We start from the raw sequence: 72,089 nt of genomic DNA on the forward strand, positions 1-72,089 counted from the left end.
GATTAGTCTATACAATCTTAATATTTTATATTATTGAATTTTCTTCTGTTACCTATACTCCTCCCAGATTCCCTTTTACTGTTTAAATTGCTGGCCTGCTTTTCTGGAGTGAATAATGCAAGAAACTGAGTGAGAAGAAAAACAATTTTTTTAGAGCCTTTGTACATGTTTCTTTTTTAAAGTTTCCTGTTGGCTTAGGCACATTGTGTTCCTCTGTATCACATCCTTTTAGAGCCATATGTGGAAGCAATAAAGTGTATCCTTGCCTCCAAAGATATGAACTATTTGTTTAGCCAACTGACTAAGGAAAATACTATGAACCCATTAACAAATATGGGTTTATGTGGTCAATTAATCATAGAGAGCAGGCTGCAGAGCACAGCTCAGGAAATATTAGTCAGCACAGGCAATGGGTAACTGTCAGTTACTGATCCCAGGATTTCTTGCCAGGGGAAGGCAGACAGCACGTTAGCAACAAAATACACCAAGGCTGCCAGCACTTACCATTAAGATCAGATTTCCAACCCTAGAAATGCTTGCAGATATAGGTGATGAGAGCTGATGAAATTCAAAAGGAAAGTTTTCTCCCTTAATGCAAAGATGTGCCCTTTAAAGTCACAGCCTGTTTCCTCGCCATATGACCTCAGTGTGCCTCAGTCAAAAATGAAGTGTTTTCATCACCGTGCAAATGTACAATATGCACTGAAGAAGGAAACCTATTTTGCAAGACTCTGAAGTGCACATGCCTTGAACACTTCACAACCAAAACACTTGAAGATAATACCTTTTTTTTCTCTTTTTAATAAAGAAAGAATTTATGCTTTCCTGACAGATGCTGTCCTGCATAAATTATGCTTGAAGATGACTGTATTATCCTGTCCAAAGTTCAAGAGGCAAACAAGACAAGTAATAGCCCAATTATGCTGTAGAAGAAAGGGTTAGAAGAAAGCAGCCTTTTTCAGACTAGGATGAAATTCACAGAACCAACTTCTGATTTCGAAATTCTATTATTTTTACACATAAAATTAGAAAGAGTTCCATTAAACATTGAATATTATCATGTGAATATATTATGTCTGCCTTTTTTTGGGAACTAAGTTTTACGAGTTTTGAAAGATTCACAAATATTTGTGATGGTTTTTTTTTTGTCCTCTCAGCCTCTAAGATTTGGCAAAGCAGATTTTTTTTTCTCAGTATTTTATCAATAGCTTGCGTTAGAGTAGCAATTTTCAATCTCAGATCTAAACCAACAGTTACATCACAGTAGGAATCGTCCATGTGTTGGAATTTCAGCTCCTTACATGACGTTTTTTGATACCCACCTCCTGGCATGGGCATTCCTTCTGTGCCCCATCCCTCTGAGGGCTGACAAGCTGCACAAAAGCACTGCCTGTAAAATTTCAGCTTTGTTTGCTTCAGAAGCTGGAATCTGTTGATGAGTGAATTCAGGAAGAGAAAGCTGGGTCCCACAGTCAAGTCATAGAACTATAAACCCCAGGGATCAGCTACTGTGCTTGTAAATCTCTATGTGAAGACGTGAACGTTACCAAGTGTACAATTCAAATTGATATATAAACGTGATTAATCAGACTAAATAGAGAAGTCTATAAAATAGCCTCCCTCCACTGTCAACAGAGATATAGTCAATATAATCAGTGGAGTATAAGACACAGTTCATCTCATTTTAAAGATGCTGTCTAAAATTTGCCAAATTAATTAGCCTTTACCTATGCATTATATTTTCTTCAGTTGACATAAAGGCAGACAGCTCAAAAATGGAAAACCAAAGTTCAAACAGAATAACCATAAAGTCTCAAAAAGGATACAATCTGGCACCTTATTTAACTACTTATTTATCGTAGTTAATACTTTGTTTTTAATTCCCATCTTTCTCTGTCCCAATGATTATAGGCAGCTTTATTGAAGCACATCAGAGTGTTGGCATTTCATTCACTATCCTTCACAAAGGACTCAAAGCTATAATTAAATCCAAAGAATGCCATGAAGAAATAGATCATTCTGTGTCTGGGATTGTCTTCAGAAGATTTGTGGTGAATATAAAAAAGGTTATAGAGGTACAGCTGCCCAAGAGCAAGAGATCATCTTTCTTGAGCTGAACCAGGAAGGCCTTACGGAAACAAAATGTTCACATATATACATCTTTATGTTTTATATCTTCTAAGACTTACAGTTTCTCCAAACTCAGCTGAGGAGAGCAACAAATTGTCATTCTGCTATTTTAACAAAACCTTGTTATTTTTCATTACAGATTGCTTTAAGTGTGGCAACATTGCTGAGTCTGAACAACGTTGCCTATTCCATGATATATTGGGGTTTTTGGATGACCTTGTCTGTTCAGCTGTTGTACTTGCTCAGCTGCTGCTCTGTCACTAAAAAGGACTGTCACTGGCTCCAATATCAAGTGCAGATAGTGTGATAGAAACACATACCAGTAAGTCTTCTGCAAAGATTTTAAAAGATCTCATCTCTAGTGTTATTTTACACTACAAATGAAATTTTACAGATCATTAGTCCAGAATGTGAGTTAGTTTTTTGACAAAATGAATTAAAAAGTCTAGGATTATTTTATGTAGCAAAGGAAAGTCTGCACAAGTGCTGTAATTATTTTCTGTAGAAATTCATAAGCACTACTGAATCTGCAGACTTGCACTGCATAATTAAAGATTATGTATGTAGTACTGTGTGGACATTAGTGCTACGCAGCCTAAAAGCTCTGAATTTGCTCTTGAAATATAATGAATAGATGACAGATGAAGGAGTTCTGCAACAACAGAAAGCTGCTCAAACGCCTGCTGTTGCCAAAATACAGCAAGCTTCTTACCAAGGAATTTCATCTTGTGTTAAATTGTACAATGTCCTTGTACTGGACAAGGTAAATAGAGAAGTTATCTTTACAGCTATGAAAATCAACTCTGAATTTCAAAATATTTACATGTAGAATTATAATTTTATTTCATTGGAAATAAATTTTTATATATATATATATTATATATATAATATATAAAAATGTTATATATATTTTTATATCTATTACATAAATGTCTGTTGTGAAACAGTAAGAGGTTATTTATGGCTTCTAAATTTATATGTTATGATTCACCATGTTGAACTCACTGCTTTGTACATATAACTTAGGGAAATCAATCCAAGCACTCTGTCTGACATCATATACAGTCCTGGCTGTTTATGTACTCATCTTCCAAAGCAAATGAAAGATGTAATTTTCTTTTCCTATTCCTCCCTTCTCCCCAGTAGTGCACAGACATGAGCTAACTAGGTTTGGGTAGTGAGAACTGCTCCTCCCATTTACCAATAGCAAATTCCTTTTGTCTTTAAAGGGGTACAAAATCCAATTTTTAGTTCAAGAGGAGGATGTGAATTTCTCTTTAACAGCAAAAGCCACAAAAACAAAAGGTGCCTTCGAGAAAAAAGAAATCATTCAAACACAATCTAAAAGTAAAATTATTGCATTTCATCTTCTTTTTCTTTCATTTTCAGTATATTGGGTTGTCCCTACTAAAATGCTGAGGCGGTAGCAAAAATATTTTCCTTTAAGGTTTTAAACTCCTGTTGTACCATAGCAGGGCATTTAAGAAATAACACATAATTATAGGCAGCTTTCATTAAACAAAAAACCACAATGAATCAACATTCTGGCCATGATTTCTAGGAATGAAGAGTATGTGTTTGCATGTGTTTTCTGAATAGGACATTTATTAAGATTTTAATTTGCTGTCAAGGACAACTTACCATATCAAGATGAATCTTTTATGATTCATTTATCAAGTGTGACTGAGGCAACTGACATTAATTTAATCTGTGATTGTGAACATTAGTATTCACAAAGAATCAGAAGAACAAATAGAACTATTTAGTCTTTCTTTTCTTCTGAAGCAGTGAGTTTATGTTATATAGTGAAGATCACATTGAGTTGTAGACTTTTAAATAAATGTTTAAATAGAAATATTGAACTGAAATAATAATACTTGGAAAGATTCAGTGCTGCTCCTTAGAGATAGACTTGAGTAAAATACTGTAAAAAATATATACCAACTTATATATTTATACCTGTAAAGCACTGTTTAACCTCAACTGTCCTTGTCATTTCTCATTTGGCCCAGGACTTAATTTTTGGGGAATTCTAACCTTTATTTAGAATTAATTAGGAAAGAGATGGGATATAGTTAACATAAAGTAAACTTTCATTTTTTATGTGTCCCATATGCTCCAGAACATAAAAGCAAGACCAAGCACATTTTTCCAAATCAATAGTACATGAAAACAAACAACCCTGCCTTTCATAAAGCAAGACAGCATCATTGCATAATACACATGGAACTACAAGGTGTTTGGTGTTAAATTGGTCACAGGAGCATGGCTAACCTGGATCTGAAAATAAAATTATACAGTTAGGCTTCCCTAAATTGGAATGCAAAGTGGGGAAGGACATTATCTACCAGAATACCACCTCCATTTCCTCTATGCAGGGTTTTGAACTCAAACTACCTCTGTATGTCAGAGATTTAAGGGGGCGAATAAAATGCTCTGAACCACAATATGGTCCCAAAGCTGCTGAGGCTGTCCTGTCAACGAGACCATGGAGGGACAGATGTTCTTGTTGATTATGTGATTTACACACCAATGCAACACCTGTGAACTTAAGATTTCTCCTGACTCCTGCAAGTGTGATTGGAGAAACGCTGTCAGCAAGGAGCTGGCCAAGGAAACAGAGAAAGCTGTACAGAGTTTCTCCTGAGGACTTTCCCCAGAGATCCTGGTCTCTTTCAGGTCTTCAAGTACCAGACTAATGCCTGTTAAATATGCCTTCAGGTGCCAGCAAATAAGAGATGTAACAATTTGAGCTGCAGAAGAAGTAGGAATCCAAGGAATGACTAGAACCTAGCAAATTTCTGGATTTCAGTAAGAAACACATTCAATGATATAATGATTTAATCACTTCATATTTGATCTAAGGTTAATCTTTTATTCCAGTACCAATTTGCATTTCAATTCAGACAACCTTCATCAACTGCATGTATTTTTTTAAGTTCTGCCTCACAAAATAGTAGAATGATTGTGAAATTAAGCTGTCTGAGAATACAAATATTGAGAGTTGCTGGCTATGTAAAGCTAATTAAGTAAATAAATAAAGCTAATTAAGTAAAATACTGATTCTTTAATTCCCATAGACATAGCCATGTGACACTAACAATAGCTTACAGACAGTGAAGAAATTTCTAAGCTGAAGAGTGAATTGCATCTGCTTATTTAAGAGACACTCCTTTAATTGTCTGGGTGTACTGAAACAACCAAGAATATAATTGTTCTATTTGTACTCCTTCAAAGGGAATAATAGAATGAATCTATACTGTAATGGGTAAACAGATTAATTCCATTAAAAATATTTCAGAGATAAATTAAGTGTGCCTAATTTTATCTGTATTACATGCATTAACCCTAGACTACAAAAAAAGATTCTACCTTTTGCAGTTCACAGTATATCGTGGGATCTCTTTGTTCCCTATATTCATTCTCATATTCCCTATATATATTGCAACTTCATCTAAAACCCAAGTTGGAATTCACAAACTAGGAAATCTGTATTTAAAGAAAATGAGCCTAGTTATTTTTTTTCTTCTTTCCATGTGACAATGCATAAAACTATATTATAACAATAATGGGAACTATAAGGAACTTATAGCTCAAACTTCTGCATGAAATAGAACATAGGGTGAATTACTGAATTAATTCCTGATTATAGCAGACAATAGGAGAAGGAAGTAATCAATCTCAGGAAGAATGTTTTCACCCAAAGGGTTGTCAAGTATCTGAATGGGCTGCTCAGCAAAGTGTGGAGTCACCACCCCTAACAGAGCTCAAAAAACAACTTGACGTGGCACTTAATGGTGTGGTTTAATTTATATGGTGGTGTTTGGTCAAAGATTGGGCTTGATAATCTTGGAGGTTTTTTCCAACCTAAATGATTCGATGATTTTGATTTCACTGCATTTCTTTTTAAGTTATGGCTTTTCCCAAATGCATTGCCTCCAAAAGGAGTTTTGCATTATCATTTTGAAGTTAACATTTAACAGCTGCAGCAGAATGAACCTCCCAGCCCTTTCTTTGCCTTCCTTTCATCTGTTTCAGGTAGCAAACTTCTTCAGGACTTTCACACATGGAAAGAAAGCCAGAGGTGCCCTGCTGTCACACACTGGCAGGATTCATTAGTGAGAGGAGAAAAAGTTCAGAGTTTAGAGTTAAAACCAGCAGTCGCCTTCGTATATTTAAAGGCTTACACCTACTTTTTAAAGATCAACATCCAGACTGCACTGAAATTAAGATTGAAATGTCCCCTTGAACTGGGACCAAAGTAGCCTGAATAGTAAGATAACAAAAATGAGTGTGGTTTTCTGCTGCATAACAGCACTAAGGCACTTCAAAACACCACATGATAACGGTAATTCCTCAAAAAGAATGAAGTAATGCAGTTTGTCAGCCTAAGGCTGATCTTAGGTTAGGTTTTGGGGTGTAGACTGGTATTTTTATTTGATTTGGAGACATTTTAGCTAAAATAAATGATCCAGTCATAAGCACTGTCAACAGATTGGAAATTCTGGCCTGAGGTTAATCTGTCAGAAATGAAAACAATGCCTCTGCTATGTGAGGAGGGAGGGAAATCTGTCTCACAAATATCTTCAAAAATCTTTCCATTCATGTATCTACTATTTATGATGGAATAGTCATTGAATTTTGAACCTCAGAAACATCTGCCAAGAGTTCTGGTTTTAGAGTGTTGCACATAAATGGGAGAGTGACACTGGAAAACCCGAAACAGTTAGATGCTTTAATCTGAAGCCTTTTTTCCATCATCCCTATTGCAATGTTGTCTATAAATATTATTTGTGGAAAACTGCTTAGTGTAGTGTCCTTCCATTGGTCTGAATATGTGTGCTTCCTTTTCATCTGGAAGTAAAGCATTCTCTGTCATTCCCAATGTAATATTTCACACCTAACACAAATCTTCACCAAGCTCCAAAAAGCTGACATTGTAAATTCCTAAAAAAAAAAAAACCAAACAGCATAAATATTAACATAGATAAGAATGATCTCATAACTTCATAACTTCACAGAGACTGTGCCATAGTACATGAGATATAATTTTTAATTCTTTTTTTACTTTGTGCTACACACCTGACATATAGAAATATAGAAAAAAGCCACAGTGCTGACATGCTGAATTGACTGCATAGTTATTAAAAAAATATTTTTTTTTTTTCTCAAGCACACCACCTACCTCCAATTTTCCATTATTGACAGCAGTTTTGCCATGCAGTCAGAGGGGAGGTGGGCTGCGACATGGTTGTTCCTTTCTGACACTTCTGTGTTCCAAATTTCTCAAACATACAGACCAAACAATATTCTCTGTAATTTTTTGCTTTTTGCTAGGCATGTTCCATATCCCTTTGCCCAAAGCATAAATAATTCTCTTCTTAAAAAAAAACAACGTAGTATTCTCCTTGGCCATTTTTCCTTTACATAGTTTTTAGTCTAGACGTATTCTATTAATGTCTATTTACTTTGGGCCATGTTATGATCAGTTCAATAATGCTTTACATTAAGAGTGAAATTTTGACACCTTTCTAAAGTTTTTGCAGCTTACTTCACTTTTTCAAGGGAATCAAGGAGGCAATACAAATATACTCTTTGATGTGGGCAGAGCATCTGGAAAAGCCTTCCTGATACGGTTTAGACGTCCAGACCCTGTGTAGTCCTGACCCACCAAAATAATTCACACCCATGCTAGTTTTGTGGTATTTAAAGAAAAGACTACAAACCTGAGGAACCAAAGTCTAGGGTAGATTATTTCAATAAATCCAGAAAAATTCCAGGCAGTTAGCAGTTTGGTAATTAAGTCCTTTAGGGACCACTTTCAAATAATGAAAGTGAAATCATCATCTCATGATGGGAAAATCTCACTCCTCACACATTTCAGAAAACACAGAATCTCATACTTCCTTATTTGCTCCAGATAATAAAGGTTCTGAACATTATTAATTGCTCAATCCTCAATTGAAATAGCCTCTTATTACAGTGGAGAACTGTTGCCACCCGCTGCATCAGTCTGCAGCATTTCCAGAAGATGAATTTTGCTCCTGTCTCAGTTACCTTCTCAGAAGGTAACTATAACAAGTTACCTTCTACACAACTATAATGGAATTGTTGCCACAAGTCTAAGTTCCATATTTTACTCAGCTCTGGGTGAGAGAGAATTACACATTTACATGTGTCCTGATTGTAAACTTTTTGCACCTATGAGTTTTTGTTAGCTACATTTGCATTATTTCAGAATGTTGCTCATTTCTCTTCCTACTACCTTGCAGACAACATGCAGTTTTTATGATTTTGTCTGACAGCTTTGATCTTGATATGTGAGATCCCTGGTTAGCAGAAGTCCTAAGCCCATAGTTTGCATATGTAAATTCTTATAAATTTTTATATCTGACTTTACTAACTTTTATATTACTGATTTTTACACCTGTCTAAAGATGAGGTTTGTCCTGAATAGTGCATGTATTCAACTGTTCAAAGCACAATTGATTTGAATATGTGGATTGTATAGATTGTAGATTTCTAGCTAATCTTTGGAATTCAATTCTGTAGGCCATGCAATCCTGTAATTTTGTTCTTGCTGCTAAAGAATTCTCTGAGTAAGTTAATTACATGTCAGGAGTGATACTTCAGAACTTACTTCCAAATTTCTGTGAGCATCCACACTGAGAAGAGTAATACTACCTGGAATCAAATAGGTTTATTTCTCCTTTTGCAAATTTGTATTCTGAAACTCAGCATGAGAGCTGCAAGTGTGTTCTGTATCAGGGTGGGAAAGTGGCCAAAGAGTATGTTCAGGGTCATTAAAATTCAACAAAACTTCCCTTTTGCACGAGGAGCAGTGCAATGTCAGGTGTATATTCATGCACCAGGTACACTGTCAGCTCTGCAGAGGAGCACCAGGGCTCAGAAGGCTCTGGCTGCAGTAGGATTGTCACCAGAATTATTTTGGGCAGACACTGGCAAAAGCAGTGCTGCACAGCCAGACCCATGCTGAGCAGGACGTGGGGAAGCATGCCAGATTTGCTCATAAAAGAAATGGAAATAGTGTTTTAGTGGAATGACGGAGGTAGAAAAAGATAAATACTTCTCAGAAATGGAAAATTAGGAGGAACTGTTGTAAAAGTTTAAAATACTCAAGGTTAAGTTCAAAGATGGGAAGGTGAAACTGGAAGTGGACATAAACTGAAGGGAGCTATCAGCTTTTTCCACACAAATGGCAGGGATCGTATGACACAGCACTGAAGACATATGGGTGTAATAAGGAAACATGATGTAACTGGGGAGAACTGAAAGTTGGCCATATTAGGAAACTAACTGGATTATATAAATATTCCAGAGCCATTAAGTTTATAGAAAGGATAGTTTATATAATGGGAAATATTTATAGACTTAGACCTCCTGGTTATGTAGAAAGAACCAGATGGAAAGTATTGCAAATGTCAGCTATACCTAGCCCTTACACAAAGCAGTGTAAAATTTTGTATCAGTCCAAAATATCTCAAAAGTACAAAAGCATTTCTTCAAAGAATCCTAAGAAATTGTGCCCTGGTAGTACAATTTATTTTTAGCACAATATTTTAATGTTGTTTTTCAGTTTATATCTTTATCTGGTAGCTCATTTTATTTTCTCTGAAAAATGTAAGATTTTTTGTGATAACATGTTTTCTTACTTCCTACTGAAAAGTGCCTAAACTGTCTTAATTTCATAAACAAGTACAGCCATAGATTCATAGAATGGTTAGGGTTGGAAGAAATCCTTATGGTTATAGAATTATCCCTTGAACTTCTGTTCACTGAGAATTAAATTCTTATTCCTCAGGGGCTGAATGTAAGGATTCAGGGGTGAGATAGGGTGAAGTAGGTTAATTGCTGCAGCTTTACATGTAAGTCTGGGTTTATTAGACTATGGCATTGCTATTCAAAGCAGATCCGCTTCATCTAGATAACATTCTCAATAAATGCATGGAAGTGTTAAAAAACATGTAGATATGATGCTTAGGGACATGGTTTAGTGGTGGACTTTGCAGTGTTAAGTTAATGGCTGGATTCAATGATCTTAGACTTCTTTTCCAGCTTAAATGATTTTTCATGACCCCGTGTGGCTCAGATGTCTATCCAAAGTCTTAATGAAACCTAAACCTCCAAATGGATTGAACATGTAATTTGAGCACGATTCAGCAATGTTCAGATGTCTCCAGAACTCCCATGACTAACTCACCTGTCACATAAGCTTTAACCCAGGGCAGGTTTCCTATCCAGCAATCCTGAACTTACATGTGTAAGTCTCACTGAAGTCAGGAGATACTGACCTTCCTATTGTGATTGCCAAGAACTTCTTAGACATCTACTAATGTGCTTTGTTAAATATGGTATTAGTGTTAACATTTCAACATGTTTCAAAGTAAATTAGTTTAGTGGCACAGAGATGAGGAAAAAAACCTTGCACCTCTATCATCTCTAGACTGATATTGTATTATTAAGCTGCTATTGTGGCTGCTATTCACTGATATATATATATATATATAAATCATCAGTTTCAACTCCCTTCCTACAGGATTCACAGCAAAAAATGCTAAAAGTTCTTCTTACTCTTTTCAAAAGAAGCAGCACACAGGACAAAATCAGATTCTAGCGCTGCAGTGATATTCTCCAGTTTATAACCCTAATGACTTTACCTCTAAACCTAGAAATAAACTCCACAGATTTGAAAAAGCTAGAGATATTCTATTATCTCAAAAGAAAAGTTGTAAATGGTATTTTCAGAGAAAACTACGCAAAAGAATTAATTAGTCAGCTTTTGGTAATATTAGTAATTTTATTTATATTGACAAAATAATCTTATGATCAAATGAGATACACAGCTTCTTCTTCCTTATTTTAGAACATCTGCTGCAATTCAGGTGCTGGGGATTTTTGTGAGCAAGAATAAATGGTGGTATGTCCAGTCCTGACAACTGAAAGATTTTCAAAATAAAGATGGGCTTTTCAAATTAAAGTAGCACCATTGGTACTGAAAACTTTCTGAGTTCTGTATAATTCAGAAAAATATAAGATGGAAGAGACAAGTTACAAAAGAGTTAGGGTCACTGGCAAATATGGAAAATAATGCCATATATTGACATCAGTCATAAGTTTTCTGAAATATCCTAGCGTTGAGAAACTGCCTTGGGTAAGGGGTAGAAACAGCATCTCAAGAAGATTTTCTCCTGAATAATATTTGCATAAACTCACTGTATAAAACTAAAAAAATAACTGTTTCTTATCAATAAAGATAGTCACTTTTTTTTAACTTTTTCAGAATTCCTGTGCAAGAATTGAAAATATAAGGCATTTACTAAGAGCAAATTTAGAGAAAACCCTTAAAAAAGCATCTCTGTGAAAAGAATTCTATGCTTTTATTTTTGTTTATAAAGACTATTACAATTAGTTCAGATTGGGGTGGAAATGAAGGAATGAAGTTGGGAGGGGGGCTTTACAATTAATTTCCTGCTGATATAACTCTAGCAGCAAGATATAATCAATCTCAATCACATTTGAGATTGTGTCACCACAGGGATTTTAAGTAGGCCAGCATATGATTAACATTTGTCTGCATTAATAAAATATCCACAAAACCTCCAGAATTTCATGGACTGTCAGTCACATCAAACTTAGCTAAAGCTTCCAAGACAAATTTATAATATGGGACAAATTAGTTGTAAATTGTACATGTTTTGAGTAGTCTTGTAGAGATGAGAAACAGAAATGAAAGTTTCAGTGATCGCATGCCAAATTCTGAACAGAGTCTTGAGAGCCAAATGGGCAAATTCCATCCTAGAAAGCCTTTGGTGGTATTAGCTAAAAGAATGACATATTAAAGATAGCCGTGAGTGTTGAAGGTTATAACCAAAGAAAAGGTGAAGAAATCCTAGTTTCCTAGTAGGAAATTAGTGAATCCAAGTGTATGGGGAAACATGCAATTCCAGCCTCTCAGATAATGACAGTCTTGCTATGAGCATCTGGATTTAAAGCCAAGAGAATGTGGCCTTCCTGTCAAAATCTTATTTACACCCACAGCCATCCTGCCATTAGGGGCTTTTGAGACATTTTAAAAGTAATGGAATTAGCATGATCCAAAGTAAATAATCTCCACCCTTTCTTTATACCAAGTACAGATAATTTTTCTGTGCATGTGTGCTATATTTGTCAACATCTCTGCTCTTAGCAAAAAACCTCCAACAGTTCTACCCACAGTATGTTTGACATGAGAAATATCCAAGAGGCACCTTCAAGGTGTTTCCTGCTGTTGGATACTCTGTTCCTTTGCGTAAAAGGATGGACACAATAGCACCTGAAAATAAGATGTCACAAAAGCAAATGGAACCACCAGGCACCACAGGGCAAGAGGATCCCTCAGTTCTCAAAGTAGCTCTTGCTCATAAATCACCATTGCCAAATGTCTGCATGCTCCTCAGGTTTCTGGCTGCTGTCAGTAGAAGTGTGGATAATTCAGGGATAAATTCAGTATTATTTGGCTCAATACTTTGAAGCATTTGATTCCAAAGTACTAAAACATATCTCCCAAGGCTGAAATAGCTACATCAATTCAAATAAGATTTACAGTGTAGGTTGGTTGGAGATGGAACGGGTCAAAATCAGATGCCAAGATTAGTTCATTCTGAGAATAAAAAAGCTGTTACATTCCTTCAACCAAGTCTTTCCACAAAAAGTGTCAGCCCTCACTCACAAAATTAAAAAAGGATGAGCCAAAAGAAAATTTACACACAGAAAAAAATGAAATCCACTGTAGGGACAGGCAGCTAGGAGTAGGCAAATTAAAAAAAAAAAATACTACTGAGGGCTCATCTGAGGACTTGTAAAGAAGAAATGTATTTCACCCGAAGACTTTTCTTTACAGTTTGAATAATAAAATTCTGGATTCAAATACATCAATGACACCAGGATGTAAGAAGAAAATTGAAGAGACTTTAATATATTTAAGTAACTATTGCATCTCATCTCACATCAAATCTGGAGTTTTCTATTTTTATTTTTTTTTAGGTTTTCTCATTGAAATTGGTTTGGATATATTTTATGCACAGAATACAAGCACAAGATGAAAAATAAACAATTTTATTCTTCTGTATTTGCTGTTTCATTTCATATTATTAATAGTATAAATAATAGTCTAAAATTATACCTGTGAGGCTAGGAGAAATCAGTTCAGATTTCACTGGATCTAGTTATAAAATATATAACCTTCAGGACTTCATTTTAAACAACAGTGAATATGAAAGTGTTGTGAGGGGATGGAAGAAAGGAGGAATTAAAGTGAAAGAACAATAACTGTATGTTGTTCGGGGATTTTAAATGGGTTTTAGAAAAACAACCTTTATTTAAACAAATGTCAGTAGATGCAGAATGCCATTGTGGCACTGAGGAAAACAGGATTAAAAACAATAAACTTCTCACAGGATTTGGTTCAGCACGTATTTTCATTTTTGTCAACCAATCTTAAATAAGGGGACTTGATAAGGAAGCATTTGTGGCATATTTATATTACACGAGAGACAATGTTTTGAAATAATGCATGTGAAGTGCATTAGGCATGTTAGTGTGGGTTTATCTGCCAAACATAGCTGCAGTGGAAGGAAAACAAACAAGCAAACAAGTGTCTACAAGTTTTCAGAGGCAGTGTAAGCAATTGGAAGGGGGGTTTCAGCCACAAACATTGGTGTAAGCGAGAGACTCCTATTCTTTTACTTATATTTGTTACAATCATAACAATATATCAGAGGTGGAGGGGGAGACAAAATTTGCAAATTATGATGGTATGTCCTGGTAAATGTTTTGTGTGCATGAGGGAGGAGGAGATTTTTAACACAACAGCAAAATAAAAAAATATCTTCTCAAACTAGAGTACCTATCCTGGCCTGAAATTGAGTTTGCTGTGTGTTCAGATGCCTGAAAAGAAAATAAGTGGTGTTTTTAGTTGAAGAGTACAAAGGCAAGAAAGAAGTCAGTCCTCACCTCTATATTTACTGGTGGATCTGTTTTATTTTTTCATGGTATTCTACAGGCTTTTCTAATTCAACTTCTCAGTTTTTCTACAGCTCTTATTTACATGATGCGTAAGGAAAGATATTAATTTTATATTGTCTAGTTCTTACCCCACTTCTCCTGGTTTTCAAGTTCAGCTTTCCTTTAAATTTTTTCCTATTTATTAAATATTCATTTTCCTGACAGTCCAAGCTCAATAAGAATTGAGTGTAGCATTGGATGCAGAATTTGGTATCTTTTTTCAGCATTTGGATGCAACAGGTAACTTCATTAAAATAGAGTGTGAATGTGATACACATTTAGTAAATATAGCTGCAATGAAAAAGTGCTAACATTGTTTTCATGAAGGACACCCAAAATATCTCCATGGAAATCTTAATAGGGATGGGAAGAGGGACACAAAAGGTCCAGCCCATTAATCTATCTCTCACCACATCCTGTAAAAGGACACCTAGAGGTTACTGGGGCAGAAGAGGCAGGACTGGAGACATTCCCCTTAGGCTGTTTAGTTTCTATATAAATATCCACACATGACAAAGAACATAAGGCATAAGACATCACTTCTCACTTTAGCTCTCTGCATCAGGTCTGACTTATGCAAAGCTTGTAAGATAAGAAAAGATATTCCCAACTCATCCTTTTTGCATTAATCCTAGTTAAATTCTCCAGTGATTACTGCATCTGTGTTTCTGCATTCAGAATAACTGTAAACTTTCTTACACACCAAGTGCTAATTTTCTTTAGCTGAAGCAATTCAGAGCAGTCATTGCTTCCCAATGGAATTACTGCTTCGAAAGAATATGCCAAATTAAAGATAAACCTTGACTGCAGTTTTCTATGTTTGTGCTGTCTAATAAATAACTCAGTGGCGATGCACCTGCCCTGTCAAAAACTGTACATTGGAACTCCCTAAGGAAAAATCTTCCTGAATATTTCAGCATCTTGATGTACGACTACCCTTATCTGTCCCACTCTATTCCTCTACTGAATAACCCAAGGGATGCTGCAGTCTGCCATGCTGGTGGTGTGACTACTCTGAAATGTGCACTCCTGGGCTGAGAAATCTGTCAGCAGAAGCACTATCGGAAGGATAGCCCTGTGCTAAATGATTCATTACAATACAGTCAGTTAGTTGGTGTGAGCTTCTAAAATAAAATTGCTACAAAACCCTGTTCCCAGAAGACTGGAAAGTGAGTGCCAAGTCATACTTTGAAAAAACAAAGAAACACTCTCCTGATGACCCACACAAATGTAATCTAGTCCATTCTAGGTGAATTTCCTCTTCAATATCTGAAACATTTTAAGACAAATTAGAGTACTTGGATTTGTTTGGGTTTCCCCCCTATTTTCAGGCTCTAAGCAAATTCATTTTATGAGTTTATCTCATTCCCTGCTTTCTCTCCTTTGTAGCAAGTCATCACACAGATATGGACAAGCAAATAGACCTTTGATTCTTGTTCCTTAGTGCATTGTCTACAGCTGAAAGTCAGAACTGAGCTGGTTTTATCTCTAAATGAACACTGTCAGGTTATGGGGGCTTCACAGATTGGGTATTCCAGTAGAAGTCAGGCTTTATAGACTGCACTGCTGATTCACTAAGACCTTGTAATCTGTTCTCATTTTCAGCACTGGATTCAAGTAAATATCTCTACAGCAAAAGCCAAGAGAAAGAGATACAGAATTAAAAAAAAAATAAAATAAATAAATCCAAAAATACAAAAAAAATTACGTTCCTTTAAACAAATTCATCTAAATCAAATGCCTTCAAATCACTGCTCCTCATTTTTTTCTGTCTTTAAAGACATCATAGCCAAGAATCTGAAGCACAAAATCATTATCTTGTGTGTTGTCATCAAGCGTATGCCCATGCCCAGCACATATTTGATTGCAAAATTAAAAACTAAAGTCTAGAGAAGGAAAATGTTAAGGTTCAGCCAAGTTATCTGAAGACAACTGATACAGCAGTGTGTGAGAACTGGTAACAGCCTCATCTGTGGAGACTGCTGGCTCAGTGACATAGAACTGAGACCCACAATCAGGTAACAGAGGAGTCAAATGTAATCAACACATGCACCTCTTTAGCTGGTGGTAATTGTGAAAATGTGCAATATAAGATTAACCTGCAGGCAAAGAGGGTTGAGCTACTTTTTCGTATTTGCTGCCACTGTTAGTTTTCAAATGTGGAGTTACAGGCACTCAAATGTTACCCACATGTTCTGCAAAGCTCCTGGTCTTTGATTCTTCAGCTACACCCTGATCTCTTGAGAAGTGTTTCAAATAGCAAATAGAAGATTAGCATAGCTCAGTGTAATGAATATGGGAAAAAAGACAGTTTTGATGCCATTGAACTTGGAGAGTTTTTGCCCACTGGGAATGTGTTAGGTAAACAGAAAAGGAGAAATAAAGAACTCTGAAAAGTGTCTCCCATCAGTATTCTGCATCTGTGGGAGATGTGTGCAGTGTGACAGCCAACAGTAATGGAATGTGATCACTGACGTGCCACGGGAATAATGAATTCTGTCACTTCCCTTGTTATGCAAGTGCCACAGCTCATTTCTATTCCCTCTGCATTCAGGGGGTATATACCCAGAATCAGTACACAATAAGCAAAAAAATGAATTTGTGCCTCGTATGGCCAGACCAGACATTGTGTTTGCATCCTGAAAACTTGATTATACAATTCCATATATAAAACATATCTTTGTGTTATACACTGATTAAAAAAGTGTTATTTGGAGGTTAGTTCATATACTCCTGAAATTTTCCTTAAACACACTCAATTTTCGTTTATGCTTGATGGGAAATTTATGCCAAAATATTTCTCAAGTTATTTATATAACCACTGAAATCTGAAATATATGTGCAGATATATTGGGACAGAAGTTTGTCTGTAGTCTGTATTTTGGAAGGAATATAACTTAATGGGTAGAACTTACAACCCATTATGATCTATTTATTTAGCATCAAATATAGGCTATGAAAAATATAATTCAGCTGGATTTCAAGTAGAAGCAACATACTTTTCTAAAGAGCCACAAGAGGGAGTAAAGAGTTACCTTAAGAAAATTAAAGTTTGTAAAAATGCAAATCCCTCTGTGAGCATGTATCCAGCATGCAATGAGCAGCAAAGGTACCACAGACAAAAGTGGAAGATGACTCCAGAACTGTGACTGCTACCTGGCTTCAGAACAGCTCTCAGCTCTAAGGGGACTTGCAACACCAAGACATATTAATTATTCAGCTGATTTTTCCTCTTTATTCTATTTTTATGTAGTGAGAGAACCACCGTAACTCCACACAGATTTTTTTTTAATTCAAGTTTAGCAACAGTTTTTAAAGATATCTTTTTTTTGTCTGTCTGTGTAAAGTTACATTTTGTATGCTTGTACATGGAGAAGCTTTTGGGTTGTCTGCACTGAATCATCACAAGGCAACCTATGCAACAACTTTTTCTACTGAAAACCTGCATTTTTCTATAGATGTTGGAGTGGTCTGTGGCTCCTGATGGGTGGTCATGAACAGTTTTTGTCTGGTACTGCTGCTCAGAACTCCCACCAGTCTTCAACTGATGTTCTGACCTCAGCCTGGGATGAGGAATATATATTTACTTTCCAATGAAGATCAACTTAGGTCAAAATTTACCTTTAATATGAGATATGAATGAAAAGGTAACTGATAAAGTTAAATGCATATGAAGTGTCTTTTAGGTAATTATTTTCCATTTCAAATTTATTTGCTTGCCATTTATTATGTGACACGTAGTACAATTAAGATTGAGGGATGATTTCAGTCTTAGTGCAGTCCTGAATGCAATTTGGCTTTTCTGTGCATTTGCTTTAGCATTAAAAGAGTTGTTCTGCCTTTGTTCACAATCACATCTGAAATAAATTTTTCCATGATGGGGAAATAGGCTAAACTGTTTCCCTGGTGGAACTGCTAAATCTCTAAGGATGAAACAGCTGTTCTTAGAGCAATTGTTACTCCTAGATCAGCACCTCTCAAGCCCTGATGACATTTCTGCAGGCTATGTAATATTTTGTTCTGCTGACTCTGTCTGGGAGCCCAGCTGTGAACGTGTGAGAGAAAGCAATGCCATTGTGTTTCCACTTCCCCCTCATCAACAAGCAAGAGCTGTGTCAGACCCCACTGGTACGCTGCAGTCTGGGAAGGAAATCAAATTTTCAGCACCAAGGTTTCCTAAGGTGATTATGCAAAGCTTGGATGAGACTACTCAGGAAAAAGGGAAAAAAAATGTATCACTGTGTAGAAGCAGCAGATGATGATCATTAATTGAATGCATGTATTTGGCAACAAGGAAAGATAGTACATACTGTGCTCTGACATACCAGATGGCTTCCCAGAGAGACTCCTCTGAACATACCAATACTCTGGGAACACCAGGCTAAGCAAACACAGAAACACTTCCTTGAGATTTATTGAAAGATAAATATCCTCATATTAAATTTCTCAGCTCTCAAAACTTGTCTTGAACTCTGTTAAGTCCTAAAATGCTTTTTTTTAGTATGTGTGTTTGCTAAAGGTATCCTATCCCTGCAGCCTGGAGCCTTAAGGCTACCTGCAGGACTGCTAGTGAGGAGGGGCTGCAAGTCAGCCCAGGGAAGAAGCAGGTAGATTGCACCAGTGATGTGCTTAAACTGTGGCCAATTCAGTACTGAGTGCCACCTCAGCAACAGGTTTATTAGGCACACCTGGCAAAAAAGTGATTAGCTTTCTCCAACACAAAATGTGTTTCTTCGGGAAGTACTAGCAGGTGACAGGGTAGTTTACAGAGAGACTTGAGAGCTGGAGGAGATGACAAAACCTCTGATTTCTCCTTAGCAGGCAAAGTAGTATGCTCAAATGAGAAAATTGGTGACTGATAGAGAGGGTGCCTGTCTTTGTCTCTGTCCTGAAAAGATGGTCTTGGCTCACAGCTTAGGACCATTGCACTGCAGATAATTAATCATGTACATCATCTGAGATTAAAAATGAATCAGATCCATGAGTTGCAGGCTGGAATCTCAGACCTGGAGATGACTTTGTAAGAGTTAATGGACTCTCTTGGAAAGTTCTTGAAACACTTAGAGGAACACCTCTCAAGAGAGACATAAATTTGTACAAGCCTATCTTGATAAAGCCTGAGGCTAGGCTGTCTCTTTTAATTTTCTTTTTCTCACCTATAAAATGTGTAATATTTTTCTTTATCTTAATTACTTTAATTGGTAGAGAGGAAATAATCTGAAGTGACAAACTGCATATTTAATGTTTCCAAGCTTGGTCATTCCTGCTGTTCCTCAGGCATCTACATCTACACATCAATGCTAAAGTTTTGGGGCCCACCCTTCCATGATAGCTGTGCATTTACAGAGAACAGGTTGGCTTTCAAAGCCCACTCCCTATTCTTTGTGCCTTAATTCTAAAGAAATTAAAATTGTTTATGGAGGAGAAGACTGTCCAGGGAAGGCTTTAGAAGAAATTTTACTTTAACTGTCTAAAATTTACTTCTAATATGTACTAGATTTAACAGAAATATCCCCAGATGTAAATTTGCATCATTCTCTCTATTTGACTATAGGAGAATTTATAGGCTTTAGAGCTTCAGCGCTATTATTACGCAAGAAATGTTTTGGAAATATAGGATTGCCCCCTCTAAATCCAAGAACAATGGACTTAGAAAATAATAGAATCATAAAATCATTTAATTAGAAGGGAGCTTTCAAAGGCCCCCTCGTCCAGCCTTTCTGCCATGGGCAGGAACATCTTCAGCTGGGCCAGGTTGCTCAGAGCTCTGTGCAGTCTGACCATGAATGTTTTCAGGGATGGGGCATCCACAGCTTCTCTGGGCAGCTTGTGCCTCTGTTTTATCACCCACACTGTAATAAACTTCTTTTATCTCATCTAATCCTTTCCTTCTTTGAATTTAAAGCCATTCCCCCCTTGTTCAATCACCACATGACCTCATAAAAAGTCCCTCTCCAGCTTTCCTGCAGGTACTGGAAGGTTCTGTAAGGTCTTCCTGGAGTCTTCTCATGTCCAGGCTGAACAATCCCCAACTCTCGCAGCCTTTCTTCACAGGAGAAGGGATCCATCCCTCTGATCATCTCTGTGGCCCTCCAACAGGTCAGTGTCCTTCCTGTACTGAGGACACTGGAGCTGGACACAGCCCTCCAGCTGAGGTCTCCTGAGAGAAGAGCAGAGGGGCAAAAGTCATCCTCCTATAGAGTAAGGAAGTATAATTTTTTCATATGATCAGTTAGAAAATAATGATTTTAATAACTCACAGAGATCATAATTCTAGAGTTTGCCATTCAGGCAATCAGGTTGGACTAAGCAGAAATGTTGCATATTGCAACACTTTAGACAATCTACTTTCATGTTTTCTTGTTGTGCAATCAGATACAAACTGGATGCATATATTCAATAAAAATAAATCTAGTTCCAAGATAAGTCCTGTAAAAGAGTTGAGTTTTGTTTGTATTGGTTTTTCTTATGATATTTGCTAGTACTCTAAGTGGAAATGACTGAAATAATTTTGATGTAGTATTTCATACAATCAGTGACCATAGATTTAAATATAATGCTTGGAGCACTGTCTTTTAAAAGACATGCTATTTATTTGTAGTTCTGTATTGTATATATGACACAAAATCACAAACTGCTGAGATTTGTCACGAGCTTTTGTTCTGTTTTAATGGTGACTAAAATGGATGGAGAGATAGGAGTGTAAAAGGAAACTTAGGAAATTTCCTAGGTAAGAGTCCCTAAAGAGACATAAAAAGGGCCTACTATGATCAGCAACACCTAGACCCTAGTTTATTTTGCACAGAGGACATGTTAGGACACAGGGAGACTTATAGATTTGTTTTTTACAAATGCAAGAGATTGCACAGAAGTGTATTGATTTAGGGCCAACAAGGCCTTTTGCTGTTGTAAGTCTGAGAGGTCGCAAATATAGAAAAGAGAAACATAATTTGAGTGCTTTTAGAAATAAGGCTAGGCAGATATGATTAATACCAAATATTCTTGCAAGCATTTTCATTGGAGACTTTGGTTCTCATTTTTTCCTAAGAAAACAATTTAAATGTACAGTCTGATCCTAAACAAAAATCATTTTCCACAGAAGCTGAAATAAGAAAAACATTTTCAGGTACACAGGGGAAGGGAACAAATCTCAAAACCTCATAAGCTAAAAAAAAATGTAGTTGCTAAATTTTGCACAGCCTTTGCCTTCAGCTTCTATAGGATGTGAAGGATCTTTTTATGTTTGATAAGTATACCAATTTCTGACTTTAATTCTAAGCTAGCCTTATGAAGAAAAATAGCCCCAAATTTTTACCTTGCCAGCTTACTTCTGTGTGGTATGATGCAGAACTACTATATCAAAGTACTTAAAACTCTGCCAGGATAGTTACAATCCAATTGTTACAGGGAATTAACAGTATTGATTAGGGAATTCTTTTTCTCAGGAAATAGCACAGGAAACAGCTCTATAAACTGCCAGCAGTGCTCCAAGTTTATTGAAATGTTACCAGTGTAATCCCTCTGAATCAGCATCTGTGGCCATGCCTGGATGCTGAGGGGAAGAGCAGTGATAATCTGCAACCATGAAGGACTGCTCATCTCTTAACCTTTGGGTTTCAAAAAGGCTTGATCATAATAGGCCATAAATATGTATATTTATGCTCCCTGCCACTGGATCCTGGCCACGAGGGTTTATCCTGTGCACCTCACAATGTAGGGAGAAGCAGGCAAGATAGCAAAACCTGCTACATGCACAATGCATTCATTTCCTTGTAGCATAAGCTTTGCCAGATCTTAAAGGGAGAAGTGCTTCTGCTATGCAAGGGCAAGAGGTGACCAACAGATATTTGTCCACAAAACCTCTTCAAGAGGTACCCAGGGCAAGCAGGGGCTCTTCTGCTTCCACCACAGAAACTGCTAGTCTTTGCACAGAAAGAAAGTTTTAACTCAGCTGATCTTTACTATAAATTCCTCTTGCTCTTAAAATCACTTAATGGCTCTCCTGTAAATAAAGAAGTTTTCTGAGAAAAGTAGTCCCAGTAATAGTGGGGGAAAATATTGTTTAGTAAACATTCCACCTTAAGTCAGAATCTGTGGGATAATGGTGATAGAGATTTTTTTTGGTGTGGTTAAAACAGTGGTGTCTATATTAAGTGTTGCAAAACAAATTTTTAAAAAGGTGAAGTAGTTTTTTCCATTAATAATTTATGCAATTACTTATCAGAATCAGTACAAAAGAGTGTAGTATCTGAAATGCATTATTTTACAGGGACTGTGTGAAGTTACCTGCAGATAAAAACACAGTTTTCCTAACAGAATCACAGTTCAAAGTGCATTCATAAAGAGGAATTGAGCACTGTGTTAAGCAAAGAAATGAAAAAAAAAAAAAGAAAGAAAAAGAAAAAGAAATGAAAAAGAAAAAGAAAAAGAAAAAGAAAAAGAAAAAGAAAAAGAAAAAGAGAAGAAAAAAGAAAAAGAAAGGGGAAAAAAAAGAAAAAAGAGATGAAACGCCAGGCTCGGTACCGCGCGCGGCCACGAGATGGCGCTAAACTCCCGCCGATGGCGCCAGGCGCGCGACAAGTGGCGTGATGTCATCGGCCGGAGCGCTGACGTCACATGGAACAACTATCTCACACCGATGGTCTCTTTTACCTATTTTTTTCCCCTCTTTCTTTTTTTTTCCCCCCCGATTCATATTGATGAAGCTCAGCAGTTTTGAACTGGTCAAAATGCAATAAATTCTTTGCCAATACATTTTGGTGTGGATCATTAGATAAGCAAATTTGTGTTACACAGTAAGGTAAAACTCCAAACTAAATATAAACGAGAATTAAAATGCTTATAGCTAAAAGTAATTTCTTGGAAATAGTAGTTTCTTTTACCCTGGTTAAAAAAGAAGAAATTATTTGTGACTAAAAGTATCTATGAGTTTCTCCACGTTTTTGCTTGCTGCACCTTCTGATGCAGTTTGTTATGGCCACTTCTCAAGGGCCACCCTGGTTCTGCCTCTCACAGAAACATTCAGTCATTTTGGAGGGTGATTTGAAAGGAAAAATTCACATGGAGCAATGGGGTAGCTCCTCCCAGAGTCAACGATCAGCAATTAAGAAGACAACCCAGGCAAGTGCTTTAGGCCAGGTGTGTGAGGATACTCTCACAGTGGATCACAATCTGGAGGCTCCACTTCCTTTCCTATGGCCCAGCAGAAAGTGACAACAGCAGAAAAAAGTTTAAGATAAAATAAACAAAATGGCTTCACAAGGTGAGACAGATTTGCCACACTGACAACATCCCACACGTCTGTGTGCTGTGGTCTGGTGCTTATGGACAGACAGACACACAGGAAGAGAAGCTGTGCCACTGCAGCTGCTGCGCTTGGCTTTGACATCAGGCAAAGTAACTATGAGAGATTTAAAAGCAGAGGATTAGACTTATTTTTCCTCTTAAAAGTAGTATGAACTCATTTTAATGCTAAAAGGTCATGTGCTGATATTTTTCTAAAGAAAAACCTGATTCATCTCAAAAAGAGCCAAGTCTTCCTATCAGAAGAATCCATTGAGAATACTGATTCTTGCACTGGGAATTAAGATGTATTTTATTAAACATATAAAATGACAACATAATGACAATTCCAGCTTTCTAATTCCCCAGTAGAAAAGAGATAGATTAAATGTCTCCAGAACTAATTTTTTTTATATATATTTCCCCCCACCTCTGTCCCAGGAGATATGGTTGATTGTTCAGCTCATCCTGTTGACTGAAAGAAAATCCCCTCTGATTTTTATTCCTGGAGAAAGCTCAGAGGAACAACTACCTGACTGCTAAAGCACTTTGCCAAGTGGCTGGTGTTTAGTTTCCAAACCAGTTACAATCAGCAGCTTCAAATCTCATAAGCATCACCTGGGTTAGCAGCAGAAAGCAGCACACAAATTTCAAGAAATTTTAAGAATTTTGTGCAAAAAGGATTTTTTAAAACATATTTTCCAGCTGATTGAAAACAGTAGATGTAGAGAGGAGGTGGTTTATTCCAATCTTTTTGAAAATGCTTTTGGCAGTCTATTGTTTCCTTCATGCCTCTTTAATGGGCTGATACTAAATTATTTCAAAGAGGTTGCATTTAGTGCTGCAACCAGTTCAGAGTTCAGGGGGATCCCAGGCTTGACATTGGTGGCAGGAATAGAGAGACAGAAAGCTCAGAATTTTGCCTCTCTCTCCCTATCCACAGATCTGTTCTCCAATCTCTTGCCTGGTTTGTCCCTGCATTGCTGCTTATCTTAGACCTTTATTCTTCTCTGTAAGAACTGCTCCCTCCACTGGTGTACAAACACTGAAATGTGGAGAGAGAGCCAGGACAATGCCATGGTGATATGTGAAAACAAAATACAACAGAAGTGCAGACATAGAATTGCCACCTACATCTTGATTGCAATGGATCCTCATTTCATGGATTTGAAATGGGAACTTGTCTTTGTATTTACTGATAGAAAGGATTAGCAGCATCTAGACCCCTTGTGGGACTGCAGCAGGAGCAGCTGTAGATTTTTTGCCTTGGCTGTTTAATTAATATCTCCCTGCTTCTGGTTTATTTGCACAGCAGCAAAGCTTTAAAATAAGTGTGTTGCAGCTTTAGGATCTAGTGAAGGCTGAAATCCATTTTCTATTCACCCTGACCTTTGGGTACCACATACATTTACTTATATAAAAATTTTAACCTCCTTCCAATGCAGCTTCCTAAAAAAGATTTATACTGCTAATTTGAGATACCTGGATTGAGGGGTTGCATAGGATATGTCTGTATTTTTTCCTGTCCCTTAATCTGTTAGTAAAACACTTGGGCACACTCTGTCAATATTGTATTGAGACATTTGGGGACTCACAGCCAGCTGCTTGTTGGCTGGATCAATATCAAAGGCAAATCTGGAGCAAGGCAGACTTTGGAGGGCCAGAGGAGACTGTCATATAGAAAGAACCAAACACAGAGAAATGAGACCACAGAACTGTAGAGCTTTCTTTCAATTAGTCATGTTGAACCACTTAAACATATTTTTTCCTAACTCTACATACATTAGTTTTTCCCCTTTCAACAGGACAGTGTAGCCAAATTAAATAGAAATTACCATACTTATTAAATGGCAATTAGGGTTTGTTTGCTGCATTGCATTTCTTCCAAATTAATTTACTATTGCTATATTGGTTAACAGTTAAACCATTTGATATGGTTGAATGTGCACATTAATATAATTTAAAGAGCATAATGATTACCCATTTTATTACTTCTGTATTGTAATGCTGAATTAATTTATGCCAGTTATAGTTGATTAATATGGTTATTAACATCAGTAAGTGCTCTTTAACAATCAGTCGAGATCTAACACTAACTGCCTTGTTAGAGCTAAATTAAATGCTGGAGACACTCTGCTCACTCTGTAACCCTATCCAGTTTCACTGCAGTTTTCTTCCCTTTACCTAGTAACCTCAGAAGCTGGATTAACTGCAGTAATTATATGCCTCATTAACAATAAACAATAGTAGCTGGCTGCTGGTGGCTATTGTGCCACAGGTGCACGTAGCCATTACAGCTGTCTCAGCAGACAGAGGGGGATGCAGCAAAGCCTCTTCTCTCTGGAGTGTCTAATCTCCAGGAAATAGACGGTGTTTCAGCCTGCTAATGACAAGGAATGTTGGGACAACGCTGACATGCCCCATAAAGCTGCAGAACAAGGAAAAATTTAAAAAAAAATGGCTGCAGCCTCTCTATGACCAACTAAACCATGATTTATACATTTAAAAATTTCCGTGTGAACAAACTGCAATGCCCACAGTTAATATAAAATATGTAGAAACTATATTTTCAATGTATTTGATTTTTACCTATATTAGATAACTTCAAGTGAATAAATAAATATTTCCAACTACATAAGATCAATTCCACTGTTGTTTAAATTAAAGTTTATTTTTAACTACAAAATCAAAAGTTGTCAGAATTTTTAAATCTTCCTGAACCTTGCAAAAGTTTTCTTCATTTCAGGAGGGAGTAGATGTGTTCTGGTCCCTTCTCCAAGTATTTGTTTTTTTCATTTTCCTTAGTAAATTCCTAATGTGAAACAAAAATAAAGCCTGAGAAAATGCAGATAAAGGATTTTGCTGTAAGATCTTTTTAATAAGGTGTTGCAAGTGGGAGGTGTTGCAGAAACAGTTGCAGGACAAAGACAGTTCAGGTGATCTCACAGGCTCCTGACACCTTGGTAAGGCAAACCAAAATCTGCTGTCTGTTCAAGACCCTTGAAGCAAACAATTCCTTTGCAACTGGAGAAAAAGTCCAGTGCCTATAAAAATACAATGGATTCTTTACTAATGCAAACTCTAAATTAACTTTCATAGCTGGAGGTGCTGAATAGGATATAGCACTTGGGGGAACCCTTGCCTTTTTTTATGAAAGAGACCATTGGAGAAAATATCATACGTACCGTGTTTCACAGAGCCTGACCAACTGGAGCTTCATTTGGTTTGCATGTGTGGTTGAAACCTCACAGTGTTTGCATGTCTGATGGGTGCACTATAAAGGTTTTAAGCAGTCTCTTCTGCACATCTGTACTCCTGGTCTTGCTGTTCACTTTATTTGTGTCTGTATCTTTCTCTCTGTGTGTCTGCCCACCTCTGAAGAGCCCCACAGACATTCCCTGTCAGGAGATCCTGATAAGACACAAGATGTCGCTGGAGGAAAATGGGCAAAAGGGCAGGGGCAGAGAAAGCAAATTGTAACCACACTATAAATTCAGCTGGATCTCACACTGAAATTATAGGTATAGGCACTTTCTGAGCCTGGCTCGGCTAAATAAGCCTGCAAATTCATATCCTTTTTCATTTTTTTTTTTCCAGTTAAAGAGGAAAACCTGCAGATCTTTAGGGCAATGAGTGAACACTGGTGTAATTTACTAAGGACAAGAATGGTTTCTTTGGTGATATCCTCTTTTCCCAGCCTCCCTGTCTAGGATCACATACCCGGAGCACACCCCTGGGATGGTTGGAGAACGAGTCCAAATACTCCTTTCCACTTCAGCCTGAAATCCAATAACTCCATGCACCAATGTGTTGCCAGAAAAATCAGGAAAAAAATGCACAGAAAGCAGCTGCAGGGAAGCAATCACCATCTCCAAACTAGAGCAAGAGAGTCTAATCTCATCCCAAATAAAAATTGCTTTATGAACTGCTGTCAAACCCCTAAGTAACAGGGGCTACAGTATAATTGGGTTTGACAAGGGGAGCAGCATATGCCAAAATTAATCAGGATGCTAGGCTGTGTAAAAGAGAATGGCCTAGAAGGTACAAAGAAATCTTACACTAATTAGAAGCAAGAATATCAATTGATCCCTGTATACAGTGTGGAGGCAATTCCTGTGTGGGATAAGAGACCCCCAGAAACCATGTCTAACCTTGCAAGGAGGAAAATGTGAAAGGATTCACTGGTGTTCTTAATAGCAAGGGTGTGCAGGGTGCCTGAGCCGTTGGGCAGAAATGCTTCAAAAGCTGGAAATACCAAACCAAAGCTGTCTGGTAAGAGACAGTAAAATACAAGTTAAATTCTTACAAGTCAAAGTGTAGAGCGAAACACTGAGGCCAACAAAAAGAAAATAGTAAACATAGCTATTAAATTCAGTTTGGTGAATTCTTTGAGCCAGAGGTAGGAAATTGGATAACGAGAGGAGAAACTAAGGAGGAGGGGAGAAAAGTTGTATGGAAAATACACTGACACCATGTTTTCATGACAGGATGTGGAGTGATTTTTTTATTTAAGGCGATAAAGATGATCGAGGGGAAAACATTCGTGTTTTATGGATTTTGTTAAGGAGAAGTCATGGAAGGTTTGAGACTTAAAGTTTGGATGTGCCACCTCCTGCTTCTACAAGCACAGAGGAGCCTTTCACTCTGTGTGCAGCTTCCAGACTCAGACCTGTCAAAACTGGCAGGTCCACAGGCAGTAGGTTTTATGAGTCTCATTTTTGGACATGTCTTGGACGCTCAGTAGATGTGCACATGCCTGACACGCCTCCTGTATTGCAGACAAGCCTGGACTGTGCAAGGCAGAGCAGCTTTGTCCTTGGTGTGCAGGAGAGCCCTTCTTTGTTGACACCATGGTCTTTTGTCTGGGGTTTTTGAACATCTGGTAGCCTAGGCTGCTAGCCATCCTGAAATCTAGCAGGCTACCATCAGAAAGCTGGCAAGTGTGAAACCTTTTTCCTATTCTTCTGTGAGAGTTTTTCTCATAACTCTGTTAAAATACAGCACTCCTTGCAGGCCTCTGAACATCTGCTCTCAGCTGGAGCAGAGGGGGCACCAGACTGCAACTACAGGGCATTTAATTGATGTATATAATTCCCTTTCTGAAAAAGTGTGCTGGCAGCTGCTGCTTGGTACCCTCCTGACTTGTGTGTTTACATGCATCATATTCACAGACTTCTTTATGCTCCAGTATTTGTTCAGGATTCAAAATATGACTTGGACTCCTCCCAGACCTGATGATATTACTCTGCAGTGTCCTTCCTCTGAGAAGCTGCCCAGATTGCATTTTTAAGTGTCTAAATACTACTGGGTATCATGTATCTTCCAGTCATTATATGAACTCCAGATGCTTCAATGAAGAGGAAAATCTTGACAGATTGTTGCCACTGTATCTTGTCTTCCTGGTTGATTTTTTTTTTTTTTTAATGTAATCTATTCCTTTAATATGTGATGAAAAGACATAACTTGGTGGGTCAGATTATCAGTTTCATAGCTGATATCAGCTCACTGAAGCCAGGCCATTTTAACCCTCTTATGTGTTAACCTTCTCCTCTTGCTTCCTTCTTTTTGTTTCCTGTTTTACAGCAGCAACTGCAGGCTTCAGTTGAGATGGGGCTCTCAATATATTCAGAATAATAATAATGCATGAAAAAAACTTCCAGTCTTCCAGAAAGTTTGGATCCATGTTCAGACAGCCTAATTTCCATCCAAATATTTCAACTGTTTTTTTCTAAGTTTTATTTGTTTTTGTTTAGACCCAGAAAGACCTAGCATCCTCTAATAGTTCTCTGGCAGGGCACAGTATAGAAATAAGTTTTCTACTTTGAGATTTAAGTCCTATGCAGTTTTATTTGTGTTCTCACTTTAATCCAAGGATGCTAAAATTTCCACATGAAAACGGGATGATTTTCTTTACTCCTGTGTGGGGCAGTGTTTAATGATTTTTCCCTACCAGCTTGCAGGCTTTCTGCACTTCCAGTGTCAACTCACAAAGAAAAAAAAAAAAAAAAAAAAAAAAAAAAAAAAAAAAAAAAAAAAAGAGAGAGAGAGAAGGAGGGCTTTGAGCAGAGCCTGCCTGGCTGAAGCTTCACACTCCACATGTCTCACACACACATTTGGGCCTTCCTGTCCTGCACTGCAAGCTGCTGTCTGACAGCTTCCTGCAGCCTTTGGAGACAGCCAGGGAAAGAGAATGAGAGAGACACATTTAGAAGGAGCTGTATTTAGTGTGTCAGAAATAAAAGCAGCCCTTGAAACCTCTTTGGGGATGGAAGGGGCTGGGAAGCAAATGCTGGTTTGCAAACAGTGGAAACTTCATCCCTTCCTTTCTCTCTCTCTCTCCATGTAGCACCCTTATATTTCAATGCTAAGTGCTTTTTAAATTCCTCCTGGGGTGACTATTTACATATTATAATGTGAAGTAATGAAGGGAAAGGGATGTTATGCAAAGCAATTGCCTCTTGTCCTCTTCTCCTGAGTGCAAGGGCCAAGCACATTTCCTGCCATCTGTTTAACTCCATCTCCTGATGCTCATAATGAACCTGGCAGTGCTGGACAGATGGAAATCACTGGCAGGCATAGCTGTTTACTTGTAAAGGCAGCCCTAATTTGTTAGACTTGCCAGGCAAGTCCCCAGTGGTCAGATATTTCATAGTGATGGAGGGTTATTAAAAGAGCTCAGGTGAAGAAAGCTCTTCCCAGCATATGTGCCTGAGCTGAGGGCTGAGTTTTGCCACTGTGCCAGAACAGCAGCAGAGCTCCGTGCTGCTATTAGCAGAATTGGGGCCAGGCTCCTGACCTTGTCTGGTCACAGCTCTCACTCAGTCTCACACTGACCTGGGCTTCGTTAGCTCTGCAGCCATCTGCCACAGATCACATTTATCTCAACTTAGGACCTCACTAAAGAGCAAGAGGAGAAATGTGATTAGGCTTTTGTGTGTTGGCTACAAGGCCATTTGCCTGCTGAAAGGCACACGGGCAGCTATTTCAGTGAAAAAAGCCTTTTTTAGAAAATAAAAAGATAACTGAGTAAAATGTGGATGTCATGAGAGCACTCTAGGGGCTGCTGGTTAGTTTATCTTTCTACATAATTCAGATCTTTTCTTCTCCTTCACTCCCCTCTCTCCGATATGAAGTTAGAAATGAGAAACTGAGAGAATAAATATTTTGTGTAACTGAAGTTGTTTCATCAATCACAAAAATCAAATGCAGAAAAAGAGAGAGGATTAGAGAAATGTGAACCTTAGAGTCATATAATACATGGGACTTAAAGGAGAAATTCTGTTTCTATTATAGGATTACTTTCCTCCTTTTAAATTTTGCCAATTCTTTTACATAAGGCCAATATTTGACAGTCTCATCAAATCTGGGGTAGAGTATAAATAAAAAATAAGACAGGAAGATTTCAGAGAAATAATCTGTTTCTTAGAAATGGATGACTAATCTCTTATATTTCAGACAATTGAGCATTTTAAAGTAATATTTTAAAATATTTTGTACAAGTTACACATTTTGTTTAGAAGTTAAGACCAAGTGAATATAGAGATCACTTCAGATTTTTCTGTTTAAGCCTGTATTTCACTGTGCAAGCTATGTGGATACATATTTATTCATTCTGCCAACACATTTGACATTCCCTGCATTGGACTGTATCTTCTTGGCACACAAATACCTCTTGCATTTCTGGAATTACCATTTTTTGAGGGTGGCTTGAAGCAGGAAGAAAAAGTTCTATCATTCACTTCAAAAAACATAAGTATTGCAAGGAGTGTCTGTCAGCCATGTGGCCATCCCCAGCCTAATCCAGAACCCAGCAAATGCAGTGGGCTGTGTCAGCAGTGGTTGTTTGGATAAACTAAGCAGGAAGGAGCTCTGAATCCACGTGATAAAACATGACCTTGACAGAATTGTTTTATGTGGTGGAGAGGCAGAATTCATCATAGCTCTGCTATGAATTACTGGCTAAGTATAGCCATGTCCTTTTCTTCTTTTTGTCTTATGATGTTATATTGCCTCCTGCAATATCACAATACATGTGTAACGTCAATATATATCATCCAAAAACAACTCATCTATTTATTTATTTTTTTTTTTTTTAGGAAAACTGAGTTAGGGTTAAACAGTACAGAGCAGGATAAGTTTACTTGTGACTGACTCTGAAACAAGCACCCACACAGGCAAAAATATGCTTTATTCCTCTTTTCATACAAAGTAAGTCTCCATACTTTATGGCTGTTCTAAGATATTAAAGAAAGCATTAGACCTGAAGGTTACTATTAATCTAATTTTAAATGGTCAGACATGATACAATTTTAGTCTAGATGCCATTGGCTGTTATTCTGCTGACAGCTTTTTTTCTATTAAGCATTTAAAACATATAGTGGTTTATGTAACAGCGGAAATGGATTGTGGTTCCTTACCTTTACAATAAGTGAGTTCCCCTATATGTCAGCTTTAAAACACATACCGATATCCTTGCTAAAATGACAAATGAACATAAATCCTAGTAAATTTAAATCACCTCCCCTTAGCTTCCACTCCCTGTCTACTCCAATTTCTTCACGAATTTCTACCTGTCAGCTTATATTTATATCATAATTTCAGAAAGAAATGAAGATTAAAGAAATATCAGATAGATAATATTTCCCTCTTTTTCTTTCCCTCATGATATTGGCAAATTAGTTATTCCTTTGGGGAAATACAACAGAACAATAAATTTGTACTTATTTCCATAGTAAGTGAAAGAGGATTTTGAACTTTGCAAAAGATACATTCAATAAAACCCACTCTTTCTACTCTGGTAGACAACATTTTGAGAAAGTAAAGCACTTTTTTACACAGGAATAATTTCTTACATTGTGAGGCATTGATACAATTCTTCTCTGTTATGATTTTTTGGGGGAAGAAAAAACCCACAAAAACACTCGCAACAAAATAAAATAAAAAACCACTAACCAATAAACAAAACCAACCTACCATAAAGACCCCAAATTTAAATTATAGACATTAGAATTTTGGCATGCCAGAATTAATACATTTACTTAACGTGTGCTCTTTGCCACGCTGCCATTTGTTAGTTCAGGATATAGAATAAGGGAGAAACTCCTTTTTGACACATCAGGCTGCTCTTTCTGTGATTGCTGAGCAAGTAAAACTCTGCTACTGACTTTTTCCCTTTTCCTTTCAGTATAAGGCTCTTCATGGTGCAAGATGACTAAATCACAAGCTTTTCATTAGCAGTTTATCACAGAAATTACTCCAGTGCATACTTTTTGCAGAAATGCCAGTCTAGCAAAGTTCCATCTACTAGCTTTCAATGGAGCCAGGAGGATTTCAAGATACTCTGTATATTGAAACACAACATATTTTGGCCAGCACTTCAGATATTTTAATCCTTCTGCAAATGTCTTTTTCAGATTTGAAATACAGAAATAGAAAACTTCTTTTTCTCTGAGATATATTAGATCTGCTAGAAAGTGAAATAGCTTATAGCATTCATTCTTGTTTAATTAAAGAGTAATTGTTTTTAAACTGGAAAGTACATGAATTTTAGGTTTGCACTAAAATACAAATAACATGTATTTTTAAATAATGAGAGATTTTAATGGCATATAAAGAAAAGATTTCATAGCAGAAAATACTTATGTTTCCAAAAGATTAAAAAAAAAGTTTAGCATTAAAGTCCACTGCAGATTCCAATGACTGAGTGCCTTCAGGACATTGCTGTATTAGACTTTCAGATGTTATCCCAAGGTCAAGAATCCTTCCATGGCAAATATATAGCTGAGTGTTACAGCAAAAAGTACAGCAAAAATAATACAGACAGTTTTGACAAATATGGAAAATATCTCTCACATTCTTAAAGAAAAAAACAGTAGAAAAATATGGCCACTGCTGAGTGTTTTCCCAGAGGTGAAACGTTTCTGAATGTGGAATAATTGTCTTGCATTTTTTCACATACAATATGCAGTGAGAGATACTTAAACAGAAACAGATTTTGCCATTAATAATGGCTACAAATAGGGGGTTTTCCTCTTTCTTACTTTTTATTAGTTACTTCACCTCCTAAAACAGTGTCACTGGGGCAAGGACATGGTTTTAAGCTTTAAGCTAGCTCTGTGTCACTAATGAATACTTTGAAAACATTACTAAAGACTGAGTTGTCAAACAGAAATGGCCTGTCATTCAAAGTAAAGCATATTAAGAACTACATTAATTTTCTTGCAGTATGGTCAGATTTATGTTTACATCTCTGTGTATCAATTTCTCTTTGAAAACAAACACTTCATTTCCAATTCAGATTTTGAAACAGCTCTGCAGAATTTCAGGTATGATGACTATATAAACGTGTGTGTGTGTATATATATATATATATATATATATATATACACACAAGCAAATTTTTAAAAAAAATATTCAGGACATTTAGTTAATAACAGGAAAACAGGAAGGTGGCTCTCTTTGTGAGATGAGGATGGTTTGCACAGTACATATAAATCATTTTTCATGTGACTCAGCAGAGCTTTGCTGGAGTAGCACAGCCTGCTAGTTTTGGCTGGGGTAGAGTTAATTTTCTTCCCAGTAGCTGGTATGGGGCTGTGTTTTGGATTTGTGCTGGAAGCAGTGCTGATGATTCAGGGATGTTGTGGTTACTGCTGAGCTGCAGAGAGAACTCCAGCACTCCTGAGTGACTCTGAGCTCTGCCTCTCACTGCACGCCCACAGTGAGGAGAGTGGGGTGCACAAGAGACTGGGAGGGGACACAGCTGGGACAGCTGACCAAAGGGGTGTCCCAGACCATATGGCTCCGTGATCACTGCATAAAGCTGAGGGAGAAAGGAGGAAAAGGAGAAAGCCCTGTGTGTGTGTGTGTGTGTGCATGCAGAATTTTGGTGTTGTAATCCCAAATCACCATTACGTGAGATGGAGCCCTGCTGTCCTGGGGGTGGCTGAACAGCTGCCTGCCCATGGGAAATGGTGAATGAATTCCTTGTTCTGCTTTGCTTGTGCACACAGTTTTTGCTTTACTTGTTAAACTGTCTTTGCCTCAACCCAGGAGTTTTCTCACTTTTGCACTTCCAATTCTCTCCCTGTCCCACCAGGGAGGAGGGAGGGAGTGGCTGTGTGGGGCTGGGATTAAACTACAACACTCAGTGAAACTGGTCATTATTAAACAGCAAATGCAAAAAAATTGTCAAGATTTGTGAGAGAAATCAATAAATAAGGAAAGGTGTCTATAAAATAAAATATCTTAATAACCCATTCATTTACAAATTTGTGGCAATATTCAATTGTTTTCGGTATTCCCAGAAAATACATTGGTCCAGAAGAAAAAGGTACAGTACATTAAGTGTGGACAAACTACATTCATAACCCAAAAGCTCATAGTCTATTTCATGCTTTTGGTGATGAACCTGAGAGGAGCACAATGTCACTTATAGTACTATATAAATGTATTTCAGTGTAATGTAGTTCTATTCAAACTCCTATTGCTTAAGCATTCATTTAATATAGACAACAAGGATGTGTACTGATTAAAAATATGTTTGACAATATCTCCATAAATTGTCCCTTTTTCTAAAGAGCAAAAGAATGTTCAAACAATTGTTATTAAATTTAAAACTTGTTAATATTTATTTGTGAACCCACTCACTCAAGACAATATTTTTCTTTTCAAAAATAGCAAGAAGAACATTTTAAATAATTTCTACATATATGTTTTTATTTTTCTTCTACTTCTAATTCATGTTAGCATCCCCACACCATTTGTCACACATGGAAAGTAACAGGACAATTTCCAGACTTTAGTATTAAATGACCAAGGAGGAAGCCAATATTTAAACATCTTTTATATTCTTTTCCATGCTTCTGTTCTCTGTAGGGATTTGAACAACAGAATAGAGCTGTATGTCTAACCTATAACAGCTTCCTCATTTCACTCTTGTTTTCCTAAGTATTACAAAGGTCAATCAACTGTTCTGTAGGAACTTCTTCACTTCAAGGTATGCTGAAGAGAAAGGTAATAACTCTAAATTTAACCTGAAGACTAGGGGGAAAAAGTACATATATATATATATATATATATATGTAAAAAATGTCAGACTTCGTGAAAACATAGAACTGGAAAGCAGAGAAGGAGAGAAAAGTAATTTCAGTGCTTCTTTGATAAATCCAGGAGGTCAGTCATATCTCAGAGCATATTGACACCTCCCTCAGACTGCAGTCTGAGTACCATTTGCTCATACTGGTACCTTGCCTACCTGGAGAGACATACTCACGTTGCAGATGTCCTTTCCCTTAAACAGAATTTAAAGAAAGCAGTGTCTTAGTTCACACAAAGCACAGTTTGCCTTAAGTATCACAGTATCAACTCATATATATATTTATGTGTGTATATATATATAAAATCACAGTATCAACTCATGAGATAGGCTCAGGATTTAACTCCTGTATCAGAGGGAAAAAAGCTATTCCATACTTGGAGGTCATTTTAATGGGTTCTTGTTGTCACCTTTCCCTGGCTAAGCAAGTCCACAAATCTCTTAGTGTGCACATTATATAGTTCAAGATAAAGTTTCCAGCTCTGATTTTGGTATTTATTCTTTATTTTCCAGTCACATCTCCCAGTGTCATACTTGGTAGGGCTGTTTTCCAACACAGTGTCATTGCTACTTTAATGAATTATGATAAATTGATGTAACAGTGGCAAGCAGGCTTAAGCAAGTAATTCTTTAAAGAAGGAGGTTCATCTTAGACTGCTTTCTTAAAATGCTGCCTCATTACTCAACCCTGGGGCTACCTGTAGGGTAATCCCAAGAGCTCCTAAGGTGAATAATGGGAAGATTCTTTGCAAGTAGTATTTATCAGGATCTGCTAAATTTAGGCAACTCTTATACATTTAGTACAGCTCTAGGGTTGAATTAGCCTCAAACAATTTTATTTGTCAAAAATACAGGACTCTAGTGTTCCAGAGTCAATGGAAAAAATTTCCTCACAGAAGATATTTCATCCTCTCTTGTATCTAAATCATCCTAGACTTGTATCTCCAGAGGTATGATTCAGCTTTTGGAGATGTTTGTACCTCTATGGTGACTGTAGCACAGGCTGCACATTTTAATCTCTGAGGTTAGGGTATGCCTTAATTTCTTAATCAGAGCACTGTAAACACCTACAAAAAAAAAAATCATCTGCCAGTTTCAAGATAACTAATTCATTTTACCCTAATTTAAGATATATACTTTGTTTATTTTTTTTAATATTTCATCAAAGAATTATTCAGAAGCCAAAACCAAGTACAGGCAGTTGTCATGACTTGGTCAAATGGATGCAGAGTTTGGAGAGAAGCTTCAATTAGCCTTTGCTTAAAAGACAGAGAAATTTAAATTTGGCTGAACATAGCAATACCCAAGACAAAGTATCCTGAGAAATGTAACTATTGCCTTTTGAGATCTTGCACGGCAGTCAGGGGAACTGGTACAGACCTACAGTGTTCTAAAGTCACAACAGCTCAGTTTTTCTCAAGAACAAAAAAAAAAAAAAATCCAATATTCGGGGATAACATGAATATTGTAACATTGATTATCTGCACCATAAAATGGAAAGTGTATTGTAATTTCCTTTGGCAGCGTGCTTAGCATAGGAGGAGTAATCTCAAAGGAACAGTGTTCTGTCCGTCCATATGCACGAATAGATGGCTGTCAAGTTTATACTGCATTGTCTTCAGGCTGGCATCGTGCCAGCCCTCAGGCAGGCAGAAGGAAGATATATGTGGAAAGAGGTAGTCAAATTGCTTCCCTATGGCTGCTTTATAAACATACATATGTTAAACACATTTATTAGGGCAATCAGCAGCAGCAAGTGCAAGGGCCCTTCTTCTCCCTCATGAGGGATAGTTGTTGCTTACACAGGAGTGAGAAGTTGGAAGCTGGCCCAGAAATCTGGAAAGCATATTATGCTGGATTCCCCATGGAGGATCACTTTGCTGCCAACATATCTTGCTCTGGGGTTTCGACACGCCATCAATCTGGAACCTGGCAGCCACCATTCCCCAGCTCACCTCGGCTCATGCAGCGAGCAGACACAGTGCAACTATTTGTCTCAGATTGCAGCCCAGCTACTCATGGAAGGGAAGGAGGAGGATGGGAAACAAAACCCCTCTGGTGGAGCTGTGGTCAGGGCTGTGCAGCTGTAGCATTGCCTCTTGCAACAGTAGGGCTGTTTGAGCTACACGCTCGCTGCTCTTTGTAGGACCACAAGCCATGGCAAGTGTTGCTGTTTGCACTGAGATGTGGCCCTGAGCAAGGAGGAAGAGGAGGAGGAGGAGAAGAGCCTGACTGGTGCTGTCAGACAAAGTGCTGTCAATTACTTTTCAGCGTAAGCTGTGCTAATGGATTTAAGACTCCAGAGAATTTTACAAATCTCAATTAAATCTCAAATAACTTCCACTTATGAATGCAGCTGTTGTTCAGAGACCATTGTACTCCTTGTGGGAAGGAAGTTACCGATCTCTTATCCTGGAGACCTTGACAAATGTGAAGGGAATATCAGAGATCCCCATTACATTGGCCAGGGACAGTAGATGGAGTCAGCACATTCCCAGCCCTGCCCAGACTCACATAGTGGGGGGGCTCTCACAGTCCTAGATGGAGGTCAGATTGCCTGTTCTGCCCTTGCTCCCCTCCTCCTTGCTCTATTTCCATGACATATTCCCAGGGGTATGAAAAAGAGCCCGAGGTAATCAAGAGAGCTAAAATTCTAAGTCTAAGAGCCAGCAGAATCAAATTCTTGATTTTCCTTCTCTTCCACAGCAGCAGCTGATTATGCTCCTCATTTTAGTTGTGTTTACGACTTCTGTTTGACCCTCCTGAGACTAAAGCCCCTGGCAGTATAATTAGTTCAGTGAAGAACTGCTATCCAGCCATTAGTACAGTTGCAAATACTTGTTTTAGCTTTAGTCCCAGCCACTCAAATTAATGCATTAACATGCACTGAAATTTTTCTCTAGCTAAAGGCAAGTCATTACAGTTGTCGTCTGCTTGAAATAAACCTGTTCCGTCTCTCACTTCACAGCAAATGTAGACTTTGAAAATTATGCACAGAAATAGGCACTGGCTGTGCAATGCAGTTATGAGAGTGACCAAAGTTTGTACTTTCAATTAATCTAAAACAAAGAGTGGGAAGTGGTGCATTGGATGGCAAGTGAACCTAAACAACACCAAGTTACTTTTTTATCTTTGTAGCCTATTTAGATTTTCCCACTTTTAGTTTCACACTATGAATTGGAGTGTGAAGCTGGAGGCAAACCAGTGCTGGAGGCTTAAGGCAAGGCAGCACACAGGCAGAGCTCAGTTCTCTGCCCCCTCTTCGAGACAGATGGGTGGAAGGTAGCTTCAGTTTGAAGCCCATCCAGTTGCATTAACTCATGCTGTGATTGAGCTAATTAGTTCTACTAAAATCTTGAATCTGACAGTGCCCAGCTGGGGAGGCATGGCCTGAGAAAGGTGGATCCAGCTCAACCCCCTAAGCTCTATAGTAATTCAAATGATTTTTTTTTTTGTCTATAAAATGCAAGCCTGGGAATCAGATCTGTAGTGGGGCGCATTGATTTAAATAAACAGACTGCTCTCAGAGAGTAACCTGTCCTTATCTTTTCCTCTTTCCAAAAGAGAAAAAGTTAAATGAAAACAATAAATTCCTGACGTGTGATTGACTAAAGATATAAAAAGTGTGGGGGAGGGTTTCCCCATTTTGTTACTAGATATCAGCAGTGAATTACCTAATTTTGATATATGTGTGGTCTGCAGCCATAGGCTGTGTCTGATGTTTGAAAATGGTCTCATTTTAAAACATATGCTCTGGACAGGAATCATCTTATGTAACATATGGCTTACAAGAACACAGGAAAATAGTGAGTTTGCATGGGAATTAAAATCAGGAACTGCCTTTACTTCCCACACTGCCTTGAGTGATTCATAGGTAACTCATTTGTTCTCTTCAATAGTTTAGGCTAAAAACAGTATACAACACACAAAAAAATAAAGTTCTCTTCATTCCATCAGTTGATAGCATAGATACTTCTTGTGCCTGTTATCACTTACAAATATGTGAAGGAAATTTAAGTTTGGATTATCAATCTTTTAATTTTGTTTTATTTTATTTATTTTTTTTAGGAAATAGGCATTATTTATTAAAAAAGTCTAAAGAATGAGAAGATGCAAAGAAGACCTTAGAAAGTAGCCCTGACTATATTTGGAAGCTTTAAACAGGTCAGTCTTTGGATCTGAGAATTTTCAATTACAAATGAAAGGTTTATAATGGAACTGGGTGACATCAGTGCAAGTCTTACAGTAGTGATTTTTCTTAATTTATTTCTTGTTCAGAACAAAATGAGTTTTTCGTAATGAGATCTGTGGGAATTTCAAAATTCAATTTCGGTTAAGCTCCTGCCAGATGAAAACTATAAAATTTGAAGTTCAAAATTACAGGATAAAAATGCTTCTGTAGAGGCAGAACTTTGTATTGAAATTAGTATGTGAGGTGAGCCAAGAAAATTTTACATTTTGTATGCACCTAATAATACGCAGGAGTAATGAGTCTTTGGTTAAAGATAAATTTTATTTCCCCATGCAATTCCAAAGGTAAAATTGAGCCTTCTAAAAAAACCAGATGCTTGAAAAGAAGAAAATGCCCTTGAAATGTACAGAAGACACATCTTACCTTAGAGTAGAGGATCCTTTTCTCTTTGAAACAAAGCTAGAAATGAAGGAATAGTAAAGGTAAAGCCCAGGACCTTCATTGATGTAATTTCTTGTAATTTCATGAACTTTAGGTCACCTAAGTTAATTTACAGTAAGAAATGTTCTTTTATATTATATTTTAAATAATAGCCATGACACTGAACTTTAGAAGAGTCCACGGGTTCTTTTGGTCCTTAAAATAATTTGCCCTTAAACATCAAAATAATTTTATGTCCGAAAGACTTATAAAAAGACTATTATTCACCTTTGGTGTAGAAATTTTATGTCTATGCTTTTAAAGGAATCTTGAAAAGGAAGCTTAATTATAACTGACAATGTTGGCATGTTCTATTTTACAGCTTATAAAATCTCCTGAAGATAGTGTTAATATGAAGCAGCTGTAGAGTTGATTTCTTTTTCATAAGTTTTCCATGCCATCAGAAACCTACTTTTCAATTTATTTATTTTTAATTTTTTTTAATAGCATTCACAGATTTGACAGAGTTGCTTTTGAAAGTTGTTACCCGTTCATTTTTTTAGAAATTTCAGGCTCTGGATGGGAGGCACATCCAGACACTAAAAAAGCATCCAGGTTGTCCAGGCTGCCTTCACATACGCATGCAGTGATGTACCACTGAGAAGTGTGCATAACACACCAACCCATCTGCCAATTTCAAATTTCTCCCCAAATCTGTGTATCTTATTTTGCAGAGTCTTTTTGAGATGTCTTTGTTTTCTATGTACATTTTTAGTTTTTCTTCTCACAAAGCTATCACAGAAAAAGCAATACTTTTTAGTATCTTTCCTATACAGACATCAAAGAGCTCCCTCTGTCTCAGCATCTGCCTCATTGCTGGTGACCAGCTCACTTTCTTCTTTGTCCCTTAGATGAAAGAAGAGTGGCTCCCTCCGAGCTCCAGGGGGGCCTCCTTGCTTCTGTGACTTCAACTTTACATTACAAATAAGATCAAAAACCTTCCATTGCCAAAAATCTTTCTGTCCCTCTTTCCTTCCTTGCCATTCCTTTCTCCATCTCTTCCTGCCAGAGGAAATTCACAGTAACCCAGTTCCTGTTCTTTATATATTCCACTGCATCACTTTTTCCCAAACTGACCAAGTTTCCATATCCAAACCACACAAGTGATGCTGAATTTAGACATTCATTTAGACTTTGGTGATTTTGACACAAGTCCTTCTTCCAAAAACCATGTTGGATGGTAATATCCTTAATGTCATTCTCCCCGGTGTCTCCATCTATGATTCAAATGGTTCTCACTATGTGAACCTTGAATGCTTTAATTCTTCCCTTCACCTTTCATTACAAACTGCTGCACAGGGCTCTGGTTCTGGGCTCCTTTTCATGCTTCACACCTCCTTGGATGATTTCATACTTAAATTTGATTTCCATCTCTGCTGATGATCTGTAAAGACACGGTTTGGACTGCTCCTGTTCAGTGCAGTCTCAGACTGTCTCTGATGCCTCCTCACAGCTCTTTAGCTATGAACTCAGGCACAGCAGGGCTAAAAATGTGCTACTCCAAGCCCTCACTTGGACTAACTTCTGCTTGATTATGCTAAACAGGACTGAACCATCCTGCAAATCACTGCAGGCTGGGAAAATTCTCCAGTAGGTTTTCCACTAGATCCTTTTACCAGGGTAATGGTATGCTTAATTCTCAAAGATGTGTTTCTAAATAACTTCTTAAAGATGCAGCATTTCATATACTCTCATTTCCACCCAGACTCTCACTCTTTCCCTTCTCAGTTACCTTAGTTTTTTCCCTTAGACAGTCACACTCAGGCTATGCCTCTGAATAGCAATTCAGGATAACTTTGCAAAGATGTTTTTCCTGGTGTGCTGCTTTGTTTCCATCCCCCCACAATTTTGATTTTTACATCGACCAGACTCCCAGCCTGTTTTGTATCAGACATGAGCCATTTGTCCTCAAGTCCTCATAAAACACCAGTACCCTAAAAATATTTTTCAAGCTTTAACCACAAAAGACATTGTTCTGGCTATGCAGCTTTGTTCAATTTTTTTGAAACTTCTTCCAAATAATCTGTCCCACCTTATTATATTTGCTGTTTGAGTGTAATGGTCTCATGATTATATAGAAGTTGCGCAGCATCACTGAGGTCACAAGCTGACAGACTTTTAATGTTGTGGATGCATTTTTCCTAAGCACTCCTCTTGAATCACCTATATCTCTCAGAAGGGGAGAGAAATAAAACACCCATGTTGACTGGAGCAGTTTACATGTGTTTAGTTCCAGGGCAGGAATTCCAAATTTCCTTTGAGGACAGGTTTATACAACCAGATACAAATATGTCAGCATACATTCAAACAGCATAAACATTATAGTCATAAGCAATTACAGTTGATTATTTAACATATGAAAACACTTCCTTTCAAATTATCTGGAAAGGGAAGTGCCTGTACAGAGACATTCCGTCTCCTTTATTTTCCTATGGACTGAGGGATTCTGACAAGTCTCGCACCTGAATTTCCTGGCTTAGTTCAGTGCCTACAATTAGGTGAACATCTTGGATCTTACAAATTTCTATGGAGCTGGTATCAAACATTATTTTTCATTGCTTTTTGTGAAACAAATAAAATATTTTCTAAACAACTAAATATTCAGACTTGCTTCATAGACAGAAGTCCCTGCATACAGGACTCTCAATACTGTGTTGCCTGAGTTTTAATCAGATGTGGTTCAGTGTCTACCTTGTGCTGCTTTTCTATAATAATTTTGTTCACATTGGGTTTGTGAATATCTATATCTGTACAGCATTTCCTCTCTCTTTCTCTCTTTTTATAAAACCACAATAGCACTTTTTTGCCTAGAAATTTTGGCTTCAGCTAAAGTGAAATTTATATGAAAGTCTAATTCATTCAATATTCAATTAACACTATCATTTAGTATTGTGAGTTTGGATTAAAAATCTTGGAAAATAGCTTTTCTTTCTTAATGGAAAAAAGCCTCCTGATATATATATAGGTGTATATTTAGGAATCTCCTGGTCTTGATAATTGATGTAACTTCAGGTATCAAATATTCAAACATTAGGAGAACACTTGAAAAAGACATGAAACTTAATTATTTTCTTCCCTCTTCATCCCAAAGCCTGTTTTTATTTCTGTTTTTCCTAATGCACATGCTTGTATTTATCTACTTTAAATGTTGTTTTAGAAAATGCAAGTTGTAGGCTACTTTTAATTTTCCACAGTATTTATGCTGCTAGACTAAAGATAAGGGAATTAAAAAAGATACATAACCAATCTTTTCAGAAGGAAAGAATTTTTTTTCTGTGTGTATATGTCCTTTTTGCCTTAGTTGCATGTCTGCATTTTCATGACCAGAAGTGCTGCATTACCCCAAGAGAAGAGAGCTTGCTTTGCAGTCAGGACTAAATGTGCTGAATTATCCCTGGAGAAAAAAGCTCACTTTTGTCAGGATTCCAGTCCAATTTTGCAAACACGAAAGGAGATAATCACTCAAATGTGCATGTGTGCTTACTGGAACAGTGTCCATACTCTGAACCTTTTGAGGTTTGCCCATCTGTATTACTGGCTTTATTAGTTAAAATTGCACATAGCAGTTTGAGAAAGCATTTTTATGTCCTCTGGCTAGGAGTACCTCAGTTAGAACACACTCATATGACTAAGTACTGAAGTTGCAGGATTGTTAACCTTAGTGATATTTTTTGTTAGGCATTCAGCTCTTCCAGTAAATACTGGGGTTTTTTTAAAGTTTTTTGGTTTTTTTTTTTTTTTTGTTGGTTTTTTTTTTCCCTAATGGTTCTCTGCCTCATATGGCCATGAATGCAAAACCAACTCTGTTGTTATTATAGGAAATGTGTTTTTCAAATATTATAAATCACTTAAATTCTGTTTCTGCACTCTACTTTCCTAATAATTAGTCATGCTTACAGTTCAGTAAAGGCCACTTCAGTCAGTCAGCCAATAAGACTGCAACACTAAATTTCCTGGCAATGGGTGACTAAAGGGTAAATTATTATTAGAGTGAAATTTAGAGCTGAACATAAGATCATCATAAGACTAAAATACTTATATTTTTAAAACTATAAGAAATTAAAGAGTGTTTGTTAGGATATTGTTTTGGGATATTAGGATATTTATTCTGATAGCAATCTTCATTTGAAACCAGTTTTCATTATTCAGGGCAGGGATGAATAAAATTTCATTACTTTGCATTGTTACTCAGTGTGTGATAATTCAATTATTAACACAGCAGCAGAAAGAAGTTAATCATGACCTGGTCAGGGGAACATAAACATCTTCAAAGTTTGTGACTCACAAAACTGGGAGAGCAGCTATGGAAATTATTAATCCTTTTTTGGTTTACATTAATCCCTAAGGGTGGATATTCACCTAATAAGCTCAAGTTTCTGCCCTGATGGCAGGCATTGTGTTATTCTTATGCATTTCTAGGTATAGGAAGATCAAGATCTAAGAAGGCCTTCCTTTGAATAATATTTCCTTTGAGATTTTTTTTAAGTGGAAAATAATTTTGGCCTTATCTTCTGGAAGTAGAATATCCCATATGTTAATTACTCCTTTCCAGAGTTGCCAAATCATTGCCAACCCCAAAAATGTGTCTTAGAACTCTAACAAATCCACCCAGAAGTGCTGCTTTTAGTTTTCAGTCCTGTATGTGGTTCAGATGGAGAGGTTGCCTTGTTTCGTGGCTGACTAGGTAGTCACAGTATGAAATCCAACCTAAATAATTCTGACTTGAAGGACTAATTGGACATCTTATATCTTTCAGAGCATGGGGCTATATGAAGTGTTATAAAATTTATGCCAGGTACTAAACCAGTCATTTAATTTGGCAGCACCTAAAGGTTTCTATACTGTCATATGCTGTGACATATATGGGGTTTTGCCAAAATATGTAAGAATATTTTGGTTTTGTATGTTTGGGATTATCTGTTGGCATAAGACCATTCACAGGTCACTCTTTGGGTGACCACACAAATATAAGAGCAGCACTTCAAATTCACTAAGGGTTTACTTTTCTGTTTAGCTGTAGCTTCCAAACAGTTTCAGAGCTTTCTCTGCCAGTAGGAAAAATGTGTCTAAAAGTATTTTACCCAAAAAATATTTATATTTTTCTCTGGCAATGGAAAGACTTGGTATTTCTAGCCCAGAGAAAATAATAATAACAGCCAGTGACTGTGGAGCTGACTGATGGTGTTCACCAACACAAAGGAGCTGTAGCCATTCTCAGTTACAGGGAGAGTGGAAAGAGAAGTTTTCCAGTCTCACCAAAACCACTCTGACAATGGTTTAAGTCAAGGTTTAGCAATCATACTTGCTTTCAATTAAAAACCTCCCACAGTAATTCCGTGCTATACATTACCAATTAATTGCATTATTTTTCTTCTCTTGCACAGATACTTTATCAATGAAAAGTTGACAGATATTTACTGATTTACACTGATGAGCTGTGTAAGGTAAGTAAGCAATCCTATCTTTTTTAAGGCTGACACATATTTAAAATTATTGTTTTGAATTACATTTTTATTTTGCAACTTTGTTCCTAGAGCTAGTGATTTGCACAGTTTTGTCTCTTGTTGAATTGGGGTTTTTTTTAAGGCTGGGGCAGAGGGCAGTGATAGTCCATGTTTCAAGAAGGGCTAGTGTTTAAATTTGTCTTTTTTGTCTTAAAATAAAATTAAATTATATGCACTTCTTTCAAAATTATTTAGAGTTAATTAAAAAACTTAGAGAGTGAGTACTTTTTAATTTTTATTTACTTTTTTCTAAATAAAAATTACAATACTGAAACAGCTGAAAACTAAGAATAAGTCCCAGTAAAATCCTAAAATAGATTTGAATACAGACTGGTTAAAATAAATATTAATTATATTTCATTACTCTTTTTGGTTAGGTTTTTTCAGCCTTAGAAATAAATTTACTTTATATTCACAAACAATTTATACTTGCGTGATGTCTAAAACATAATAGATTTTTGTTTAAAAAAGCGAGGAGTATCATGAAACTACACAGTTCCAAGAAATGATTGCTTAAGAGAAACACTATAAACTCATGACAAAACCAGAAGAGTTAGCAGCAATACATACGAGTTCTCTTCATAAATCACCTAAGCACCTCATTGCTTAAACCAACAGAAAACTTCTGTCTTTTCCTTGCACATAATTCAGAAGGCTTAGAATAAATTAGAACTGATTTTATACACAACATATCATTTAACACTGAAAGGCAGCAACCATGATTTCTGTATAGAGAGTCAGAAAATGTTCAGACAAGGAGGCTTTTGACATTTTTTCAAAGAAATTTAAAAAAAAGAAAACTATTCTTTTATAGTTGTAAAATTTTCAGTGGAAGACCAAAGTCATCATCTGGCTTTCAGTATTTAAACAGCAAGTTTCTCAAACAGTAGATGTTTATGCAAAAAAACCTTTTCCAGTTCAAGAAGAACATTAACTTCTAGGGTAACTGTTAAAGAAGATAAGAATGTACCAAATCCTTGCTCTCAAGCCAGCTTTGAGCTATATGTGGGCACATTTTCTATTCCATAGCAAACGAGTTTGGCTTATATGTTTTAATGTATGCAAATGATAGTAGGAGAGGCAGTATAATATTTGGCAACTTTCCCATGGACACAGAAACAACAGAGACAGAGGCTTTCAAGATAATTCTCAGTATAAAACAGTAAAATCAAGCCAGTCTGCTGATTTACGCTTATTTTTACTGCAGCAGTAAACTTTTACAACTTGTTCCTGTTGAGGAATTGAGCAGTGTGTGACTTATTGTGCTGTATTGCAAAAAGTGATGAAGATAACAAAAGTTTTTTTGGTTTTTTTTTTCCGAGACACAACTGATGGCAATGATGCACATACCCCAAATGTGACACCGGTAATGCTGTAAAGTGGACACTAAAGCATAGCCTGATCAGCTGGTTCTGTTCCAATTTTTAACATATCAGCAGTCACAGTCTCCAGAAGAATAAGCCAAGGAGCACATGAACATTACTTTTTAAGTGATTTTTCTATCCATTGTAGTAAATACATCGAGCTGCTGCAATACTTGAAAGCACCACAGAAAAGCTTAAACCCTATTTCAGCTCAAGTTCTGTGATTGCTTTAACACACCTCGCAGAGGAAGAGCCCGAGGCCCATAAAGTCAGAAAGGCTTGGTTGCTCGGTGTGCAAATAGAAAGTTAGAGTGGACAGGAGTGGGTCAGGACGGAGCGGACAGGATGGGTGTCCCCGATGCTCCGAGCAGCGCAGCTGCTCCGATGGTCAGCCTGGGGACACAGCCTGGGACACAGCCTGGGACACAACCTGGGGACACAGGCCGGGGACAGAGCCTGGGGACAGAGCCTGGGGACACAGCCTGGGGACACAGGCCGGGGACAGAGCCTGGGGACACAGCCTGGGGACACAGCCTGGGGACACAGCCTGGGACACAGCCTGGGACACAGCCTGGGGACACAGCCTGGGACACAGCCTGGGGACACAGGCCGGGGACAGAGCCTGGGGACACAGCCTGGGGACACAGCCTGGGGACACAGCTGGGCTGGCCCGGGGATGCACAGCCACCTCTGCTCCCCAGCTGTGCGGGGCTTTATGCCGAAAACCCGACCCGCTGCTCACATTTCTTTATTCTGACAGTTTGAGGCGTGGGGAGAAATAATAAAATACAAACCGAGAGCGGGTCAGGTGTCCTTTGCTAGGTGCAAGCCGCTGCTGGGACAGGGGGCGGGGGCGGTGTGCGAGGGAAATGAGCACACATAAGTGAAAACACACAGGCAAAAAGAACCGTCGATGCTTCCCCGAATCCCGATAAAACACCAAGGACTGCCTCCCCGTTCCCGGCGCGGCCGCGCGGGGTCGCTCCGCAGCCGCAGTTCCCGTCCCCCTCACGGAGCGGGGCGGGCCCGCCGCTCCAGGCCCCGCGTCCCCGCTGGCCACCGAAGGATGGGCCGCGGGGAAGAGCACAGCCTTGCCGGCCCTTGGAGCTGCAAACACAATCGATCACTTAAACATCGATAAATCCCGCTCATTTGGCAGCATCTGGTGGCGTTCATGCCTTCTGCTGCAGATCGCGAAGCAGAGCACCGGGCTGGCAGCGCGCTGCCGGCAATGCCTGTCTAAACTTTGTGTTTAAAATCAACAACAACGTAGAGGGGGAAAAAAACCCAAAAACCCCAAACTAATATTTTGTTTGGAAACACGATTATTCAATATTTATTACGATGGAATGGGTTGGTGGAAAAGAAATCAAATTTGCCACACACTTGAACATTTGGCCAGCGCAACAATCCAATGTGCATGACCCTACTTTTTTTAAAAGCTGAAATATCTACCAAATTTTGTATTCCTCGGGTGTCTTAATTATATCAACCCTGTGGATATAATCATATACAAGACTTATTTAACCTAAAGCTCTTACTTAGCAGTTTATGAAAACAGTAAGAGCCAGCCAGCTGAAGATGATAAATTGTCCAAGTCAGTATTCTCTAGGAAATATCTCCAAACACTGAGGCAGCTCCAATTTGCTCAGAGAAATGTTTAGCCTGGATATGCTAACCTGCTCCTCATCTAAACATACAGTTCATTGCCAAGGAATCCCAACATTTCCAGCATATCAACAACAAAACTTAAAAAATCACTGCTCTTGCTTGTATTGATTGTATTATCTCATTGGATCCTTATGATTTTTTGATTGAATGAAGATCACGCATCTTCAAGCAGTTTCAAGGAACTGGCACATGTCACCCCAACCAGAGCCATTAATGCCATTAATGCCACTCATGGCAGTCCTTCTAGAGCCAGGGAGGTACCTGGTATGCAGATCAGCCAGGGAAGCTGCAGCCTCTGTCCCTGATAGAGCTGCTGTGACTTTGTCAGTATTTTCTAAAAGTCTAAGTCAAGCCAAGCTGTAATGCTGGAAAAAAATTAAATTAGACAAATTAAAATTTCCTGTCCACAGTAACATATATCATTGGATCCATTTCATGGAATCATTGGATTCCATGACAATCTAATATAAGAAGTAGTTCTGAAGACTAGGGTACCTTCTGCTTTGATAAATAAGACTGACATCATTACTTATGTTTAGAAAAAGGGTCTTCAGTGTAATACCTTTATGTTTACATATCATAAGATTTCACCAAGATAAAGGATTTATAAGCAGTGTTCTTGTATCTTAAACATAAAAGTTTTTCAAGAGTACATTCACACTGGAAAGAGTTTCTTTGTTGCAATAAATAAAGAGTTGATTATCCTATGGCATGAGAAATGCTCATGCTTTCATAGAAGTTTTTCTGAGAGGGTCTGTAGTACAAAAAATGAAATATTCATTATTAGTAACCAGACACTTTGGCTCAGTTTTGTCTCTGCTACTGATTCCAGACCTCTCCATGTTTATTAAATTCAATGTATTCAATATTTAAGTCACATCTGAGTCTTCTTTTTTCTCTTCATGATAATATCCCTTAATTTCCATTCCGTACTCACTTTGCTTTATGAGATCTGTTCACCACTTTGGATAATTTCATTTCAAATCCTTTACAAATTTTAAAAATTTGCATTTTAGCATCCTGTTGAGGTTCTCATTTTTTTTTCATATATTTTTTTATTTTTTTACTGAAACATCTCTTGCTTTACATCCCATAGATTTTCTTCAGGGCAATTTCTGACAGTCCTCTTTTTTATTTAGTGTCTGTGTGCTAAACAAATCATTATTAAACTTCAGACTAATCCAAATTGAAAAATTAGAATTAGCAGATCTAGTATTCATATATCATTTAGTATCATTTGAAGAGCCACTCCTTTCTCATACTTTCAAATCACCGTATCTGTCTTATTTTTCTCAACAGATTAGCAAGTATTAGTAAATCACAATGAACTTCATTTTTGAAATTATGAGGAAACCTGAAACCAGAGGAACCATGAGTGGTTTCTTGTTTCCCTGTGAATGCTTTCCTCAGCTGTATTGGGTAAAAAGTTGCTGAGTAAGGTCTAAAAATGCTGTGTGGTGACTCAGAGTCGTGCCAAGGTTTCTGACCAGGTAACTTCTGCTCATTATGGCCCCTGAAGCTCTGCCTTCACACATTTCTCACAGGTTCTGCACGGCACAGACGTGCAGAGGGTCCTGTGCAGTCCTTCACTCAGCTCCTCTCTCCATCTTTTCCTGGCATTTTACAGCAGGCTTCAAGCCATGATCTGAGGACACAGAAATACCTAACCACCAAGCTGAGAGCATTTGAGGAAGTACCCTTGGAAAAGACAAACTGATCAATCTGGAAAAAAGGATTCAAATTATTGCAAAATGACAGCATCGGTCTTTAAATACAATCTATCACATGAGGTGTTGCTCCCAGTGACATTAGAGGAAAATCTTTACACAGAAAATGTGGATGCAACTGTTTTAAAGGAACAATTGTTATGAGGCTTGAGGAAGGCAAAAAAAAAAAATCAAGGGCTTCTTTTTTAAATGACAAGTGAATTCATAGCTAAGCATCTGCTCAGAGGAAAACACTGAGGTCAGATCTTGGCCTTGGTTTTAAAGTGGGCCCAGGGAGCTATATAACTACTTTACAAGCAACAAATATGTGTCTAGTGACAATATCTTCTGCCTTGTTTCTCTCCTTTTTTTTTTTTTTTTTTGTTTTTTGTTTTTCCCTTCAGAGTAGAAAGTTTTCATCTGTTTCACATTAGAACCAGGATGAAGCTTAGGTCAGTCAAGACAAAACCCTCTGAGAATGATAGAAGGTTAGGCAGTGAAAGATCCCCAAATCTACATATGTATGCCCAAATTAAAGTGAAAGAGGAAGAAAAAAGCATAATTTTCCTATCAATATGTCTTTCTTATTGCATAACTAATAAAAGTTAACTAAAAATAAAACTATTCCTTCTCATACGAGTCATCTTTACAAAAATGTTTCTGTATTCAGGAATAAATATAGAACTCTTTATTTCAATATAAGAGTCACAGGACTTGTTTTATAAAAGAGGAGAAGATACTCCAGGAATGGAAAAGACTCAACAAACAACCTCACATCTGAGTGACCTTACAGGAGACTTCTACTCTGTATGGGAATATCCATTTGGAAAGAGATACTGGAGTCAGTGGATGGCTGGAGCTGTTTTGGCTGGGAATGGCACTGTCAGTGTCTCAGCTGCTGCAAATCTTTATTGCTCCACAGCACGGATTTACATCAGCTGTGCAACTGGCCCAGGACCTCTCAGGAAGGGTGTTACCTCCCCGATGGATATGTTGGTTGCACTAATGATATTCCTGGCAGGCTGATCCAAGCACTGATAGAGCTGTGACCTGGAGAGGGCGGCATGTCTGTCATTCTATCAAGAATAAATAAGCCATAGTGGAAATGAAAAACAGAAACCAGGGCCTGGGGTCAGGCAACAAAATTGTCTGGTAAAACTTACTGAAGCCTGAACTGCTAAAGAATTCAGAGCTAAATTTGGAATACAGCACTTTGCTAGAGGCATGAAAATCTCTGTCTGTTCACTGTTTTATTGACATGTAAATGTGTTTCTATGACTTTAATGTAAATTTAGCAAAAGCATGGGGGATTTGTTGATATAATTCCAGACAATTGCTTTAATTTTCAGTGCTGTTTTTAGTAGCTTTGCTGCTTACCTGGTTTATTACTTTTGCTGGTTGGATTTTTTTTCCTTCCCCTCTCTTTTTTTCACTATGAAAATCAAAATGCTGTTCGAGAAAGACACGAACTGAAATACTGTTTGCTAAAGAGAAACATGGTTCTGAGTTCTTCTGTTCTCTCCTCCTCAGGAATTTCCAGCAGAATCAAAAAGAGGAAAAGAGAAGACTTCTTATTGTATGATGAAATTCTAATATTATTGAACCAGTTTTGCAACACATATCATTCAGGAATGTGTGTGGGTTTTCCCTAAAAGATCAAGAGCCTGATAATGTTTACTTGCTTTCAGGTTCCACTACAACCTCAGCCAATCTTTCTCTGAAAGCCCCTAAAATTTGGTGATTTGTGGGCAAGACTGAACCAAGTTCTGAGGGGAATAAAGATGAATCTTTTGTGTTTCATTGTGAGTAGAGTTCTGGTGGTGGCAGTGAAGAGACTGAAATATTCAGTCTTAATTTTACCGTGAAGTTTTGGATTTTCTTTTTTTAAAGGAGCTGAAACAGAATAAAATATTTTTAGTATTCTCCTTCCAAGGGATTGCACAGAGAAGACATCTAAGCAGAGTCCTGGGTGCCCTCCAGTGGGCACCAGAAGTTTGTGGATAAGAAAGGGAAGCCATGAAGAAGTGTTATCCCCTGATGACTTGGATGATGTATACCAGGAGAAATCTTGAGTCAACTGTTTCCAGGTTTAACTATGTCAGCATCAGCCTTCCATTGGAATGTATTTGTCACAAACTCATAGAAAAGAATCTGTCCAGACCAGGGTAAGGACGTTAAACCTCTAGTCTCAGACTTGGTTATCTCTTATGTGCATGTCTATCTCCACCCCTTTCAGAAACACACACTAAAATCTGGGTTACATGCTCTAAAATTATCTCAAAAGTCATACCAATGTTGTTTTCTGGTATAGAAACAACAGGTTTCTATACACAGGACTGTACTCCCATTCCAATACTTTTTCAATACAAAGTTTTATCTTACTGTACTAAGACAAGCATGGAAATCTATTCCTCTTACCCTCTGGTATTTTGATCACTGCATAATAATAAATCAAAACCAGTGCAGACTGCAAATCAGAGATGTAATATCTCTTTGTGGGAGTGTAAAGTTTCATAAACCATAATATGTGTCTAACTTTGTTAACACCCCTTAAAAGACAAAGAATCTTTGGAGCTGCAAAGCAAAGCAAAATGACAGTACTGAAGAACTTTTCTGTGTTAAAACCAGCAATTTAACAGTACCCAAGATATTTTGATACACTATTGACTGATTTCTTTTGAAAGGTGATTAATCAATCTACCTCGTTAGTGTCAGTGTAGATCTATAGGACTTAACACTTTTTAAAAGCATTTACATGTCTGAACAGATTTGTTTGGTACCCAAACTCATTCAACTTCATTGCCCATAATTAAGTGAATTATATAGTAATATTCTATCCCTTCGTATAAAAAAAATAAAATTAACAACTGTCTTGAATGTTTATCACAACTTACCAAGAACTGATTTCAACAAGATTTTTTAAACTCTACACTGCTGTTAAAGTCTTATCCTGCTACAAGAAAAAGTATGCATTTAGTAGCTAGATTTTGAAAACACTTTGCATTCAAAATGAGTCATTAAAAGTCTTCAGCTTTTCTTCATATTCTTAAATTAGGACAGATCAGTGTCATATTAGGTAGATAACAGAACAACTCTGAGGCCTAAGCAAGGAATGCTGATCCCATTTGGAAATTTTATTTGTCAATAACAGGTAAGCAACACTCCAAGTATGTTCACTTGAATCTCATAATAGAAAACATTTGCAAGTCAAGACACACTTGTCAGCAAAACTTGTAAGAAATTTATAAAAGCTGAAGTATTTTTAACTGAAATATAAATAAATATATTAAAAACTAATATGGATTGTACTTACATCTAAAGGGTTATTTTGAATACATCAACTGGACAAAAATATGGCTTCAATGAAGAATATTTCTTCTGAGTAGAAAGTATTTTGCACGGATTGTTGGTTAAAATAATTTTCTAGATTGAAAATAGAAAAGGGGGAAAATAGGTGAAGCACAGTTAATCTTTAAAGCTATTTTGCTAATCTGCTGTATTTCCCTCTACAACATCTGTGTTTTTAGTATAAACTGCATGTGGTTCAGTGCAGTCCTTAGCATGTCTGACATTGTCGGTGTTTATGATGTCATACTACAAGGTACCAAATATGGAAGTTTTTTAAGCATCTTGCCTCATGCTTAACTGAATATGGCAAAAATCAACATTTTCATTGATCCATTTTAAGCAAAAATAATACACTTTGCATGATAAAATAAAAAGAATCACATGAAAAAAAGTCTCACTGTCATTAAATCTAATGTGAATAATAATTTCCTTCCGGGCACTAACATTCTCAAAAGGTCCGTTGTTGCTTCTTAAGGTGACCTGAAAGTATTTGTCATGGCTTTTTCTATGAGACTTAAAACAATAACTTCAGAGACAGATTGAATGAGAGGCCTAGTCAAGAAAGCTGTCTTTCTTGGAAAAATACAAGTTTTCATCTTAATTTGACAAAAATCAAAATTACATCTCCATGTAACAAAAATGTTTCTGAAGAGAAAGCCAAAATCTACCTAAATTGTAAAAAAAAAAAAAAAAATCTGCGATGTTTATTTCACTATTGATGTAGAGTATAAATTAAGGCCTCAGAAGAAGAGGGAAAGTGCATCTTTCAATTCGGCAGCCTTGGCATCAGAAGAAAGTGCTATATTGTTCTTCACACAAACCGTCCCCATTAGAGCTCAAGATGTTCTTTTCCTTTTAATCCTCATTTGTACCCCTTAGCCATTTGTTTGGAATTAAATTAGCTGCAATTTGGAAAATGTGGATGAAAGGTAGTGCATTGAGTAGATATCACATGTTTCCTGAATAGTGCCTGTTCTGCCTCTTTCACAGCCATTCATTGTGCCTGAAAGGGTGTAGTGTGTGAATTGTTGGACTGTCACTCTGCAGTGAAGTCTAGTAGCCAGTATTACCATGGAAACAGCAGGAAAAAGACAATTAACAAAATGGTTCTGATTTTCCTTATTTCTTGGGGGAAGGGGTGTTCATTAGTGATTTTTTTTGTTTTCTTTTGTTATTTTCCCAAAAGAAACACAGAGGTAAGGGAGGAATATTCTTGTTAAATTAGATATTGTCATCAGTGCAGGCCTAGTAAAGCAACAGAAATGTGTGTTTGTGCAATAAAATGTGAGCCCTTAAGTGTTGTCTAGTCTTATTCCTCCCTTTCCCATCACAGAAAAGAGGGCTCAAAATATTCTTAGGTGAGCGACTGTTAATGAGCAGAGCCTGTGAGTTTAACCCTCACACATTCATTGGACTTTTAATTAGTCCCTCTCAGAATCACTCCTATGACAGAAACACAATATACGCCTGAGAGGGGTTTAAACCAAAAGGGGGCTCTCTTTAGATTTTTAGCAATAGTTTAAAATCAAATAAGTTGGAGGGAAGGGCTGTGGGCTGCTGTAAAAGGCAGATTTTTCTGCCTGAAGGACATTCCAGTGCAGGAGTCCAGCTATAATTTCAAGTCAGTCAAGTTCACATTCTGCATCCAGAAATGCATCAAACAAAGGAGGGAAACTTAGGCTCTTACATACACCTCTGAGTATAAAATTGTTATTTCTCCCTAACAGTGTTACCAGCCTTCACAAATTGTAGTTAAAGGAAAAAAAAAAGAAATACCTGATGCAAATTCTATGCTAACTTCTTATGTCTAACATTCCCAAAAGACTGAGCTCCAGGTTGTGCTCATGTCTCACAGATACAGGAGCTTCAGAAAAAAAAGGCCTCTCCTCCCTGCTTATACAGATGCAGTCAAGAACAGTACCAGCCTCATTTTCATTTATTGATCCTTTCCATTGTAGGAGCAATAAACATAGCAGAAAAACTGATGGAGAGCATTGTGATTAGACAAACCCTGTTTCTTTATGCTTAGTGGCAGCAAAATTGCATGTGCTACTGCTAGGTTTCTCTACTAATATACTAAAAAAAGACATTCAGTTGTCTACAGTGTTTGCTAAACACACCCTGGTAAATCTATTTTTTAATATGTATTTGTTGTTGGAACAGATCTGTCCTGTATTCTGCATTTGAATAGCACCTATGCCTTTGGGAGCAAGGACTACTGGATATCTACACTGCACTGAGCAGTTATTAAACTATAAGAATAGTTGGCTTGTTGGTTTTGTTTTTTGTTTTTTTGGTTTTTTTTGTTTGTTTGTTTGTTTGTTTTGTTGTTGTTTTTTTTTGTTTTGTTTTTGTTTTTGTTTTGGTTTTTTTTAAGGAAGAGGTTGTTGTGAAGTCCTATATTAGCTCTCTGAATAGCAATATGGAAAATAAATTTACTTGCTTTGTTGCCTACCAAAGTGAATTATTTACAGGAGTGTGTTGTATTTGAAGAAAGGTGAACAGTGCAGGAATAAAATGACAGAACACACGCTAAGGATATAGTGTAGAGATCTGGGATGAGTTAAAAGCGAAAGGAGAATAAGAAGTGGAAAGAAACTAGAAGGAAAGTCCTGGTCACTGTTTGTCGTAGGTAAATACAACAGACCTCTAGAGCAGTGGAGGGCAAACCTAGGGAACAGAAGCTGAAGGCATGCCCTCACTCAAAGGATATACTCCAGCAGCATTCAAGGGGATGGCTAATAGGGGAAAAGCAGGAAAAGAAAGACAACAAAAGTTGAAGCAGCCATCAGGTTATCTGATTAATATAACACTGTATAACCTCAGAGTTAAATCTGTGAAGTAGAAAGATGAAGGGAAGTCATGGACATTTCTTTAAAGCATAGCACTGAATTTATGTAATGTTTTGCATTACTAGCTTACAGGAGAATCAACACATATGTAAGTGGAATTTAGCACTGAGGAAGTACTTGTTTCTGGTTTTGTTTTCTTAGTGTCTGATTAAGGAATTTTCCACAGTCCTTGAGCTCTGACCTAGCAGGCTTACAGCAATGTTGTTAATACCAGTCATGAAATAGGCTGTTGTTGATGAAATGAATGAGGAATCTTGGGTTTAGATTATAACACAGATATCAGCAGAAACCCAAGAAATGCAAAGAAGCTCAAACTCTTTGCTTAAGAGATAAACCATTCTATGATAGGCTTTTTTCCCACTTTCCTTCACTGTCATTATGATTCCAACAATGCTCTATTCACTCCCACAAACTGTTTTACTTTAATTATTGGTTGAGGTAATTGGTGTTTTCATTTGGCTCAGCATGTTCTGTGCTTTACTTAGTCCTTAGCATTAACACTAATGCACTTGGAATCCAATACTTTGTAGATTTTCCTGGGATTTAACTTCTTCAGGAGCAAAGCACAGGCTTTGCCATCTTACTTAAAGATCACACAATCCAAATGATAAGAAAGGAGAGAAACAGCATCAGGTAAAAGTCTGAATAGTTGTCATAAGGTTGCTTTAGCTCCAGTCAAACAAATCATGTTTATTTGTTTGCTAAGTAGGCAGGGTAATTAGGGGAAAAGTAATTAATGAACTTCTCTGGGGCCAGTTATGGCAAAGTATGTCCACATTTTGTGCCTACTTGAATTATGGACTCAAATTTCCAAAAGATTCCCATATTTGGGTATGTGTGAAAACACATTATTTAATGTGGTATGCATGTATGTAGTTATTGTCATAACTAAATGTGGAAATTTATATGAGATTGCTTAAGGCTGACTTTGTGAAAAGAGCCTTTAGGTTTTTGATAAGTCTACTTTGGCATATGCAAACCTTTCTTTTACTTCATGGTCCTGAGAGCCTTAATTTTTATTTTTTAAACATTATTTTGCATTCCAATGAACTCTCAAGTCTCATCAGCAAAATGCTGTCTGAAAGAAATGTTTAGGCAGTTTAGATATCTTGGAATTATTATTGTTTGAAAAGTCATGAAAACAAAAAGATAGTTATATTAGTGACTTGAAATATTGTCAGGAAGAGTAAAACAGCAAGAGCCTTCAGTCTCCTATCATGGCCTCCCATGCACATGCTGGAGGTAAAAATTGTGTCAGTTTTGACAACACTTATATCAACACAAGCTTCAGGAAACTCTTACCCTTCAGGTGAGTATCCTCTGCAGGAGGAACCTCAACCAGTCAGTTGGTTCCTGTCAATAGAAGATTAACTAGTGGCAGACAGTTTTCAAAGGAAACTGTAAACTTAAATGTGACTTAAAATCATTTTCTCTGTTTGCTTCCCCCCCCCCCCCCCAAGAGTACTGCACATAAAGCACTGCTTCCTGATATACTCTTGCCTGTTGGAAAAGAACACTGCAACTTTCCATGGAAATCTGTGCAGTGGTAGTAGTCAGATAATAGATGATCTCTTGCAACATTAATCTGCTCATTTTTGTTGTGAGTGGAGCAGCCCATTTGCTTCCACTGAGGAGGCACAGTGGGATTGTTACAGCACTGTCAGCTTGGTCATGAAGGAACATGTTCCTTCCACTCTGCATGTTGTAGAGCAGACACCTCCCAGGCCTAGCCATGGGTGTGTGAGAAAAGTTCCTCATTAGTATTTAAAATTAAGTTCTCATGGGCACTAAGGCCATTTTTCACTACACAGACATAGGAAAGTGTCATGATGAGTGATGTTTTAAAGCTCCTTTATAATGCTAGAAGTAGCCATAATGTGAATGAGAGGTGTTCCCCAAGGGTATGGATGAAACATCAAACACTTACAGAGATCTGACCTGGATCCAGAAGAGGAGCTGATTTTAGAAGGATCACAAAGGCAGTTTTTATGTGTCAGTAGGACATATGTAGGATACTATGTCAGCAGAAATCCAAACACTTGCTGTCACAATCCTACGTGTTAAAAAAAAAAAAAAGCTAATTGGAATTTTGCTAAAAATATTGTTTATTTTTGTGGACACGTTGTACTAACAGAAAGCATTACCTGTCAGATGTGCTTCCACCATCCTGCAGATTTTTATTATTTTCTCAAAGAGCAATGCCACTCCAAAGCAAAATTCTTATGTAATTATATATTCAATTAAAGTAAAGCTGCCTTAACAACAGCTGAGTTCTCCATAATTGTTTGATGGCATGAAAAACAAACTCCCCAAAGAATAATGACTCAACATCTGTTCTTTCCCCATTTTCCCCTCTTGGTTCTTCTCGTAGCTGAAGGAATCTTCTTTTGGGACAACTTTACACTTGGTGTAATTTCAGTTGAGTGAGTGCTGCAGCACTGGGCTTTAATCTGGTCTCATTATTTTAAACCAATGTTTAACTGTGCCACAAACAGTAACATTAAAAAAAAAAGTCTGTAAAAGCTTTATGGATCCATTCTTCAACCTCCATCTAGTCAAAATCATATTTTAAATAGCCATGATAAAATCCACAATAAATTTAGATCTTCTATGACACTGTATTTAAAGAGTTTGTATTCATTCAATGCTACATTTATGAAGATGAAAAAACTTCTTATCCAAGCACAATAACTTCAAGAAACTAAATTTTTAGATCAACATTTGAACTTTGAGGTATTATCTAACTGGAGACTAATATATGTAGATTAACAGAGATATGTTCAAAGGACAGAAGACATATGCAATGCCCAAAATTCAAACCATTTAATATGGAAGTATTTTTTCTATTTTAAAGTTTTGTTCGTAGTTAATAAGGGGGGAAAAAAAATCTTTGCACACTGACATAAAATCAAAAGAAAAATTGTATCAAGTGACTTTTTTACTTTATCTGGACCTGTACAAGAAAGCACTTCTCATTATATGAAAAAATATGTCTTCAGTCAGATGTTATATATTCCAGTGTTGGAAACTTTACAGTTCTCTGCAGATCCTTTCCAATGCAAGGGATTTTTTCTGACACCTACTATGTCTGTTTCTTGATATATTTTGAGCACATTTTTTCTTATCATAGCCCTCATAGGTTATTATTTTCCATTGTACAACAGTTTGGAAAACTATTGTCCTCACTTCTTCATGCTGGAACCGTTCCTCCATGAATCTCATATTTGGTTCATTATTGAAACTTTCATCTCCTCTCCTGAAGTAATTAAATTAAATCCTGATCCTTCATTTCATACTGTGTAGTCAATGTTTCCTAAATTGGGCATTTTCTACCAGGCTCTATTCCATTTCATTCTCTTTTCTTCAGTCTGCTATTGCCATTTTGAATTCCAGTCTATTTTTTCCAATGTATGGTACAATTCCTCTCAGTTTCATGACACTTGTGGGCTAACCACAGGTCATTAATAATGGTCTCAGAAGAAGCAGATCTGGACAGACTCCAGCAGAACAGCTAATTGTTTGCTTTTGCTTGTCAGTGAATCACTGATAGATATTCTCTAAGCCAAAAATCCTGACTTCCTCCCCTCAGCCATGTATATCTGAAGACCTTCTATTCAGAATTGCTGACAATTTCCAGAGTTTTAAACACCTTGAAGTGTTTCACCTAAAATCAAGACCTGTGCCTTTACTATGGTAGTTATGTATTCCATACTAATTACTACACAGAAGCTGTCAGGCATAAAAGCTCATACTTTTTATTTATTGCTTTGAATACAATGTTCCATTTCTTCACTGTACCATGGCCTTGAAAGGAGAGGACGGTGTTTGCAGATATTTGCTCCTTCTTTTTTTCCCAGGGTTCCTATAGCTCAGTAGAGGACTTTGGCTATGAACTTTTATCCTATTTATTGCTTTTTATTTATAGAGAAAATTAATTACCTCTCTAGGTACATTAACATAGAGGGAACATTTGTCAGCAATTGCTTATTGTGTAATAGAGAACTTTTTCAGCGCATGGCCAGACCTCCACAAGGGACAAGAGTAAATGAAAAAGGAGGCAGCAACAATATGATTATGAATACATTGCCAATTTGTAAATGAAAAGCTTTGAATATTTTTTCCTCTTTTTTTTTTTTTTTTTTATAATCCCCTGAAGTGTAGTGCACATGGGCATTTCTAAGTAGATCTGGGCAGGCCTGCAGATAAATCAAAACTCAGACAAGCCAAAGACCTGGCTTTTCTCCATAAGCAAAAATACAAGCCAAGCTGCCAAAGTTGGCTGCCCATTAAAAAAAAACCAAAAAAAAAAAAAAAAAACCAAAAACAAAACAAACACAAAAACCAAACCCAAAGCAACAACAAAAAAACCCCAAACCAAAACAAAATTCTATGTAAAGGCACATAAATTGAATGTGACGAGGAGGAAATCACACCAAAGGATTGTCTTTATTCACGGATGTGAAGCTGAGGCAAAGCTTGTAACTCAACAGGATCTCAAATTAAGCTTCCTTTAAACCAAACCTAAGTTTAAGTTCTGTAAATTTATATAATTAAAGTAGGATAACAGGAACCCTAATGTCAACACAATCAGGTCCCAGGAACAAGTAAATCAGCTCTTTATTGGAATAAACAGTTCTTACACAGCATAGAATTACACCTTTTACAGAAGAGGAAGTTAGAGAGACATAGAAGGATGAAAGAGGAGCCTGTTAGAGACCTGATAATTAAAAGGGTCTTTTTCAAACACAAACAGAAGATTATGATTGAGTTTAAGAAATAGCAGTGCTTATATATGCACTTATTATCAAGAAAGGTTCTAGTATTTAAGTAAAACAACGCTTATGAAGAAAAATAAGATGGGCTATACACAGAAATATTTTCAAAGCACAATGTTGTTCATGGATTTCCATTAAAAATTGTGGCTGTTTAGAAGTGTTCCTTTTAAATTATCATGGACTAAATCAGAGACTAGAACTGAAATGTAGCCACACTCTGAGAGATAATGGCAGTGGAGGCTGCTGTTGTTTATTCGTGCTGTTCGCATTTACTCTGCAAACGTATAGTTCAGTTTAATTAGCATGTGATTGAAAAGTGTTGACGTCTTGTGTTCTGTGTTGCTAAAAGGATTTCTTCAAACTGGGGAATATGTAAATTCCTTGAAGAATTGTTTATACTACAAGAATGGCTTTTAAGTAATTTTGATGACAAGAATTAAAGTAAGCAGTCAACATAGTTATTTTGAGGATTTAATATAGTTGTGAACACAAGAGTGTAAATAACTTTTTCAAGGAGCTGAAGCAGACTGTGAAAACATCTGTACAAATTTTTTATTTTTAAATATTCTTTTAGTTTATAGAACAGTAGAGTTTAATTGCAGCTTTTGTCCCTTCTCATTTCTGGCAGCTTAAAGTAAGATGAATAAATATAAAAAACAACCTCTCCTTCGAAGCTCTGAGTAGAATTTAAAACAGAAAAGATTTTTAAATTTCTGTGTGATTCTTCTCTGGACTATAAAAACAGTAAATGTCTGTAGCTTCATTGGTTTCACAAAGTATATTTCTGATTCGCTGTGGTTTTATACAAGTAAAATATGGATTAAACTGTAAATCATACTTCTTTGAAGACTGCATATTTTAATTGTCTGTATGGCAGAGGCAAAGTATTGTCAAAGGCCTGCATAGTTCAGAAAACTCTAGAAATATACAGACATTGAAATTTCCACTCCACAGAAAGACTTGTAGCTTCAGAATCAATTTTGGTTTGAACCAGAGTGGGAAAAAAACCCCAAAAGTTAGAATGACATGGGTTTTGGGCTTATATTTTGGAAAAAAAAAAGTTCTTGAATAATGAAAAACATTTTAAAAAACAGTTATTGTCATGAGAATGTCAATTTTTTTTATTTATTTTAAAACTGGAAATGAAATAAACAGTGATTGGAAGGTTTTTTATTTATGTCCTCGTGTGCAGATGTTGATAATCATGAGTTGTATGGGAGCATGCAAGAGCCACTGGCAGCAGCTGTAGCCATTAAGGTACACAGCAGAGTTTGGGGAGGTTGCTGGAAAGCCTTCCTCACTTGTGAGGGTGATTTCTTTACTTGTCCACAACAATGATCCACAGAAGTCTCAAAATTATCTCAGTGGAGGTTTGTACCTTTGTAGTCAGAAGATAATGTTCTGATAAGGATTAATCTAAACTGAAGTGTTTGTCTAGCTTGGACCTGTTAAAGATTCGAGTCATGAGGTCTAAGACAGCTTCCTAAGCTTCCTAAGGACAATGCAGGATCATTTATCTGTTTTAGCCAGATGCTTATGATAGAAAGGATTTTTTTCTTCACATTAGGTCTGCTGAGGGATTTGGATCAATAGATGCTGTACTTTCATGTGGGTAAAACTGGGTGAATTTAATCTCCCTTTAAATATCAGAATAAAACACACAGAGGAGAAAATCTCTTTTTGGTTTATTAGCCAGATAATAATCTGTTGAATCCATTGTGCTCATTGTGTCACATCGCACTAATTGATGATGGTGTTAAACAAAAATTATTTTTCCTCAAAATCAAAGTTAACCCACTCCATCAAACTACACATTATACCAGCTAAGTACTATATTTGCCAGGCCTTGCTCTTTTATTTGGAATACCTCTGAATGTCCTTCTGCTTATCAAGTGAAGTTCTTGCCACTGAGGTACAATGAACTGCAAGAGAGCTGAGTTCTATCACCAGCCTTTTCTCCCATTTCCATCAATAGAAACACTGTTGTATGTTCTCCAATAATTCTTCTCATCAGTCTTGTGAGTTTAGATAAAACTTCAGCAAAATCACAACTAGCACTACTCCCTCTGAACAAAGGGCAGTTCAAAGAGGGAGTGGAAAAAAATTAACACCTGGATGTCTTATTATGAGAACATAAATCAGCCTGTGATAAAGGAGAGGGGGAAAGATATGAGAAAGTAAGGGAAGCAGAAAAGACTGCATAATGGATCAACTTCCTCAGCTACTTCTAGAAAAGGTGAACCAGAAAACCAAGGAGATCCAGCCCTGCAAAATCAATAAAAACTTCTATTGACTTAAGTGGTGCCACATCACAGTCTCTTCTTATCCTTAAACCTTGGAGAGATACCAGGATAATACAACTGCCTAACCACATGAAAGAAACCTCTGCTCTATCAAGCCCAAGATTAATTTAAAATTAAGGAATTTTGGCAAATACTTCAGTTACCCTGTATCTCTTACCTGACAGGCATATAATGAATAGCTTAGCAGGTTATGAGTAACTGTTCCAGGGTGAAAATCTATCCAAGTGCAGACAACATTTTGTTATAATTTTGTCTAATAATATATTAGAAACAAAGATAGACAGAAGCAACCCGTCACAATAGAAACAATAAGAAAGAAAAAGAATGCTTTTTTATTTGCAGCTACATTTTCTTTTTTTCACATTGAAGATTACTCTTTATGGATTGCAGTACCCTCCTTAGAAGCAATAAAATCCCATCTGACATTTTATGGACATTAGCTTGGCTTCCAAAAGCATTTCTTAAAACTGCAAGCTTTGTATGTCCAGTTCCTGGGGTTAATACTTCATATAAAATATACAGAATAATTCCTGATCTTTTCAATACATATTAAATTCATGAGGTTTGGAAAGTGAGGAAGGAAAGAAACTCCACTGTTAATCTTTAGTGTTGATCATTCTGACATGTCAGGTTTTAAAACTGGTAGATGAAAGTCCAAAGATGCTTTAAAAAGCAGGTTGACTTTTACTAATATATTGAAGAAAGATAATCTTCTGTCTTCAGCATCAGCCAGCATAATCAGGTGGTTTTGCTTTTCTTCCAACTATTCTAAGACATAAACTATGTCTGCTAGGGAACACAGTCACCCATACACTGTTTCCCAAAAGGAATGAAAATTGTGTACTATTTCAGTGTGCTGCAGGGATTGGCTTGATCTTGGCTGCCTTATTGAATTAAGCAGGACTCATATGTAGGACTGAACAAACCACAATTTTTTCTACTACAGAAGTATTCAGCCAAACTACTGGTTCCCACTGCACAGAAGTAAATAAAATTTAAATTTAGAGTCTTACCATAATGTCAGCTTTTGTACCTGTACAACAGGAACAGATGGAGTATGGGAAAAATTTGAAGTGTTAATTGATTTTGTTTGAATCCTGTTACCCTCTGTTTGGTGTGAATTGTTGAGTTGTCAAAACATTAAGTTATATAAGAAACGGAGCAGAGAATAAACAAAAATTTCATTCTGTTGACATCAGAGGTGTATCTCCAGCTAATATACAATGTTCACACTAGTTATCCCATCTCAGACTGCAAAAACAAAAGCAGAAAAAAAAGACTAATAAAAATTAAAGAAAAACTTTTGTTCTCAGAAAATAAAAATTAGTTATGTTTTTCTTAAGAATAAGGTAAAAATACAGAATTTCTTTGAAATTCTATTATATTTGGGGAGTTCAAATATTTAAGTGCATTTAAATAGGCTGAGAAAACAAATGTACAGGAATATAAGTAGCACCTTGGGGTTTGATAATTACCCCCCAAAACAATAAAAGGAGCATTTATCTTTGTGCTTCACAAACGTAAATACTTGACATTAAGATCTAATGTGAGGGAAGAGAGAATGTGCTGGTCCTGTGAAGCCATGTCACCTTCCCCAGAAGCATATAGTATAGAGAGTTTATGTGGATAAGGTTTAGGAATGATGGAGGAAGATGTTATATAGAAATTCCTCTATTTACATGTACCTAGGAAAATATCAGTAGGACAAAATAAGGCACATGGGAAACTCCCAAAAACTCTGCATCCTATGGATGGGTATTTGATCCCATGTAGTTCAGATTATAATCTGAAATAAAACATAATGTCTCCACAGGATTACATGGAGTTTTCTCCTGTCAAACACTCACACACTGAAGGCAGGAAGAATAAAAGAAGTGATAATTAACCAGGCTGAGATGAACACCTCTTCCACTGTCATGTCTAACTTCAATGCAATGCATTGTTCCTTTAACTAAATATTAGAAACCAGATTTTAGGCCACAATTTAGCTCAAAACTATTTCTCTAAGTAAAAAGAAAGTAAAAAGAGTTTTCTTTCAGGAAACTGACCTTTTGCCTAAAGTTATTTTCCCTCTACAATAATACTTTTGACCTTTAATAAAAAACATAAAATGTTTTCTTATACCATAAGCAAATCATTAAGTACTGAAGGTTGAAATCAATAATGGTATTTGAGAAAAAACATTCTTTCTTCTGTATTTCATCAATGTAGGATGGAAAAAATACTGCAACAACTGGGCAAATATGTGGATTAAAAACCCACTGTCAGACCCAGCTCAACATCTACTGCACAATATAAAGCAGAAGTCTTAACAAGATAGCAAATCAGACGACCCTACCTTAGCAAAACTAAGTTGAACCTTATGCATATAAATTTTTAAGGGGTGAATTAGAACAAGTTCAGGAATTTTTGTTGGTTTTGTTGTTGTTTGAAATATTTCTTATTGTTTGCAGGCATATAAATATCTGAAGTGTCTGGGGTTTTGTAATATTTCTTGAATGACCATTGCCATCGTGAGATTTTTCAGTAGCTTTCATTTTAACTCAAATGAGCAAAGATTTATGAAATCTGCTGTCAAGTTGCTTGTTACTATGATGAGATTATATGTTTGAATTAACTTTTGGATAGCTGGTTTTTTGAGGTTTTTTTCCTCTGGAAAATGCAAGATGAGTAACGTGTGGATCCCAATTACATGGGAAATTCCAGCTTTAGGGACACTGGTTGGTTCATAGAAATTGATGAAAAAAAGAAACATTACAAAGCAGCAAGTATTTGTCAATTTTTACAGTGTTTAATCCTAGTTCTGCATGTAGAAAAAATGCATTCATTCAGTGGTAAGGACTGTTCATTTTCTCCCTGATTGTATCTTTTCTCCTTGAATCTTTTCCTTTGCAATGTATCTGTACCTTGCTTGCACAACATAATGATATCCAGACCTTGCAACAGCAGATGAAGAACCAGTGCACATGGTTGAAATAATCCTGGAAGCAGCTGGAATTGCTTAAGGCATTTCATAAATAAATACATACAGAATAAATACTCAAAAACTTTCTATTACAGTGACTCTGAAAGAGAAGAAGGTGAAGAATCCAAGGAAGCAGAGCACAGAATGAAGCTGGTGCTGGAAATACACATTAGATAATCTGCTGTTTATTAGCATTTGTTCTGCTACCTCTCCCCCACAACAGCCACAACTATTTTATGCTTCACTCACTTTCTCTAGAGGCAGATCTACCCTGGACTTAGGGAAAGCAAGCAACGTTGGCCATACAACTCATATACCACGACTCAAGGTACACGCAAGGGATTTCCATGTTTTACAAACACATGAGAAAGGTATTTTCTAAAGGAAGAAGGATAAAATGTGTAATTTGTAGCCTTATTCAAGAGTACTGTGACCACCTGGCATTGTTATAAGATAAATAAATTAAAAAGCTATTTTTTTTTTGTAACAATCTTATAAAATCACGCAGTTTAGAGTTTTCCTTTTTAAACATCCATTTACATAATGACATTTTATAAAATGTCATAACACTTAGTTTACTATCTGTAATATATTGGTGGATAAGAAAGAACAATCATTAAAATTTTCAGTGATATACGGGCTTGGTTTTTATGTTAATTCTGACAATTATGTATTTTAAAATATTTTACTACAACTCATTGCTTCTGGTAACAGTAGGTAAAACTATCTTTTTAGAAAAATGCTGAGACTTGGCAATAATAGCTTTTAAAAGAAACTTTACTGGCTCCAGACAGACACGAGTGAGTCAAATTCATCTGTATTGATAAAGAGCTACAGGTTTGAGTGGAGTGACCACGCAGATGAAGTTGGCCCAGAGTGATGGAGAACACTCATTTGCTCCCTTCTTGGCAGTAAAATGTCTGACCAAAAAAAAGAAAACTGTCCCCTTTTATGGTCTAGTCTGGAAATCTCCACAGATTTAGGTAGAGTACTCAAGTATCCCTCATTTTCACTATTTCCTTTTCTCTGCCCTATGAAAAAACTGAAATATGTCAAGCAGAACAACTGTCTAATTACCAGTAGCTAAATGAAAATCGTTCCCTGTCCTTATTGCTAAAAATGGTCTTTACTTCATTTTTTTCTTTCAGATCTGGACTGGTGAAAGGAAGGATGAAAGTGTGCAGAATAAATCCCTGTGAAATCTAGCTTTTAATCTGGTTTTATATCTGCCAGGTGACTGAGAGCATGTTTTCTCAGTTTGGGAAGATGAGTCAACCAATGTACTTTGTTCAGACACTGATTCCTACCTAGCTCAGATATTACATAAGGATTTTTGCACTCTTACATAAATAATCCTTACATTCTTAAGCACTGTATGGAAATTGTAAGTCACAGGACATTTTTAAGGACTGAAAGTGTATCAAAATATTCGTACAGTGTATATCTTAATTTTCTCTCCTGAGCATTCAGATGGTACGCTAAAAAATTTGATTACTGGCAATCTGTAACTTGATTATAACAAATCTACTTTTCAAGATTTTGAAGATTTTTTTGTTGTTGTTGTTTTGTTTTGTTGGGTTTTTTCCTTTTTTTTAATGGTTGGTTTTGGTTTGGTGAGGGTTTTTTTTAAATGCAAAACATTAAACCCTATTACCTATTTTATTTGAACTAATTTTTATATCATTACTAATGCATCCTATGTGTGCCTCTTCAGCACTGATTTCATAAAGGTAGTTTTAAAATTGGTGAAACAGGAGGCAAGGACAGGTTTTGGTCAGCCTCAAAAAACAACACACCTGCTGGATTACAATGCAAAGAGAAAAGTGGAAAAACAGGTTTGCCAGGAGAGAGCAATTGAGAAAAGCCTCTGCATGTATCTGAAGGAAAAGAAGAACCAAAAATCACTTAATCCCATAGAAAGTCAGATTTCCTGTCTTTGATATCTCCCTTTAATAGGAGATATTAAGAAAAACAAAGGAAACGTAATCCTGTACTTCTTTTGAAGTTGAAAGAGGAGGTTATATTGTTTAGTAAAATGCCAGGTATTCTTCCCCACTTTTGAGCTTTGGCTCTCATCCAAAACATGACAAACTAAGCAAATGAAAATGTGAATGTCCTTATCACTTTTGTTTCCTGTTTCATAAGAAATTATAAGTTATATTGATGAGAGAGAAGGATGCAAATTGAACAAAATCATCTATGGTAATATCTACGTTTTATACCATAATCTTCAAATTTTGTTGTTCAAGTGTTGCAACTGAACTGTTCTTGGAGCTTTAGAAAATAGTTTAGAAAAAAACAAGTGCTCTTCAGACACCACAAAGTTACCACAACTATAAAGTTTGATTCTCCTTCTATTGAATGAATGGGAAACATTACCTGCATTTCAATAGAAACAGAGCCACAACTTCACTGACATGAATTGTAAGGCACTTTCTTAAAACTCTAATAATTACATTAGTGATGTCCAGGGAGATCTTCAGCGTTTGCCTTGATAGTGAGATGTAAAAGAAGAAAGCTACGTTTCAAAGGAAGTGCAAGTATTTTAAACCCTACAAAAGACATGTTTTAATATTTCAAAAGCTCAGGAAAAAAAAAAAAAAAAAGGAACATTTTTCCCAAAAAAGAGCTGATTTTTATGTCCTCCTCAGTGTGCCTGATGATACTTTGAGAATTATATCCTTCTAGAAACTCTCTGTTACCTGAACAAAATGGACTTGTATGACTTCCTGCCAAGGATGCCAAGTTGCTGATTTCCTATAGAAAAGCTGTGTCCAAACTGAAAACCAGGGAAAGCTTGAACATGAAAATATGGAAGTCTTCTGTTATACAATCCTAGTGGCTGCTTTTTGGACGTCCTGCTTGGTAAATTAACTCAGCTGTAACTGAAGAAGGAGTACAAGGTGTTTAGAGTAGTCACACAGTGCTGCAGTCAACATAAAAACATATCAGTAATTCTAAGGGAATTAATCAGTAAGGTGAGAAACTATAAATAACTGCAACATCAATTTCTCAAAGAAAAAAAATTACTAATATTCTTATGTTTTATTTTAAAGTGAAAGAAAAATAACCCTGAGAAAGGCAACCTGGAGGGAGTTAAACACAGACATTTTTAAGCAAATTATTATAATTTAATTTCAATATTGTAAAGAAAAAATTATGCATTGTATTTGATTTGAATGTATAGCATATACATTTCATGCTTAATAGTCACTTTCAGTAACAAAAGTAAAGCAGTACAAAATTTTATTTGAGTGCCCAATGCCGCAGGAAGAGAAAATGAAAATAGACTGACTAAGATTTAGTTTTTTCATTAAAACATCTATAATGAAAAGTAATAAAAAAGTAATACCATCATTTAGGCTTCTTTTACACTAACTTCTGAATATTCTTATCTTTTCACATTGCAATAGTTGCAAAAAGGACTTGGGCAGTTCTTCCATGAAGGTGTTCACAGCAGACATGCTGCTGATGCACAAAGCAGGCATTTAGTGATGCACAGCACTGCCTTTACGTAAGTCTGCTCTGCAGTCAGGTGTCACTGAAACCTCAGTAGCTTAGATACTGAGAGGAACAAAAATGTGGGAAGTGGACTCCAGCATAAACTACAGAACTTTGTTTGAGATCCGGGGTATATATTTGGCAACTAAACCCCATGCTGTTTAAATCACTTAATTACAGTATAAATACATTGCATTTACAAACTGGAATCTGCAGCAAAGTGACTGAGTCCAGTGTCTATTTGATACTGAAAGGGCCAGCCACTATGAGAGAACACTGGGAATACCCTCTCACCTAATTTTAAGTGTCTAAATTTAATCCCCTTAGACTCCCCACGCAGCCCAGGCACATCCAGAGGTGTGTCACTTCACTGCTTTCTCTTGCCTGCATTGCAATGGACTGACTCACACTCTGCAGGTATTTATTTCCCCCCTGCCAACCAAGAAGGAAATCCTGGGAGTCTTGTTTCAGCCTTGGCTATCTCAGGGCAAAGTAACCCCACACAGTGCAGGAGCACAAAGCTTTGACAATAGCAGTGTTCAGGAACAGTTGAACACTGGAAATTGGTAAGACAGAATTTGCTTTTGGACTAAGGGTCAGGAAACTGTATGAAAGAGTTCAAATTATACTGTCAAAAAAATGCATCTGTTTAATTACACATTTCGTTTGTTATGATGTGTATATAACAGAAATACAATTCTTTTTCCTACACCAATTACTTCCTTTTTCTGGGGGTTAAATGTCCTATAATCATGGTGCTAATTATCCAAGTGAGATGGTGACATGTTTTATTTTTTCAACTTCCAGATGAAGTACCTGGGATATAATCAACTTAACACAATGCCAGTGCAGTCTAGAGGATTACAACAATGATAGATTTGATCACTAATGCATAAAGAAGTTTTATCTGTGAACAAACTGTTCAGATTCAGGTCAACTGTTCATTCAGATCAGAACTGCAAATGTTAAAAAAAAAATAAATTAGAGCATAAAAAACCCAAGGAATGCATCTTTTCAGGTGAGGTGACAACAATCAGGGGGTTGCAGATATCGGCTTTCACTTCCAAAAGGTGATGAGTTCCATGTTTAGAATCCATATAAAAAGAGCAGGAGATGCTCTAGGCAGCAGATACAAAGAGATACAGATCAGTCTGAGAACTTGTATGTACTTCAGACTTGAGGGAAGTCTGCATATTCAAAAGTTGATTCATTTTTCCTAGATACAGAAAAAAATCTAGTAAACAGTTTGCTTGCTTGCAAATATTGCCTTTCCTGAAAATTTGTATATATGCTGTAAGCTGTTCGTTCTTGTAGTCATTGAGGCGTTACTCACCTCACCTAACACTGGCCAGCAGAGTTAGAGATCTAGATAGATATCTGCTCTAAACTGGTATTTGTCCTAAACAAACCTGATAAAGTGGGGGAAAAAAGAAAGATGATGACTTGTTATTTCTGGAGATTAAAATCCTGACTTCCTCTAGTAAAACTCTTTATCTTCTCACTCATTTAGACAGAGATTAGCCGATTATGCTGTTTCCATGAAAATACAGACCAATCAGAAAGTTTGAAAAAACCTTCATCTTCTATTTTCAACTTCACATGTGCCTAGATATACTTATGAAACAATTCAATCTCTAATTTTGTACAGCAATATGCATGTTCTAGTCTACAATAGATATAAGATATATCAAAACATGCAATAATAGAGCTACAGCTACAAGAGCCAAAACTATGTAGTAAAGAGATGCACATCATAACAGTTTCAGGAAGAAAAAAGAGAAAAATATTCCTATCTTAGTTCATTACTAATCCCCTCCAGCTGGTTTTCTTGGCCAGAAGCAGCAGAAGAAAAGCCA

General features: G+C 36.9%; 1 long non-coding RNA gene across 1 annotated transcript; it reads right to left on the reverse strand.

The window, feature by feature from the left end:
* Positions 1 to 34,337: 34,337 nt before the first annotated feature.
* Positions 34,338 to 48,069, reverse strand: LOC135287069 (uncharacterized). The gene is made up of 4 exons (XR_010350967.1): positions 47,907 to 48,069; positions 40,188 to 40,223; positions 36,553 to 36,639; positions 34,338 to 35,767 (listed from the first exon to the last, which is right to left on the reverse strand). It is a non-coding gene; the product is annotated as an uncharacterized LOC135287069 (long non-coding RNA).
* Between the last annotated feature and the right edge of the window lie 24,020 nt (positions 48,070 to 72,089).

The sequence above is a fragment of the Passer domesticus genome, chromosome 1 (assembly GCF_036417665.1).
Source record: "Passer domesticus isolate bPasDom1 chromosome 1, bPasDom1.hap1, whole genome shotgun sequence".
Lineage (NCBI taxonomy): Eukaryota > Metazoa > Chordata > Aves > Passeriformes > Passeridae > Passer > Passer domesticus.